At 34.7% G+C, this 72,089-nt stretch overlaps 2 protein-coding genes across 5 annotated transcripts; one reads left to right on the top strand and one right to left on the bottom strand.

Annotated features, from left to right (window-relative positions):
* The first annotated feature begins 26,326 nt into the window (after positions 1-26,326).
* On the top strand, positions 26,327-47,064 carry Cyp18a1 (Cytochrome P450 18a1). The gene is made up of 5 exons (XM_067783976.1): positions 26,327-27,212; positions 31,818-31,939; positions 32,793-33,222; positions 33,965-34,229; positions 43,482-47,064. Exons 1-5 carry the CDS (start codon positions 26,831-26,833, stop codon positions 43,894-43,896), a joined length of 1,614 nt encoding a protein of 537 aa, XP_067640077.1. The 5' UTR covers positions 26,327-26,830; the 3' UTR covers positions 43,897-47,064.
* Positions 46,877-58,600, bottom strand: phtm (phantom). Of its 4 annotated transcripts, none has more exons than XM_067783972.1 (8): positions 58,488-58,600; positions 58,134-58,327; positions 54,701-55,016; positions 54,323-54,471; positions 53,886-54,091; positions 51,854-52,205; positions 51,483-51,792; positions 46,877-47,341 (listed from the first exon to the last, which is right to left on the bottom strand). In XM_067783972.1, the coding sequence occupies exons 2-8, from the start codon at positions 58,194-58,196 to the stop codon at positions 47,070-47,072; spliced, it is 1,668 nt and encodes a 555-aa protein (XP_067640073.1). In that variant the 5' UTR covers positions 58,197-58,327; positions 58,488-58,600; the 3' UTR covers positions 46,877-47,069. The 4 variants fall into 4 exon arrangements, with proteins under 4 accessions (XP_067640073.1, XP_067640075.1, XP_067640074.1 ...); XM_067783974.1 differs by having other exon boundaries at positions 58,507-58,524; XM_067783973.1 differs by having other exon boundaries at positions 58,134-58,255; positions 58,310-58,492.
* Between the last annotated feature and the right edge of the window lie 13,489 nt (positions 58,601-72,089).

Raw genomic sequence — 72,089 nt, 5'->3', positions numbered from 1 at the left:
GGACCAGGGGTGTCTCTAGAATGTGTTTGTACGATATGGGAATCAAATGAAAGGTGTTACTGAGCATTTTAAGAGGGAGTGGGCATTAGGTCTATAGGTGGACGCCTTTTCGAGATATCGCCATTAGGGTGGGCCAGGGGTGACTCTAGAATGTTTGTACGGTATGCGTATCAAACGAGAGGTGTTACTGAGCATTTTAAGAGGGAGTGGGCATGAGGTCTATAGGTGGACGCCTTTTCGATATATCGTCTTTAGGATGGGCCAGGGGTGACTCTAGAATGTGTTTGTACGATATGTGCATCAAACGAAAGGTGTTACTGAGCATTTTAAGAGGGAGTGGGCATTAGGTCTATAGGTGGACGCCCTTTCGAGATATCGCCATTAGGGTGGGCCAGGGGTGACTCTAGAATGTTTGTACGATATGGGTATCAAACGAAAGGTGTTACTGAGCATCTTAAGAGGGAGTGCTCATTAGGTCTATAGGTGGACGCCTTTTCGAGATATCGCCATTAGGGTGGGTCAGGGGTGACTCTAGAATGTGTTTGTACGATATGGGTATCAAATGAAAGGTGGTAAGGAGTATTTTAAAAGCGAGTAATCCTTAGTTCTATAGGTGGACGCCTTTTCGAGATATCGCCATAAAGGTGGACCAAGGGTGACTCTAGAATGTTTGTACGATATGGGTATCAAACGAAAGGTGTTACTGAGCATTTTAAGAGGAAGGGGGCATTAGGTCTATAGGTGGACGCCTTTTCGAGATATCGCCATTAGGGTGGGCCAGGGTGACTCTAGAATGTGTTTGTACGATATGGGTATCAAATGAAAGGTGGTAATGAGTATTTTAAAAGGGAGTAATCATTAGTTCTATCGGTGGACGCCTTTTCGAGATATCGCCATAAAGGTGGACCAAGGGTGACTCTAGAATGTTTGTACGGTATGGGTATCAAACGAAAGGTGTTACTGAGCATTTTAAGAGGGAGTGGGCATTAGGTCTATAGGTGTACGCCTTTTCGAGATATCGCCATTAGGGTGGGCCAGGTGTGACTCTAGAATGTTTGTACGATATGGGTATCAAACGAAAGGTGTTACTGAGCATTTTAAGAGGGAGTGGGCATTAGGTCTATAGGTGGACGCCTTTTCGAGATATCGTCATTAGGGTGGGCCAGGGGTGACTCTAGAATGTTTGTACGATATGGGTATCAAACGAAAGGTGTTACTGAGCATTTTAAGAGGGAGTGGACATTAAGTCTATAGGTGGACGCCTTTTCGAGATATCGTCTTAAGGGTGGGCCAGGGGTGACTCTAGAATGTTTGTACGATATGGGTATCAAACGAAAGTTGTTACTGAGCATTTTAAGAGGGAGCGGACACTAGGTCTATAGGTGGACGCCTTTTCGAGATATCGCCATTAGGGTGGGCCAGGGTTGACTCTAGAATGTTTGTACGATATGGGTATCAAACGAAAGGTGTTACTGAGCATTTTAAGAGGGAGTGGGCATTAGGTCTATAGGTGGACGCCTTTTTTTTTAGATATCGCCATTAGGGTGGGACAGGGGTGACTCTGGTATGTTTTTGTACGATATGGATATCAAATTAAAGGTATTAATCAGGGTTTTAAAAGCGAGTGGCCCTTAGATGTATATGTGAAGGCGTTCTCGCGATATCGACCAAAATGTGGACCAGGTGATCCAGAAAATCATCTGTCGGGTACTGCTAATTTATTTATATATTCAATAACACTAACAGTATTCCTGCCAAGATTCCAAGGGCTGTTGATTTCGCCTTGTAGAACTTTTTCATTTTCTTCTACTTAATATGGTAGGTGTCACACCCATTTTACAAAGTTTTTTCCAAAGTTATATTTTGCGTCAATAAACCAATCCAGTTACCATGTTTCATCCCTTTTTTCGTATTTGGTATAGAATTATGGCATTTTTTTCATTTTTCGTAATTTTCGATATCGATAAAGTGGGCGTGGTTATGGTCAGATTTCGCCCATTTTTTATACCAAGAAAAAGTGAGTTCAGGTAAGTACGTGGGCTAAGTTTAGTAAAGATATATCGGATTTTGCTCAAGTTATTGTGTTAACGGCCGAGCGGAAGGACAGACGGTGGACTGTGTATAAAAACTGGGCGTGGCTTCCACCGATTTCGCCCATTTTCACAGAGAACAGTTACCGTCATAGAATCTATGCTCCTACCAAATTTGAGAAGGATTGGTAAATTTTTGTTCGACTTATGGCAATAAAAGTATTCTAGAAAAACTAAATGAAAATGGGCGGAGCCACGCCCATTTTGAAATTTTCTTTTATTTTTGTCTTTTGTTGCATCATATTATTACTGGAGTTGAATTTTGACTTAATTTACTTATATACAGTAAAGATATTAAATTTTTTGTTAAAATTTGAATTAAAAAAAATTTTTTTTTAAAAAGTGGTTGTGTTCTTCATCCAATTTTGCTAATTTTTATTTAGCACATATAGAGTAATAGTAGTAACGTTCCTGCCAAACTTCATCATGATATCTTCAACGACTGCCAAATTACAGCTTGCAAAACTTTTAAATTACCTTCTTGTAAAAGTGGGCGGTGCCACGCCCATTGTCCAAAATCTTACTAATTTTCTATTCTGCGTCATAACGTCAACCCATCTACCAAGTTTCGTTGCTTTATCTGTCTTTTGTAATGAATTATCGCACTTTTTCGGTTTTTCGAAATTTTCGATATCGAAAAAGTGGGCGTGGTTATAGTCCGATATCGTTCATTTTAAATAGCGATCTGAGATGAGTGCTCAGGAACCTACATACCAAATTTCATCAAGATACCTCAAAATTTACTCAAGTTATCGTGTTAACGGACGGACGGACGGACGGACGGACGGACGGACATGGCTCAATCAAATTTTTTTTCGATCCTGATTATTTTGATATATGGAAGTCTATATCTATCTCGATTCCTTTATATATGTACAACCAACCGTTATCCAATCAAACTTAATATACTCTGTGAGCTCTGCTCAACTGAGTATAAAAATAAGTAGGTACTTTTTGTGAGGATGCAAAGTTTTACGTTTTTTGTTCAGAAATTGCGAAAAGTTTCTCATATGAACAGTCGATTGTATGAGATATATATATTATATACCATCGATCTATACAATTTTTTCAGACAACAATGACTGCCCTATACGTGAGCATTCGGTGAAATTTGAAGGTTCTAGCTGTTAAAATGGGGCAGTAATTACGAAAAGCTTCTTATTTAAACAATCGGTAGTGGGTGATATATGCTATATATACGACCGATCTCATTCATTTTTACAGACAATAATATGTACAATATACAAAACCATATTTGAGGCTTCAATCTGATAAATTGAGGAAGATGTGACAAAAATCCTCTTTTTTGAAAAATCGGTTGTAAGGGGGATATATGCTATAGTCCGGCTGGTTCCGACAAATGTCTAATCGGACACCTAAATACACCAGCTCATCAAGTTTTATCAAGATATCTCCAAAACTGAAGGACTAGTTTGCATACAAAAAAAAGAAAAAAAAAAAAAAGACAGACATGGCTAAATCAACTCAGCTCTTCATCCTGATCATTTCGGTATACTTTTTGGTGGGTCTATATCTTTTCCTTTAAGGACTTACAATTTTTGAGATACGTGACAAAATTAATATACCATTTCATTTTCATGAAAGGTATAAAAATAAATACTTTGCGCGATTTGTCTCTGGTCCAAAAAATTAACTTTTTCTATAATTGGCGGGACTGGACCTACATATTTTTTGACTACTCCGAACGGCATCTGCAAGGCAAATGAATTTTCACTGAGAAGCTTTTCATGGCAGAAATCACTCGGAGTGTTTGTCAAATTTTTTTCTAATTGAAACAACTTTTTCCAAATTTTCGATATTGCTTGATTGATGGTAGACCACACCACGGCTGCCACATAAATGTGCTTTAATTTGCATACCAGTAAATATAATGATGACTAAGTCGGCGCCAATGAATTTGTTATCGATACATTCTAACATATTTAATTCGATTGTAATTTTTGTCTTTCCTTTATTTCAATTGCGAAATTTTTCCACGTATCGCTTTGCATCATACATGAGGTTTACGTTTTTGGTGTTGTTAATTTGAATTTAATTTAATTTGCTTAAGTACATACATATGTGCATGCTTTTCGACCTTGAGACAAATCAGAAAGCATTTCAAATATTCACTTATCAAAATTAGCATTCTTGTAGGAATTCTACTTAATAATGTTCTGATGCCATACACGAGTTGTTCAATATGTAGTACTCTATTTTTATTGCATTGTTTTTGGCAAATACTCGTATAAGCGGATCGTAATAAATAAAAAAAAAAAACATTAGTATTATTACGAAAATATGCAAATGGTCAAATTCACAAAAATATACTGGTATCATGAATATGCATGTATAATTTTTATTTATTTTTTTTTTTTTGTGAATTGCATTTGTAGAATCCAGATTAAAAAGCCACTTAACAGGCTCTCTCTTTGCTTGGCAATAATTCAGATCTCATAATTTTGTGCAAGAAATAAATAATAGTTTAAAAAAACTAAAAAAACATGCTTTTATAGCAAACCGAACTAAAAAATAGAAAATAATTTTCAATTAAAAAGAGTTTATATACAATAGTAGTAGAAGGTCAAACAATCGTTTATAGTTAATCACCTCAAAATAAAATTATAATAAAATTTAAGTTATTAACAGAATAATTTAATTCAGAGTAGAAAGCGTGGGGTGCATTTGACTACATTTCATATCTTTCCTCTCAGATAGTTGCGAATAGAATGATTGTAACATTAAATATCAAGCACCCCACGCTTTTTACTGTGAATTAAATTATTCTGTTAATAACTTAAATTTTATTATAATTTTATTTTGAGTTGATTAACTATAAACGATTGTTTGACCTTCTACTACTGTTATATAAACTATTTTTAATTGAAAATTATTTTCTATTTTTTAGTTCGGTTTGCTATAAAAGCGTGTTTTTTTTTAGTTTTTTTAAACTATTATTTATTTTTAATTTTTTAGTTCAAGTAATTTTAAAAGTTTTAGTCGAGAGTGATGAAACGTCGAAACGCCAGCGGTCCATGGATGAATCCAACCCCACGGCACAGAAAAGGGCCAAGACGCAGGGAGGCTGGACGGGGTCTTTCGCCGAAATTGGCAAGGGTCGGCAGATCAGCAGCGAAGATGGCAGGATCCCGAAACAACAGTGGAACTGGATCGAGGCCGCGCTCGCTACGGTGCATTCAAAGTGGTAATAAGGCCAACTGACCTTATGGCCGTTGACCTTATGTCACCACACCATCACATTAATGCATTGTCATCGAGCCTTGATACGTGTGCAAAGTTTCAATCAAACTTATGGCCATTCAAAGTGGTAATAAGGCCAATTGACCTTATGGCCGTTGACCTTATGTCACCACACCATCACATTAATGTATTGTCATCGGTCCTTGATACGTATGCAAAGTTTCAAATTAATCAGACTTCTATAAACCGGTGAAAATTAAGCTCAAAGATTCCGTTACATAGATACAGGCCAAGCTAATAAAAGCGTGTTAAAAAAGGGGTCCAGTATGCTCTTTCGTAGATGTGCCATGCATCCACTTCTATCATTAATAAAGGTATTCGTTTTAGCATTATGTGCAAGGTTTCAAATCTATGGCCATTTGGAGTGGTCATAAGTTCAATTGACCTCATGTCCGTTAACCTTATGTCACCCCACCATCACATTATTGCATTGTTATCGAGCCTTGATACGTTTGCAAAGTTTCAATCAAACTTATGGCCATTCAAAGTGATAATAAGGCCAATTGACCTTATGGCCTTTGACCTTATGTCACCACATTATCACATTAATGCATTGTCATCGAGCCTTGATACGTGTGCAAAGTTTCAATCAAACTCATGGCCATTCATAGTGGTAATAAGGCCAATTGACCTTATGGCCGTCGACCTTATGTCACCACACCATCACATTAATGCATTGTCATCGGTTCTTGATACGTATGCAAAGTTTCAAATCAATCAGGCTTCTAGAAACCGGTGAAAATTAAGCTCAAAGATTCCGTTACATACAGGCCAAGCTAATAAAAGCGTGTTAAAAAGAATTACAAAAGGCAAAACAGAAAAAAACATGGGCATAAACACACAAGTTGGCTTAAGTGTGCTCCTGCAATGTATGCTAGGGTGGTTCAAAATTAAGTGAAACATTAGATTACCCGAAAGGCACCTTAGAGCTTATATAAATAAAGTGTATCGCACTTTATTTTCATTGGTTGGTGCATCTATACAATTATTGTTCCTTTTAAAAAGTTATGTTCTATTAATATCTCGCCTAGTATATATTAGCACTGTTTCTTTTAGATGTCATAACGTTTAGGAGAACCATCTAGCGGCAATTATTGAAGACTCGCGGCAGTGGCAAATAACTCGCTGAACTAATCCCGAAGTCGTACCTACATCTTCGACACCATCTAAGATCCCATTTGGGGACTTTTCGGAGATATTAAGGATTTGATGTCAAAAAGTTTTCGGCCTATTATCGATTTGTTGTCGAATTTTCAGTTACAACAGTAGTCGACGAGTTAAAGGTTTGTTATCGAAGGGCTACGAGCGTTTTATCGTTGTGTTACTTACTTACTTATTACTGAGCATAATATCTACGAGTTATCGGTTTGTTATCGGTTTTAACGAAATTTTATCGGTTTGATAACGGCGTGTTGCCGTTTACCTATAAACGATTTATCGGTTTGTTAGCGATAACAACCATTATGCGCAAGTTATCGATTTTATATTGACTAGTTATCGGATTGCTATCGCTTTGTTATCGGCGTGATACCGGTGTGTTACTGAATTGTTGTGGAAGGGCTATCGATAATAACGGGTAACGACTAGTCAAAAGCAAGTCGATTACAAATCTATAACTACTTGATAGGAAATCGATAACACCCCGATTACAAATCAAATCAAAAACCTCATAACGCGTCGATAAAAAACCGATGACAATAAAGTCACAAACTTTTAAGTACATCGATAAATGCATTAAAATTAAACGTCGATCCTTCTTACGTTTCCGGTTCTTTGATTCGATACTATGCATCCACATGATAGCCGTTGTCGTCAACGTAAATTCAAATTAAATTGATTCAACAAATATTGTGTTTTGTGTACATAAACTGTACCTTAAATTAATTATTGTGGTTGGTTAGAAGTTCTTATCCGTCATCGTTCTCCGTCAATCTGGTCCTAGTCATCGTCATCGTCCAACTGGTGGTAAATTGTGCATCGTTATCCGTCAATTTGGCCACAGTCAATGTCATAGTTCACTTGGTGGAATTTTTCAAATACCAGTAATCCTAGCCTAATACAAATTTTTGGGATAACCTTAATATGCATTTTAATGCTTATTAATTATATCAACTGAGATCGTACCGATATCGATGTTGGTGTTAATATTTGTGATTCTATTATTTATTTCTCCATTAATACATACGTATCTATGTATGTACTGATGTATGTAGGTACCAGGTATTCTAGTTAATTTTATTTCTAGTTTGCATTTTGTCTTTTCGTAATTTGAAATTCTGGACACGTGTAGCCTTGAACTCATACATATTTCTTATTTTCTTCGAAAATGTACAGGGCCCCCGCACATTTAGATAATGACGTGCATGATCTTCGGTTCATTGAAAGTTACAGTTGAATTGACAGATTAGTGATCATGCAATTCGATAAAAATCTCAAAATTTTGGGATAAAGTGCCAGTGAAATTAATTTCAAATTTCTCAAACGTAAAAGTGGTCTGACATTTTTTTATAAGATTCGCTTTATTATTATACGTTCATAACTTTTCGAGCGATATTTTAACAGTTAAAATTTTTTATATCTGAGACAGGAATAGGGAAGAGATAAAGAAGGGTCTTAGTTTAAAAAGTTTGAAGTTCTGGCAAATAAAAATAATAATAACAAGTAATGACGGGACTTTGAAGCTTCTAGCTGTTAAAATGGGGCAGGAATTACGAACAGTTTCTTATCTGAACAATTGGTTGTATGAGATATATACCATATATACCATCGATCTATATAATTTTCTAATACAACTATGAATGGTCTATACGTAAGCATTCGGTGAAATTTTAAGCTTCAATCTGATAAACTGAGGAAGATATGACAAAAACCCTCTTTTTCTGAAAAATCGGTAGTATGAGGGATATATTCTATAGCGGTCCGATCCGGCCGGTTCCGACAAATGTCTAATCGGACACCTAAGTATACCCTCTCACCAAATTTTGTCAAGATATCTCAAAAATTGAGGGACTAGTTTGCGTACAAACAGACAGACGGACGAACGGACAGACGGACATGGCTAAATCAACTCAGCTCTTCATCCTGATCATTTCGGTATACTTATTGGTGGATCTATCTATTTTCCTTTAAGGACTTACAATTTTGAGATTCGTGACGAAGTTAATATACCATTTCATTTTCATGAAAGTTATAAAAAGTGACCACCTGGTAACCGACTTACAAAGCATACTTTAGAATTTAAAGATTAGATAAGAAAAGATAACAAGGTCGCATTTGCCTCATACGTAATTGCCATTAGCTACCACTAAGAAGATATGACTTTCTTCTCTACGACTAATATTATCTAGGTATTCATAACTTTATGAGTAAAGAATTTTCAGTTTCCTCCACTGAGATCTATGCCGCATATCAGACAAAAAATTAAATACTTTCACGAAAAATTCATTCACGAATGTGCAGTCGTAAATATTTCCCGCCAAAATCAAGTAAGTATATAAATACTCTATCAGCCACCAACTAATTCAAACCCGCACTCATTTATGTAGGTGCACAATGAAAAAATCGAAGATCAGGACAAAAGACCGATCATATGCTTGGCACGATTGCTTGTCCAGTTCAATGAACTTGCGATGTTAGTACAGTGATACCGGTAAATGACTATAAATAGGAGCGTGTTTACTCATGATCTTATTAATATGTATGCATACTCAGAAACTCCTGACGATTTAGAAATCTGTCGGAATCTAGAAATTTCATAAGCCGACAACAAAATGTGTGCGCGTGTAAAAGAGGTCAGTGAACAAAGCTGGCTGCAAAGACACACTTGAGAATGTTTAGACGTCTAAGTGTTTAAAGGCACGCAAATAACTAAAAGGCAAAGGACCTGCCTTTAAATGAAGCGTAAAATATCGTCGCATCGCAGCCACTAATGATGTTGTCGCACAGTGGGTGTGAAATTCAATACTTGTTTGAAAAAGTCGTTCAAATTACTTCATTATGCGAATAATATCAAATAGCATGATACCTCAATGCTTTACTATCAGAACTAAATGCTACAGATGTAAGCTCTTCTTAAATAAGCCTTAATGCGTACTCTCAAATGACAGTGCCCTGGAGGCCTAAGAAGCCTTGTTTCTTAAAAGCAAGACCTTATTTTTTACTAGCTCATCCTTTTTGTTTACCCCTGAAGGCGTTCAGACCAATCCATTAAGTGAGGCTGTCCATTTTGGCATTAGTCAACACGTGAACAATAAAAATATGCTATGGGCAAAGGCAAGGATATGTGATAATTAAGCCACACACACACAAGTAGTTTTGCAGATACAGGGTCGGATTTGTGGTGCTAAAGGAATTTTGTAAAGGGGCGCATTCTGTTAGCACCCAAAATGAACAAGTGCTTGTTGACAAGACTCTTGCTTTACGGGAGCTCGCATATCATGGTGGTCAAGAGTACAAAGAAGAATACAAAGGGAACTTTTCTGACAGTACCTGTGTATGGAATATGACCGCATCCGACAGTGCCCGTGGGCGTACAAGCAGAAAGAACTACCCATATTTTTACTCGGAGACATTTGTGTCCATTTCGATATGTCTCAATGAGTTCCAGTGGGCGACAAATTCGTCCAACCAGATTACTTCCTTTTAGTCCTGAACGAAGCACTTGCTTTCTCTGATGAACTTAAGTAGGAGCAAAAGAGCTACCTCTGACATCCATGGCGGACGTTGGGACAGTTATGATCCCGTTTATTCGTTCCCTTGCCATGTCATTTAATAGCGTTGGGTGCCCGTATTCAGTTGATTTCCACATGTTGGATTCTCCTAGTCGTAGAGCCCCATTCGTGGCCAAACACTCCTCAAGTACTTGTAGAGTGAACCATTTCATTTAACCTTCCTGTGGTGCGCGGCTCACTACGCGTCTCAGTCATGCCAGCCTTTGCACGTTTCCAACCTATAAATTACCCTCTTTTTCTTGGGCCTTCTACCAAAAAAAAGTTGCATCTTTATGTATATTTGTTTAATGGTGTGTTCAGTTTATACTTATATTTAAGAATTCATGAGCTTAACACCGGCTTATAATAATTGAAAAAAAAAAGTTCCATCCGTTGGTATCGATGGTATGGCAGTATTGTTCATACCATGGATGATATGCGGTGAAACCCTCCAGTTCTTTCCAAAAGCCCGTTTGCTTGTGTAGTCAGACCTTTCTCTGATGTCACCACAATATTCTTTTTTCAGTTTCATTTGGAGTCGATAATCACGTCAAAATGTTTATGTCCAAGAGACAGTTTTATTTATGTGCTTAGCCTTGGTAAGCTTAAGAATGGTTTTTTGGTTTTTAAGTGAAGAGAGCAAGATCCGTTTCTGTTGGAATTACCCTCAGCGCATTTTGCCCTGCCCATCGCAATATTCCGAAAAGTGCTGTTATCAAGAGCTCGCTAAACGTTGGTAGGAATTTACCTGTGATCAGAACCACTGAGTTGGCGGCCTATGCGACTACCCTCGTTCCTCCTGTGCTGAAGATTTCCAGAAATTCATCAACTGCAAAAGGCGACAGAACTCCTGCCTGAGGAGTACCGGTGGTAGCCATTTTACATAATAAGGCAGTTCCAAAGTTGCGTTAACGACCCCACTTCTGAACACCTATAGAGCCTTGTTGTCCATGACGTATAAGTGCAATTCATATGGCCTCCGTTTGAGAGTTGTTGAAGGTGGGTGTTTCCTTTTTTTCTGTACCTTCAGTTCAGTAATTTATTGATGGCGCAAGCCTCATGAATGGTACTTTCAACCGCGCTTTTCTGGTATGCGCGTTGAGCTACGTTCATCCTGCGCAAGTAAGCGTTGTCTCCTATGTGCGGGTAAATTAGTATATGCAATGTTTTGTGATAAAGGAGGAGAGGCTTATTGGCCTGTAATCTTTGGCCTTGGAGTTTTTTTAGTTTCTTACTTAGGAATGGACACCATATGTACACTTCTCCAGGCTTCGGGAACATAACAAGCGTGTTCCCGTTTCGGAATTTATATCTCAAATCCCAACGCAGTCACTATTTGCTCAAGTTGTTATGAGTACGGAAGGTATTGTCGACTCCTTTTCGATCACCGGTATTAAGATATACATGTATCCCGCCCCATTTAAGTGATAGCATTCTACCGTCAAGCGAATGTACTGGGTATGTTGGCAAAGTGAGTATAAAAACTTGTTTCATTCCCCTTAATATAACTCCTGTTTGATTGTTTAAAAGGCAGCATCATTTTCTCTTTCGGAATGAAATCCTTCTTTCTTTGGGAAATATTGCTCTTTTTTCCCACTGTGCAACAAATTGGCATCAACAGTTGTGTGACCATGAGCTGTTGCATTGATCTTTGGCTAAACAAACTTGCAACAAAAATGATGAAGAAATTTTTCTTAGTAAAAATACAAATAAGTAGTAAACAGGAAATGTGCTGACGACCTTTTCACAAATACTTTTTTTTATTGTATATTGCGGTAAGCGTCTTTATAAAAGGTGCCATTGGTGCGCGTCGGGTATCCTTGAACTCTCTGTCGGTCAATGACCTTAAACAAGGAAAAAAGGACACATTGCTGAAATTTGTTTGTGCGGCGCTGGTGTGGGCGATGAAAGTGCTTCCAGGAATTGTTTGAAACAATTAACCGTTTACATATTAAGAAAGAAAAGTTTTTTTTTTTTTGTAAGAAAGAGAGCAAATGATTAGTTTGCCTTATTGTGAAGCTAATGACATCTTTCGATTGCCCGCCGACAAATCTAAATCATTTACTCTTCTCATTTGCTTGTTTTCATGTTATTTGTTACCCGATTTTTTGGTGTAAATTTTATAGTTTTTCAAAGTGAAATTTTATTCAGCGGCAGCTGTTGATTTTCTTTGTTATTGATGCAGTTTGGAGAAAGCAACACGGTGGTCTTCTGCAAGTACAGTACTGACATTAGAACGCGTTAATTGAGTTCAATAGCGGAATTTTCCATGCCGTTCATGGCACTGGCGATGTGTGCCACATATGCTGCACTTGCCACACTAACACCAGCACGGTATGAAGATTCTTATCTACCGAATACCTGACTTTAGTTTATGTTATACATGAATTCGCTAAAATAACCAACGATCACTCGACCACTGCCACATGATTTAATCATCCTTCCCTTCCTTTTATTTGTTGTTTGACGTTCAGCGTTCAGTTAACTTTTGCTTTTATAGAAGTTACTTATGAGTCATTCAAAATTCGTGCAATTTCGCAATATTCCAGTTTGTTCTATTTCCTTAGTGAGTCACACACACACACACGTGCACAGGCATGAGTATTTGTTGAGGTGATTTGCAATACAGTACATAAATACACTGCAGGCATGAACCACGTGCATGGCCTTGACCATGAAATATATGATCTTTGGACTCCCCTGCAAGAAATTGCGCAATCAGTCTCTAAAGAGAGTGGGCTGGTATTAGGCCATACCATTTAATACTATTGATCCCCTTATGGGGTTAAAATTGGGATTACTCAATCTTAAATTAATGTAACCGATTCCAAGGAATAATAAAACAAAACTCAAAAACTGGGTTGAATAAAGGAAATGCAGTAAGATAGAATTGGAAAACATAAATAACAACAAAAATATATATGAGGTGTTCCAATCCAAGAGACCAAACCTTTTTTTCTGAACTCTTATACATTACCAAAATGTGATTAAAAAGCAGAATCAGGTACTGTCGGAGGCTTAAAATAACGACCTGTCCGACAATACCCATACGTGTACAAAGAGGAGCAGAAAGAGAAACTGACCGACAGTGCATGTAGGGTTACAAATAGAACCTGCTCGACAAAACCACTTCAGACATAAACAGCTACAATCATTATCTTCATAGGGCTATGGTCGCATGCGCCTTTTCTGTTCATCCCGGATTCATCCTAGACTAATCGAATTTTTGGTGGTGCAGTTTCGTGTGTTTATGAGCCGCGGATGCTGTTATTGTAACAGTCCTTCGTACTGCATACTCAGAACGTCCGAGATGTACCAAAAGTCAGGTTGTTCTTGAACATGTTGGTGAATTTCGCTTTTTGTAAGGAGCAACGTGATCTGTAAGGAACAATATGATCTAAATTGCAGTTCAGAATCAATCATACCGGTATTCGCAATCACAGACCCAATAACTGACTTTTACAAAATGAATCAATGAATCCGCGCATTGTGCTGCTATGCACTGGTAGATATCTTAGTAAATTGCTACGTAGACGGCCACGAAGACGTCCTCGATCGCAACCTAATAGATAAACTGGAGGACATTTACATACCCGCTCATAAAGCTTTGAACTGTGCCACCTACTACTACTTGGTCGTAGCACAAATCACAGGCTCGTTGGTTCATGTTATTACACATGAGTGAACCTGTTATCTGGACTATGATTAGTAAGCACGGTTGTAAATTGCGATTACGGGCATATTACTCTTCTATCATTGTTTAGTCAAAGTGAGGACAGTTGTGATTGGCAAGTATGCCTGTCATAAGAGGCAACTATAATACCCCAATGATTCAAAGGGTTGTGTAGCGCAACCTTCAAGTGGTTACCAGTGCAATTTATAGCTTCTTCCGCGGCCAGTCCTCTTTCTTTAGCATCCTCTTGGAACTAGCGGGTTGGAGGCATTATGGCCTAGAGGTTTCAATGTCGTCATATTAAATCGGTCCCTAAATGGTATCAAGTGTATTGTGCGAAAGATTGAAGCCCACCGTGAACCGGCTGATTGGACTTTATCAGTGCGGCTTCAGACCTGGTAAATCTACCATCGACCAGATTTTCACAATGCGCCAAATCTTGGAAAAAACCCGTGAAAAGAGAATCGACACACATCACCTCTTCGTCGACTTTAAAGCCGCCTTCGACAGCGCGAAAAGGAGCTGCCTATATGCCGCTATGTCTGATTTTGGTTCCCCCGCAAAACTTATACGGCTGTGCAAACTGACGTTGAGCAACACCATCAGCTCAGTCAGAATTGGGAAGGACCTCTCCGAGCCGTTCGAAACTAAACGAGGTTTCAGACAGGGTGACCCCCTATCGTGCGATTTCTTTAATTTGATGCTGGAGAAAATTATACTAGCTGCAGAACTTAACCGCACTGGAACAATATACTATAAAGCGTGCGAAGTACCTGCTGTCATCGAGCAAAGAGTCAGCGCATATGCGCCTTGGCAACCACGCTACTGTTGGCAGCCATAATATCGAAATAGTAAAAGACTTCGAACCAGCATCAACACTAGCAACAACATCAGCACTGAAATCCAGCGAAGAATCACTCTTGCCAATAAATGCTACTTTGGACTAGGTAGGCAATTGAAAAGTAAAGTCCTCTCTCGGCGAACGAAAATCATACTCTACAAGTCACTTATCGTACCCGTCCTGCTATATGGGGCAGAAGCATGGACCATGACAACAGCAGATGAAGCGGCTTTGGGAGTGTTCGAGAGAAAAGTTCTTCGAAAGATTTATGGACCTCTACGCGTTGGCGATGGCGAGTACCGAAGAAGATTTAATGATGAGCTGTACGAGCTATACGCACACATCAACATAGTCCAGCGAATTAAAACGCAGCGGCTGCGCTGGCTAGGCCATGTTATGCGAATGAAAGATGATGATCCGGCCAAGAAAGTGTTTCTATCGGAACACGCCTATGGAAGCAGAGGTAGAGGGCGGCCCCCACTCCGTTGGAAGGACCAGGTGGAAAACGATTTAAACTCCCTTGGTGTGACCAATTGGCGCCGGTTGGCGGAGCGAAGGAGCGACTGGCGCGCCTTGTTCGACGGCCATAACCGTTTAGACGGTTAAGCGCCAATTAAGTAAGTAAGTAAGTAAATGGTATCTTAATGGTGCATGTTACCGGAACGTACAGGATCTATATCCGGAAAAAGACCGTCAACATCGATTATACTCCGCAAAACCTTCGGAGAGTGTCTTTATCGCTACAACAACAACTCATAGATTGACGGAAAAGTGTTCAAATAGAAATACGGTCTATCTCTTCACTGTCTTTCTTCGTTCTCCTCGACCTGACAGTTTACTTACAAAGCCCAATGCTCTGTGATGACGTTCTAATTCTCACCACCACCCTATCTCACTAGGGCCACAAGGAATTCTGGAGCTCTTCGTTAATTTGGTTAGCCCCTAGCAAGTTCGTAGCCCTAAAAGTTTATTTTTCGATTTGATTTGATGCGATCGCTTAAAAGTTTTCTTTCAGTGTTGTTCGCATCATTTATATCCGTTTCGGAGCCTGATCGTCTTATCTGCAATTTCATTATCTTCGATATTCCGAAGACGTTAAATCTTATTCAAATTCGATTCTTGTGCTTAGGCAGCCAAAATTCCTTAAGTTTTTTTTTCGCAAGGTAATTTAAGAGATGAGAACAATATGAAAAGCATTCACAGAAACGAGTTTCTTATGCGTAGTCGAACTTTGTATGTACCGACCACGTTGTACAGTGGAAAAGCAACAAATTTTATATAAACTTTACACAAATCAATCCTTAATAAAGGAGCTTTTTTAAATTACTTAATACATGTTGTATATGCATAAGGGTGGGTAAAAAAAGTTTTGTTTTCCCCTTTTGGTATAGTAAAACTATTGTTCAGGACATTTAAAAATGTAGCTTAAAAAAACTAAACTTTCTATTTTTATGTTTAGAGCAGACCTGTTAAATAATGATTACTAATGGTAATGATTAGCCGTTCCATTGATTATTTTCTTTACAGGCCATTTAATGATTTAATGATTACTTGCCATTCTTTTCTATTTTTAATGATTACTTTTCAATTGATTAAGAAAATAATCAAAAAAAAAATCATGATTTTTCCGATTATTGAAAAAAATCAGAAATAATCAAATAAAATCAAAAAAAAAAAATCAAAAATAATCAAAAGTAATGATTATTTTTGATTTTTTTTTGATTTTTTTTTTTATTTTTTTTTGATTTTTTTTTTTTTTGATTTTTTTTTTTTTATTTGATTTTAGGATGCAATAGTAAATCGTAAGCGCTTATCGAGGCGAATATATACATGCAACATATAGGGCGAATCGTATATGAGCGTTGATTCAAACATATTCTCAGGTAAGTATATACACATGCGCATTATTACATTCATTATATAAAATAATAATGGTTTCATCCTTAAGTGAAGCTAATTTTGTTTTGTATGTAAAATCAGTTTATCCGCTATTTTGGATTAAGTTATGGCTATGCACTGATTGTTTTGTAATCAAAATTTATCATATTGTTCGCTTTATTTTAGTAATATTGGTTTCCCATCATCGCCACTGTGTTAATGTTCTTCGTCCCATTTAATTTAGAGAGCTTTAACATAAATAAGCATTTTTCTTCGTCAATATATTTTGAACGACTCAAATTTTTTGTTGTCCGCCTTCTGATTATTAATACTGAGGTCCAGCTAAGTCTTTTAGGACACGTATTAGCAGCCGACCGCTGTTATAGGCTTTTAAAATGTATATATATATATATATATATCCAACCATGTCGAAAAAAATAATGTATGATAGGCAAACAAATGTGTTTGGAATTTCCATTGTTAGTACTAAAAAAAATATGGCTCACTTTACAAACCATAAAATTTTATAGATTCTAGACGTAATCATAAGAAATTAAAAAACAAGTTTCAACCAAATGTACATGGACATATGTTAATAAGTTTATCTGGGATATAACAACTTTTGGGTAGACAACTGATCATGATGATGAATGACAACTTAGAAAATCGCTTCAGTTTGAAGTGAAGCTCTCAACCTAAGTAGTATTACGCATACATATTGTTTGAGCATATTGTTTTGTCGTAAATCAATATGCGGTTACATCTAAAAACACGATAATTTGTAGGTGGGTATGTATGTACCCATATGCCTAGATAAGCGCTGACGATATACCGTTACACCCTGCAAAAATCGTTGGACCATGTGGTCCACTGGAGTACTTACCATTCTACTCCACTGTAATGCAGCGATGGACCAACTCATGTTACTACACGACCATGTTGTAAGCCGATCATTGCTCGTTTTTAATGATTGTAATCACTACACGATGTTTATTGGACTGTGGGTACTCCATAGATTACTCTGATATAATGCGGAGCTGGAGTATATGGTCCGGTCCTAGGACATCGCATCGCATACATGCATGCATGGAGTACTCGCTATTTTTGCAGGGCATCCACCGATGTACTTGTATGTACAAAATAAACAGTGCATAGCCATAACGTAATCCAAAATAGTGGATATATATATATTTTGGATATACAAAATTGGCTAGACTTAAGGATGAAACCATAAAGGATAGTTGCTAAATGAAAGCTTTTGGACGCCAACCTATGGGTCCAACATTTTTTTACATATTGTCTGGGTAATTAGAAAAACCGCCGTTTTCGATCGCACATTATTTTATAAAATGACTGTAGTAAAATATGCAAATGTGTGTATTCTTACCGGAGAATATGCTTGAATCAACGCTCATATACTATTCGCCCTATATGTTGCATGTATATATTCGCCTCGATAAGCGCTTACGATTTATGCGGCAGTTACCCACGAACGTACGTAGAAAAAACGTGTCAGCTGACACGACCTATCTTATGAGTGTGCAATGTAAACGAAAACTCACCGACGTGCAACGCCCGTACGTACGTAGCCCGGAACGTAGAAATCAAAACAATTTTGATTTTTTCCGTAAGAACGTGTCAGCTGATCGCTCTCTCACTAGACAGAGTTGCCCAGTAAACTTTTGTGCTCTAATTTTTGACCGTTTGCAGTCTTATACAAAAACCCCTAATTAAAGTTTGAAAAATTGTGAAAATAATTCGAAATAATTATGTAAAAGTGCAGATTAGAAATATTTAATCTATTTATATATAATTAATATTAATTCCAGCCTTTTACAACATCAAAAATTAAATTGGAAAAAGTTGATGTTTCCATAAACATGCATGCAAAATGGTCAATGGCAATAGTGCTTATCTGTAAACAATGCTTACACAAATATGTTATGCACATGTACACAGACGCACACAATGATTCCTACGGGCTTGAGAGTTAGGTCAAACGTGCTTCGTACGACAAACGGCCGTACGTACGGCACACGTCGGTGCAGGCATGCTTAACCAACGAAACGATATCATTTCGTTACGATAATCAACGTTAATAAACGAAACGAAGTCATTTCGTTTCGTTTATTAACGTTAAGATCGTCAAATTAACGAAATGATTTCGTTTCGTTTTCTGCCATATCAAAACGAAATCAAATCGTTTATGTTGATTATTAATTTCAAACTATGCTGGCAAAGCTGATTGATGGCGGAGTCATTAAAGGTGAAAGCATTATCCAAGCTGATTGCAACTTTTCTCATGAATTTTGACAGTACGAACATTTCTCAGAGTATTTTTGACATTACCACCAACGAATTACACAAACAAATTACATAGAGTTTGTGTGTGTATGTGCGCTCGTTGTTGCCACCTTACGGCTTCACCATGGCTATAGCATTGCCAGCACAATTCAAACATAAAGTATCACGTTTTCGTTAACGTTTTTAACGTTAACGAAAGCTTTTCGTTTCGGTTAAAAACGAGATACAATTTATCTTGATAATTTCTTTATCGATAATATTTCGAAGTGTTTCAACGGAAACGGTGGAAATTTTTTGATAAACGATTAGCTTAACGTTAAGGTGCATCCCTGCGTCGGTGGGTAATTGCCGCATTATGCGGCAGTTACTCACGAACGTACGTGCCAAAAACGTGTCAGCTGACACGACCTATCTTATGAATGTGCAATGTAAACGAAAACTCACCGACGTGCAATGCCCGTACGTACGTAGCCCGGAACGTACAAATCAAAACAATTTTGATTTTTTCCGTTAAAAACGTGTCAGCTGATCGCTCTCTCACTAGACAGAGCTGCCTAGTAAAATTTTGTGCGAGTATTTTTGACCATTTGCAGTTATTATACAAAAAGGCCTAAAGACAGTTTAAAATTTTGTTGAAATATCCTAAAATTATTATATAAAATTGGAGGTTACAAATAAATGAACTAGAAATTCTTATTCAGTATTTGTTTCTGCCATTTGCACCATGAAAAATTGTAATTCCAAAAGTTGATGTTTGAATAAGCATGCAGGCAAACTGGTCAATGGCAACAGTGCTTTGCTGTAAACAATACACACACAAATATGTTATGTACATGTACACAGACGCACACATTGATTCCTGCGGGCTTGAGGGTTTGGTCAAACGTGTTTCGTACGACAAACGTCCGTTCGTGCGGCATACGTCGGTGGGTAATTGCCGCTTTTCTATTGCATCCTAAAATGTACTTGTATGTAGAAGTTATCCCGTGCATGCAACAAACGAAAATTTTTCTTTCAACAAAGAGAAAAAATAATCAAAAAGAATAAAAAAAAATCAAAAAAAAATCAAAAATAATCAGAAGTAATCATTTTAATTTTTTTTTTTTTTTCAATAATCGGAAAAAATTATGATTTTTTTTTTTTATTTTATTCTGATATTAATCAATTAGTAATTGCGTTTTTCGGAAAGCAATTGAAATAGTCATTGGCTATTAAAATAGGTTATTAAAATAGGCATTTAATCAATTGGTTACTAATGCTAATTCAAATTTAACAGGTCTGGTTTAGAGGTGCCTCGTCGCGACTTTAGTTTTTCCATACAAATCTTATGGGGAATTTTGAAGTTTTTATAAAACGGTCAACAGAGCTCCAACCCTGTATCGAAATCACTGGCTATACATATGATTATAGGAAATTTAACGGTCTACAAAAAATTTTCAAAAATGTTTTTTGCTAAGCTGACTCGTTTAGTAGTTGTTAGAGGTTAAAGACCAACCTGAGATTCCCCATACGGTTTGTGTGAAAATTAAAGTCGCTATTAGGCACCGCTAAATATTAAAATAAAAAGCTAAAATTTTGACAGATAATCTTTTTTCATGTTCTGAACAATATTATTTATGTTTTTTTTCACCCTAATGTGTTTACAAATTTCAGGACGCGAAATTTAACATATTTTATTCTAAACATGATCATCGATAATTGCAGGTACGTATTAGAGAACTATGGTTTACCATTAGCAAGCTTATGAAATCTTAAAAATTTATAAAATTTTAAGTCATTTAATTAACTGCAAGCAAATTTGCTTTGTTCACTTGAGGTTAACAAACTGATTAGAATTTTTAATTATAATTTTATTCCTATGCACATACGTTAATCACTTGTTGTGCAATGGTAAGCATTTTGATTTAAAATAAATAATCATACCATCCGAAATATAGGAACAAATAAAATTTTATATAAATACATACATATGTACACCGCAGTGAAACCAATTGTTGTTGATTTGTATATGATTGTCTCGAATTGAAATTATACCAAATTATTTTCGATAATTGAAGAAAAAAATGTTATAAATTTTGACACTTGAACCATACAAACCAATCTCAAACACGTTTTTGAAAAAAATCGAAAGCCAGAGAAATTTCATGAACATTTCTAGTTTTTATACAAATTTTCTGAATTCCTTTGAGCATGTACAAGTTATAGGTTTCTCAAAGTTCGTATTGATTTTTATAAGTTTTTTTCCGAAGAGTGTTTCAGTTTTTCTTCTAAATCAAGAATAAAGTTATGCACCTTTGGTTTGGGAGCAAATAATAAAAACCCTCGGAAAAAAATTATAAAAATTAATAAACATTTTGAGAGGGCCATTAGCTTCGCTCTGTTAGACTAAAATTTGTTGCACTACAAAACTACGCACTCAAAAAATTATCAAAACTCTAAATGAATAATTCGAAAATTTCATGCAAGTGATTTTGAGACTGGTTTGCATAGTTTGAGTTACAAAACTCATTGAATTTTTATTTTTTAATTATAGAAAATATAAATAAAACAGCGTAATACCGTTTTCACACAAAAACTTAATCTAATCACAATTCTATTTAATGAAATAATTAAGTTTCTCTTTTCAGACAGGGCCTTTTTGCTTCATTTAGTGAACATCTGTAGCAGACCCAAAAAAGAATTTCGTTTTTACAAAAGATAGTTAAAATGGAAAACAGCTATTTCCTTAACTATAAGTACAATCAAAATAAAATAAATGCGCAACTACGCATAGATGTTTCACCTAACCAAATATGTACCTATTTTCGAAAAAGCCATATAAAATCAGCAAATGCAGCGAAAATTAAATTTTGAATTTTTTCGTGTTTTTCTATTTTTCGTAAATTATTGAATATAATTTATTTTTGATTGGCATTTGTTACATTTACAATAAAATTCGAGGCACCACGCAAACCCGACTGGATTTTTCACTCGATTAGGCATTCAATAAAGCAATAATGAGATAATTAAGAATTTGTATTTTGTATGGAAGATTGAGTTCAATTAAGATTTTAATTTAGAAAACTTGACTAATTATTTCATTAAACCTCTGTGTGAAATTGGCATAAGGTACGAAATTTTCTAAAAGTTTCCTTTCGCCAAAAGATACCTTGTAGCCGACTTTTATTGATGAGTTTTCAAAAAAAAATATATTTCCAATAAAAAATTATCGATGAAAAACTTTTTTTATCGTTAACAAATCGACCACTTTTCGACAGCAAATCGAGATATTTATTCGATAACAAATCTATACTTTTCGATAACAAAATGATATATTTTCGACAGCGAAACAAGTTTTTTGATAACAAATCGATTTTTTTTGATAAAAAATCGATAAATTTTCAATAACAAAGCGATTTTTTTCGTGAAAAATTTATATTTTTCGATAACAAACCAATACTAATATCGATATCTTTTCGATAACAAGTAAACGATAACACATCGATCGATAGTACATTAATAATATACTGACAGTTCTTCATGAATAGTTGTTATTGATAACAAACCATTAACACGCCGATAAGAATCCGATAATAATCCGACAACTTTTCGTATTCATGAATGAGTTTTTCAGAACCTGCCAAATGATCCTAAAATATTACTAAAACAATCGCAAATAGGTTAGGTGAGGTTGAACTGCACGGTCAATGACGACCTCAAATATACTGAATGAGACCGTGGTGTTACCAGAAGTTTATTTAACGACCAAATCGAAAAACAAATTATGCACCAGGACTTGTGTTCACGAATAACTCCGTTCTCTTATCAAATACTAGAAGCTTTCTAGGACCTATGCCTGTTGCTGCTTCTAGATCTGATTATTGTATCACTCTTAATAGCTGGAGTCCAAGCGTAATTTAAAAGCATGCCACAGCAGAAGGCAGTGTTCAGTCAGAATATCCGTCATGAGTCTACAGTCCTCTCTTTTTAATGATAACATAATATTTGTTTTTTCAAAATGGCTCGAAAATAATTATATGATCCCAAGATAATTTCATAACGATCCAAAAATAGTCACGAGATAGTCCCAAATGATCCCGAAATATATTTTGACATTATCCCAAAATTTTCCCCGAACAGTCCAGAAATCATCTAGAGTTAATAGAAATAGTTCCATCATGATCCCAAAAACCTAAGTTCGGGACATAGTATTGTTTTTCTGGTTTACATTTTGAGTAACTTCCAATAACCTAGTGTTCAATTTACATTATGTTAATTGTAACATTTACCATTCCCGAAATCTATTTCGGTCACAAATAACAGTTTTAAAAGATTCAGGCAATATATCGTACTAAACAATCTCAGTGATAGGAGAAAACATTTGAAAATGAAAACTAATCACTGAGAGAGACCGAAAGAAAAGGGATTCAAATGGTTGATAAGCGCAATTCATAGCTTTCGCAGCCCAATTGTCAATATCACCTACGTGAGACGATTCCTGCTAAAAATATGCATGTACCATACAACACGTACACAGCTGACTCGCGGCGCATCGTATATAGGCCCTATAAGTAATAAACCACAACAATTTCTGTAGTAAACAAAAACCAGAAATTGTTTGAAAAATAATACTTTGTCTGAGTCATTTTTTAAGGTCAATGATTTGTTGTAAACAAATTTTAACTAAGAAAATTATTTTTTTCTTCTGTTTTGGCCAAAAGTAAATATAATTTTTACGATCGTCTTTGTTTGTTATTAATGGAGGCTATGCCATTGACCTAGAATGCAAGTTTTTTTGGTAAAACCATTTCTATTTTTTGTTGATTGTTGGACGTTTTTTCTGCAGCGATTGCATTTGCTTAAAATCAATGACAAATAATCGTACTATAAACATTTCAAATGGTTTGGCTTGTATGTTGAGCTTATCCGCATGGCCCATATTAGGGTATTAGCGTGTTTATATAGAGTGGCGATCATGGCCAGGAACCGAAACTGTTATTCCTTTTATAATAAAAGTCCTTCACAAAAAATTATTTAAGGACTTTAAATTTTTAAGGACAGAAGTCCAGCTATATTACTATGGAACAGCTCATCCAAATAAGACAATTTTTTTTTATATTGAATGCTTCTTGTTTCATCAGAAAGCCGCGTATCAAATTTCAAGACAATATCTAAATTGGATCAAACCTTATGGCGAAAAAACAGGTGCAAGTTTACTAGTACTATGAGAGTTGGTTTCAGTAGAAGTAGTAACAAAATCTTTCCAATGACCATAAAGGTTTCAAACTAAGAAATTTAGAAGAGTGTTGGTAAAAAACTCGTCTCATTTTGATTAGCCGTTCCATAGTTCTAAGGCCGGACTTTTCATTGTCCTTAAAAAATAAAAGTCCGGAAGTAACTTTTATTTTTGGACTTATAAAATATAATATACTCAGTACCAGGTGTTATTATCCCATCATCAAAATGGATTGAACTCGCTTTGCCATCACCTTGCATGGATTCGCCTTGCTTTCCCCTAGACCAATTTGTCAACCCGGACTTTTTCGATAAATACAGCAGCGAATACGAAAATAGCAGTAGTAATTTGCGTCCACTAAATTTTTACCAAGATTTTTTTGAATTTTTTTGAGTATGCAGTTTTGGAGCCCAATTAATTTCAGTCTCACAAAGTACAAGTCATAGGTCTCTTTAAATTCGAATTTATTTTCCAGTATTGTTTATCCGAACGATGTTTCCAAAATTGTCAAAAGTCAATACGAGTTTTGAGAGACCTATAACTTGAACGTCGTTAGACTAAAATTTATTGAGTTGAAAACTACATACTCAAAAAAAGTTAAAAAAAAAAACATCTAATTAAAAAATTCGCAAATAATAAAAATGCAAATTTTATTTACGAAATTTGATACAAGTTTGCACTGCTATTTTCGTATTCATATAGGATTATTTTAAGTTAAAAAGTACTTGTCGCGATTTACCTCCGCAGAGATTCAGGCCGAGCTACTCTTCCAATATGCATCGTGCTCCTTTTAATTTTCCCTAAAAAGTGTCAAGACAGGATTTCATTGAGGAGTTTATCATGGCAGAAATACACTCGCTGAGGGCTAGAAAAGCTTCTTTTAATACAAAAAACTGTTTTCCAAATTTTTGATATCGCTTGACCGGAACTTGAACCCAGGAGGTTCACACCACGGCGGCCGTCGCAAGAAAGTATGACAAAAATTAACACAAATATTTTTGGATATTGGCATTAGGGTAGATATGTACACATATATTGGCATGTCCGAAATTCATCGATCGGTTTACTTGACATGGAAAATCCCTTAGGCTTATATGTATATTTTGAACAACGTTGTACCGATGTACGATCCATTTTCTAATTGAAGAAGAACTTCTGTTACTGTAGCGCAATTTATTAATGAAGGGTTAACTAGTGTCATTTTGCATCAATACGAGAGCTGCATATAAAACAAAAAATAAAAACTGTGCAGCTTCCGCATAAATCACAAGAAAAAAACTTGACCTCTTTTTAGACAGCATTGCAAGAAATGCAGAATAAATTTACGATCGGCAAAAGGTCACACAAATTTTTGATTTCCTTCACTATTGACGCGCATACACACACGCGCCATAAAAATCAAGTTCATAATGATCTTGTCAACAAACAACAAGCTGCGAAATTTGTTGCAATACACTAGTTGGCAGCTGACACAAACACAAACATATCCACATAACGACGCGCACATGAGTAGCATTTGATAACAAAGACACGAGATCGAACATCGAACTAATTGATAAGCAAGATAAGAAAAGAGTAGGAGCGTACGCTGTTTCCAAAATATAAACAGAGAGGCGATAAATAAGTGGCTGTAAATAGTTTGCGCTCTTATCATGTTTTTGGAGACGCAAAACTTCAGTAAAAACAGCTCAAACATGCTGCGCCTATTTGTTTAAATCGAACACACTCAATTTATTTCTTCGAATCATACAAAAAGCATTATAAGTTAAACAAAAGCCGGCTACGCTCCTTCTTCTTATCAATCAAATGTTTACCAACACACGATCAGAGCTTTTGTTACCTGGCGCGCTCATGTCAACAAAACTTCGTAACGCTGTTTTGTATTGTTGAGTAATCGAACAGATGCTGAGGGTCGCATGAACGCGCAAAAAACACAACGCCGCGCTCAGAGTAACTCAAAACCGCGGTAGCACTTGCACGATCAGCGCGCGCTCAACGGGAGGTTTGTGAGCAGCAGCAACAGCAATGACGCCGCGCTCGATTAATATTATTTACAAACTATGTTGGCGCGCGTAAGGCGGTTTACATTTTTTTCTCGTCTCAGCTTGTAAGACGACGCGGCGCGCGTAGCTGCACTGCAATGCGCTTCACATACTTCGTTTCATATACGGCTTTTTTGCTTTAGTTTTGTTAGCACTTCGGCAAAAATTTATTTTTGACTGGCTCAAACAAATATTTAACATGATTGTAGAGCGTTAAAAGTTGAGTCGTTGATCGCTCAACGCTCGCAGCTCGCACAGATCGCACATATGTACGTTGCGCGTTGAGGTATCGACTGTGAGCTCTGGCGGTTATAAAAGTAGCAAGGACATACGAGTGAGCCATTAGTCGAAATCTATTAACGCACAACGCGAAGTCGTCTCAGCTTAACGTTAGTCGAGAGTTATAAGAAAAAATTGTTTAATAAAAAATTTATTAAATTTGAAAAATATTATTTTAATGCGTTTTACTATTAATAGTAATGGAAAAAGATATACTGATACAAAAATTAATTTATTTAAAGGCAAAAAAATTATAAGCGGTGAATTTTAAGAAAATATGAAAATATTTTAAATTAAATGGACATATAGTAAATATAATTTGAAAAAATAAAGTATATAAATTAATTGTGAAAAATTGTGTGTGCAGCAAAAAATTACAAAAAAGAATTAATTTTACTTAAAAAAAAAAAAGAAAACAATAAAAAATACAAAAGAAAAAAGACTAGACTGCAACTATTTTTTATCGCAGTAAGAACTAGAAAAAACAAAGTTTTAAAAAAAAAATTATTTACGTAAAAATTTTTATAAATTAACCAAAATGATTGCAGACTCATATTTTATTAAATTGTTAACGCGTCAGTGTACAACAAATGATTTACAGCACTTGTTGCTCGTGTTTTTTACGGTATTAACCATAATTTGCTTCCTGCAATGGCTATTGAAGAGCTATCGTGAACTACGCCAGTTACCACCAGGTCCATGGGGTTTACCAATTATTGGTTATCTTTTCTTTATGGGCCACGAGAAGCACACACAATTCATGGAGATGGCTAAGCAATATGGTTCACTCTTCTCAACGCGTCTGGGCAATCAATTAACAGTTGTGATGAGTGATTATAAAATGATACGTGAATGTTTTAGGCGTGAGGAATTCTCCGGCAGGCCGGATACGCCCTTCATGCAAACGCTGAATGGATTTGGTGAGTAAAACCAAAAATATGAAAATGCAGTGTTTAAATGGGGTTGAGCAAATGACGTGGTTGTTAGTCCGGAAAAAAATTTTTCCCTCGAAATTCAGCAAAAAAAGATGTAAAAAAGTTGAAACTTCAGCACCAAAGTTTCCCAATGAATAGCTAAAAGAGAATCCGAATAAATATTCGAGTAAAATAATAATTGCAGGCAGATTAGAGGTAGATTTGCATCAAAATTTCAACAAAAAATTTTCTGTTAAAATTTTTTTGTTTGTTTTCTGTTAACAGAAATTTTTTTAAAAAAGGCAAACGAACTATTTGAGTGATACTTTTTTAAATTTATTTATTAATTTTTATATTTTGAAAACTCTATTTTATTTCCCGTTTTTTTTTTTATTATAATTAATATTTGCTGTCCTTAAAATTGAGATAAAAAAATGCTGGATGTTTTTCTATTATTGGTGTTATTCTTTTTTATTATAGTTTTTTTTTTCATATCAAAACGAATTTTTCATTTTCCAAATTCTTAGTTTTTTTTTTTTTTTGAATTTAAGGAAGTGTTTAATTTAAATTTTTATTTGAAGGTGTAAGCTACTGAAAAAAAAATATTGCACAAAAAATTTTGGAATTTTTTTTCTGTTTTTGCCCCTAATTTTTTTAAAAGAAAAAAAGATTTTCTGAAATTGTTTTTTTTCGAACTTCCAAATTTTAGGGTTTTTATTGAAAGTGAAAAGTTTTTAAAAAATAATAAATTGGCATTTTACGGAAAATATTTGTATTCATCCGGAATGAAAATAAAGCAAAACTGAAATTTAATAAAAAAAAACAAATTTCAATGCAAAAATCTATTGACAGAGATAACCAGACAATAAATAAAAACAAACCATCATAAAATGATTTAGCTTTTTTTAGCTGCCAAACTTTGTATTATTTATTATTTTTATTTCGATTTTCTGGTATATTTATTAAAGATATAATTTAATATGTGCGAAAATTTCTAATATATCTATTATTTCGTTAGTAAATATATGTTTTTATGTTATTGTTGTGTTTTATATCGCAAACGAAAACCAAATATCTACTTTCCAATTAAATCCTTTGTTCGTTTTTTTTCAACTGGTTTCTGAATCGAATTTAGAAAACAACAACATAACAATTCTAAAAATATTGATACATAAATTTTAACATTTTTAAAATTTGTTATATTTTCGGAATCTCAAAATAAAATGTTTTCCAACAATTTATTAACTTTCTGTACAACTGCTAATAAAAACTCACAACTTTTCTAAATGTTCCACACATATTTCTAAATTGCTAAAAAAACTTGATCTTAAAAGTTTCCTCCTTCAATGTGCATCATTTGCCTTCAAGTGGTTTTTGAATGCACTCAAATAAAACAAATATGACCTTAAAAATAATTTGATGCAAAAATTTTATTTTATTTTAATTTTCAAAACTTTAAATATGCTTTGAAAAAGAAAAAAAAGTTTTACAAGAAAAAGTAATTGAAACAACTTTTTAGTAATTAATAAAATTCTTAAAGTTTTCAAATAATTTGATTTATTTATTTATTTTGTAATTTTATTTCTTTTTATTTAGGAACAAGTGTATTAAAACTCAAAAATTCTTTACAATTAGTACTTTTATTTCAATAAATCCTCCAAAAAATCACACAAAATTAAAAAAAAAAATCGACCACGCATTATTGATATTCGATTAATCGATTTAAAGTAAGTTTATAATAAGCGATTGCAATCGATTGTAACCTAAATTATAACCAAGCACTTTTGTTTTTAGTCAGATGGGTTTAAATCGAATTAAAGCAACGATTAAAAGTTATTATTGCAATCAGAAGAAAAACAAAATCATTTGTTTTGGCAGAATTTTCAACAGGCTAAGAAAACAGGTGTGAATTAATTTGTAATTTGATTCTTATTTTACTGATTTCAACAAATTTAGAATAATTAACAACATCAATATAGCCGAAACGTGATTGCAATCATAATTGCTTACTATTTAGTTTTAACTTTCATTTTGACTTTATATAAATTCTTGCACCACACTACAGTGTTTTTTTTACTAATTTCAATAAATTTTGAATAATAAAAATATGATTGTAACTGAAATGAGATTGCAAACATAATTGCTAACTATTTAAAATTGACTTTTATGGCATCAATAGTTTCTTATAAATATTGCAATTAATTACTAAAAAATTTATTTTCACTTCGATGGTAATACTTACAAACTTTTCTAGTGATTGCAATCAGTTTGTGTACGTTGATGTTGTAATTGGAAAACAAATTTTATTTCAATTTTGCGCAGCTCAAATTTTCCCAAATACAGAAATAAATACATAGATCACTGATTTTATGAATCAGACGTACATGGTAGTCGGTAATATAAAAAAAAAAACTTTTTATCAGGAATACTACATTAAGTAAACAACGACGACAAATTTGCAAAAAAAAAGTTCAACACTATAAAAAAATTTAATCAATGCATAAAAATAAAATGAATTATAAAATTTCAAAAAATCCCAAATGAAAGTAAAAAAAAAAATGCAATACAAAATGTTAAATAGAGGAAAACAAAATCGAAAAAAGGAGTGCAATTTTTTTCCAAAATCGAAAGCGCATACAGCTGATAAGCAACACGTTTTATTCTTGCTGGTTTTTGTGCAATAAATTGCTGCTTTAAATCGTTTTTTTTTTTTTTTTTGTTCATTACATCTTTTTGACGCAAACATTTTTTACTTTACCTTTTAGGGTGATCACGTTTTCTGAAGTCGGCAATTTATGTGCACATTGTTTACATTCTTTGTTTTTTGCTCTTTTAAGCTTGTTAAATTAATTTTACTTTTATATAGCAGTTTTTCTTCCGTCTTCTTTATTATTGTTGTACATTTTGTTGCCGTGAGTGGGTGCTTTTATTTTTTTTTTTTATAAAATTTTTATTTTTTTTTTGGAAACAATTTGAAACAGGTGTATTGATTCCTTGCAAGCGCTTACACTATTTTATAGACGTACTTAAGCAAGATTGGCAAATTTTTATTGTTATAAAGATTACATTATTTATAAGAAAAAAAATGCCTCTTTTTTATAAGATTCACAATTTTTTATCGCGCACACACGCCAACTACGTAAATTTTTTCTCCTCTCTTTATTGTTATTTATTTTCAACTCTTCTGCAATATGAAGTAGGACAATGCTCAAGCTTTGCAAATGTTAATATCCCGTTTTCGCTTGATTATACTGTTTGTTTTTTCTGTTTTTTTTTTACACTTGGTCTTGATTCCATATTTTATTTACTTTTCATTTGTTGTAGTTTTTTACCTTGCTGACATTTCATTACATCTTTCTTTGTCGCCTTAAGACTACCTCAATTACTGTTGCAGAGAAGCTTAAAAAAGTTTTAGTAAATAAAAAATTTACTGTTTTTTTTCTTTTAAAGCAATTTGTATAAGTTTCCAAAATTAAATTTTGTCCATCATTTGTTTTGCAATGGTCGTGGAAAAAATATTTTGTAGCTACACTTTTGGAATTCAATTTTTGTAAGCTTTCCGCTCCTTTAAAGTCATATTTAGGCATATTTTATAAGGCTGTGTAACACTGCGCAGTGTGGAGTGTGTGGAGTTATTGTTATTGTTATTGCTTTACGGCTCTAGTGGCACTGATACAATATGAAATACCGTTAAGCAATGCTTATACCAAATTTCTTATTGGTAATCATCAATAGAGAAAATTTCAAACCCTTGCTGCATAAATGTCATTTACGACTCCTTAGGACATTTTTAAAGGAGCGTTAGGGATATAAATTCATTGGATTCAAAACTGAATTACTAATGATGTGGCTTTCAATTGAGAAACACTTCAACTCAATGGCACCAATAGCGCCAAATAGCACTAATACTACTTAACCCAAGTCTGACACCAAAATTTTGTTTCGTTTTATGCTTCTGAAAAGCCGCGCCAAAGATTCTCCTGACGCAATTCAAAAACACTTCAACTCAATGGTGCCATTAGCGTCAACAGCATTAATGCTACCAAAAGCTTAGTCTGACACTCAAATTTTGTTTGCGTCTAATTAACTGCGCCAAAAATTTTTTCTAGCGCGATTGCGCTAACACATTGCGTTCATACTAGCCATGGCACCAGCTTTTTGGAATCAGTGCCAATGAGCAGCTTTAAGAACCAATTTGCGATATTATTAATGAGGCTGAGCATATGCCAAATAACAATGAAATTTTTTCGTAGATAATTTTTTTATTACAGTAATCAAAACAGAACTTTTTTACTACTCACGATTGTTCCCGATAAGTCGAAAAATGGTTATAAGTGCACCGAATGAAATTAGGAATTTGTTGTGGATCTAGAAGTTGAGAAAGAAAAAAACCAGGATAAAAATTGTATCATAATAAAAGTATAACAAATAAAATTTTCTCGAGGTTTGATTCAAGCAATTTTAGAAAATTTATACAGCTCAAGTTTATTAGACTGATTTTGAGAAATAAATTTTATTTTATCTCACTAATCCGCTAAAACACCAACTTTTAACTCAAAAATATTATTCTTACTAATTTAGTGTTACGCTTCTCTTTGTTTTGCAATTCAGGTATTATAAATAGCACTGGCAAACTGTGGAAGGATCAGCGACGTTTTTTGCATGAAAAACTACGTCAGTTTGGTATGACTTATATGGGAAATGGCAAGCATGTTATGGAGAAGCGTATTATGGTGAGTGTTATATAATTTTATATAATTTAATATACTTTAATATAATTTTATATAATTTTTTTTTAATTTAATTTTACCTACAAAAACACGCCTCATCAAGAAATAGTTAAAAAAAAAAGTATTGAACGCATTCCACATCATTTTGCAACTTATGTAATTTGAATATTAAACAAAATTCTTAGATGAATTCAGTTTAAATGTATATGTTCCACATACATTTTCAAAGTATTTTCTTATATAAACTATCTGGGTAACTCTAAAGCTTAACTAATCAGTTTTAGTTCTACAACAACAATTTTGAATAGGTTCCACATATGTTCTGCAGAAATTTCGAAGATTATATCATTTAAATCAGTATTAGATATAATTTAAAAGGAAATGCAGCTAAAAGCTTATGCTTCAGATATTCGTCTATGAAATTTTATTCATAAATTATTTACGCAACTTAGAGTCACAGTCAATGAATAAGAAACTCAGTTTAAAATTTTGAACGCACTCCAAATATATTACAAAAGTAATTTTCTAGCTTGTGTGTTTTAAACGGTGTTCAAATAGACGTTTTCAGTTTACAATCACATTTTCAAAATTATGCTCCACACAAGTTCCACTTTTATTTTCCTTAACCACTACTTAACTGCAGGGCTAGCGAAAAAATTCGCAACTACATTCCATCAAACGTTAGCAAGTGATATCTACATAAAAACCAGGATTTTTAGTTTTGAAACCGATATTTAAAAAAACAAATTTAGCGTACTAAAAATAACATTCACTTACATTTTCCACACTTTTATGCCATATTTCAAACTATGCTTCCTGAAACACCTCTAATTTCAACATTAACTTTCGCCAACAGGTCGAAGTATACGAATACATACACAATTTACGCGTCTCTGACGGTCAACCTATGGATATGGCACCCGCTATTAGCGTAGCCGTTAGCAATGTCATATGTAATATTATGATGTCTGTACGTTTCTCCATTGAAGATCCCAAATTTCGTCGTTTCAATTTTCTCATCGAAGAGGGTATGCGTTTATTTGGTGAAATTCATACAGTTGATTATATACCAACAGTACAATATTTTCCCTCGATTTTAACGGCTAAAACAAAAATTGCCAAAAATCGTGAGGAGATGCAAAAATTCTATCTTGATGTAATCGATGATCATAAGAAAACGTTCGATCCTTCAAATATACGTGATTTAGTGGACTTTTATTTGGCTGAAATTGAGAAGGCAAAATTGGAGGGACGTGATGAAGAATTATTTGATGGCAAAAATCATGGTGAGTGAAATAGATAAAAAAAAGTTTACAATTTAAAACGAAATTAAAAAAAAAATTATAAATTAAACAAAATATGTAAACAGCCTATTTTAAATCTGAACTAATGGTTGAAAATTAAAAAAAAAATTTAATAAATTTTAAATAGAAATTTTTGATCCTAGTTCCGGAAAATTTTCTAGTGCTTGAAAACTTTTATTTTTTAAATATTAAATAATAAAAAAATACTAATAATAAAAAATTTAGTCTATTTGTATGATTTAAATGGGGACTGCCCTTATTGATTTTAAATGTATGAAAACATTTATTTGAAACAATTTTTAATAATTGAAGCAATAATTAATAAAAAATAATTTGAGGAAAATTTAAACAACGTGAAATCAGGACGGATACGGCAACAGCTGTTTCGATTATACTTTGTAAATCTCCTCAAAACCTTTTCCCCCGGGATTGGAAATCGACCCAGCACTCCTACGATGGTTGAAGTGTTATAAACGCATTCAGCCGCGTCGTGCCTTAGTTGTTTTAGATTAGATTGAAGAGATTTACAAGGTATAATCGAAACAGCTGTCGCCTTATCCGTCCTGATGTCACGTTGTTTAAATTTTTCCCAAATTATTAAATAAAAAATAAAAAATTTAATTTGAATTTTTTTGTGAAAAATATATTCTTTTAACGTAAAGTTATTTGATTTCCTATCTAAATAACCTTTCCTTCCTTCTTCTCTTCATTCTCCTTGCCGCAGATGAACAAATTGTGCAAGTCATAATCGATCTCTTCTCCGCTGGCATGGAAACAATCAAAACGACTTTACTCTGGATAAATGTATTTATGCTGCGCAATCCCGAACAAATGAAACGCGTACAAGAGGAACTCGATCAGGTTGTTGGCCGTCATCGTTTGCCATCAATTGAAGATTTACAATTTCTACCAGTGACCGAATCGACAATTTTGGAATCGATGCGCCGTTCATCGATTGTGCCGCTAGCAACAACCCATTCACCAACAAGGTAAGGTTCCACTCCGCTTATGTAGTGGGACAAGTTGCTAAATGAGTAACAACAATAAATTCACAACAAACATGCTAACATTTACACACATACCTAACAAAAATGGTGTGAGCGATGATGAATATGAGGAGCAGCGGTGCTTTTTCGATGATCGATAAAGCCTTACCGATGAGCCTTATTTCCCAAGGCAGTCTTATACGCTGCCTCAACGGTCATGAATAAAACAAATTTAAATTATCTTTATTCTAAGTGATAAGGGTATTTTGTCGACCAGTAACCAACTGTTAGGTTGCCTGAATATTCATGTTAGGTTTCCAACAACTTTGTCTGTTAAGCCAATTCCAAATTTTATTTATTAATTTTCATTCTTTTTTTTACAAAATTAATCACGAAAGTGAATACCTTACTTAGATTTTAGTATTTTAATAGGGACGAAAAAAATAGTAAATTAGAATAGTCCAACTACTAGCTAAGCATTATAATGCATTGCCGAAATGATATGCTTGTACATGAGTTAACCGTATATTCGCTATGCAAGTCTATGTCATACTGCTACACATCTGGGCTCCTACATTTCGAATACACTGCGTCTGTGAGGTCGCTACAATACGAAGTTTTTTTTGCTTACAGCTCAACTGCTTTCGAATTGCCACTCTCATATCGAAAGCTTTTTTATGCAATAAAATAAGCCTTATATAAGTTGTACATTTTCTTTTTTTCGGGAAATGGAGTGATAAATGTTGGTTAGTTGGTTAACAATTACTTTGGTGTTGTTGTTATTTGACATTGCTACCGAAATGAGCGTATAGATATCTATAAGCACCTGTACGTGTCAATATATAGATTTATCTTCTAGGCAAGCACTTTATACTAACGTATGTACGCACATACAAAGGTACCCAGCAAGAAAAATTCAGAGCATTTGAAATACCTACAAATTCTACAAAAATCACTTTAGCAAGCAAGCAACTCACGAAACGTGAGTGACAATAAAATGTGCGAGTAGTCGCACCACATTTCTAGAATATTAATAATGCTCCACGTTTTCTAAACATTAGTTTCCTAGCTCTGATTGAAACTCCGCTGCTTGAAATATGGTGTTTCATACAAAACTACTAACTTTTTAATAGCCACTATTTTCCAATTTTAATAAATTTAAGACCAAGTTCTCATCCAACTACTTATCCTAGTGTTGCACGCTTTGATTACTAGTCATCATCGATATCCCTACGGGGTCATACAACCACCTTATGTGTGTCTGCATGTACTTCCAATTGAAAAGCTGCGTGTAAAATTTGTAATTGTTAAGTGTTTGAGATACTATTAAAGTGTTGTTATTGTTGTTAAATTTTTTTTACTTACGGTAATGGCCGGTTGTGCATCTAACCACTTATAAGTTGGTGCTGTTGACTTTTGTTACTGTTATTACTATTTTATGCAAGTGGAAAATTGCATGATTTGTAGCGTCCAATTTTCATTCATTCAAATGTATTCATTCATGAAAGTGTTACAAAAAATTCAAAGCGTGTAGTTGTGTATGTGAGTACATATGTATATGTGTACATGCATACACTGATACATATTGATGTATATTTTTAATTGCATTCATGAGATTTTCCTAGGAAAAGGAAGTCAACATGTTGTTTTTTTTTCTTTTCAAGGTTGTTTAACACGAGGATGCTGATTTCTCAAAATTGCAATATTTTGTTTTATTGCTTTTATAAATACCCTGTAATTCGCCAGGTCTGCCCTTAGGCATGATAATACTCATACCCGTTTTACCAGGGACAGCTTCTGTCTATACATATTATAGGCCCTTTTAAAATTGGCATGTCATTGGAGGTGGCGTCCTACCACCCGTAACAGACCAAAGGCCTTGAGAAACATAACACCCTTGCCCCCACAGCAACAGCGTCCTGCCACACACTGTAGACTTTAGGGTATACTTTTTCTCAACATTCCCCACATTTCTAGCTAAATGCCTTTAGAAAAAATCCAACGAAGAGACTTAATAATGGGCATAGTAATAAGGCCATGATAAAGTGCTTATCGAATTGGGTATCTTGCATTGCTTGAGGGTATACATTCATCGAAATTTCAGTATATTCATTTGAGTTTATTTAAAAAAACAATAATAATTATATTTTTTTGATTCTGAGATTTTTTCGTTAGTCATATAATAAATTTTATTCAGGTGGCATAAAGTTGCGGATTTTTTCATAAATTAAAATTTTTATATATTTAATTAGCGAGCTTTGCTCATATTGCTTTATACAATGGTTTTTGTAATTGATATTAGAGAAAAATTGTAAGTTTACAAACGGCGATGGTTACTAGGACATGTTTCTGAATTTCACTTCTTCAGCTAGCTTTTCGGGAGCTGAGCGTTGAACTCGAATCTCCAACATTCATATCAGTGCAAAGGCAGATGCCTTAGAGACCAATTGTACAGCGAACAACGGAACATTCATATGGCTCAGCAGCTAAAGGCATCTGCCTTTGCACTGATATGAATGTTGGAGATTCGAGTTCAACGCTCAGCTCCCGAAAAGCTAGCTGATGAAGAAGTGAAATTCAGAAACATGTCCTAGTAACCATCGCCGTTTGTAAACTTACAATTTTTCTCTAATATCAATTACAAAAATTTTTATATTTTTATTTAATTAAAAAAAAACTGTTTTATTGAAAAAAAATTTTTTTTTTAATTATTAAACTCCATGAAGTTTTTTGTACTTGCATATATCCCAGATATTAAAAAGATAGTTGTTTTGTATTCCGTTCTCATGGATTTGTTTTTTTTTTTTAAGAACACATTTTTTAAGGAAAAATTGTTTGTTAAAAAAGTTTTGCTTATTAAAAATTGTTTTTTTTTTAATTTTTGTTTAATTAAATACACTTTTGATTTACAGGGGAACAACATCTCAGATAAGATAGATAATTCTTTTATATGCTGTTATCGAGATTTTGAAATTTTTTCTAAACAAAAAAGGTTTTATTTGGTATTTCATTAAAAAAAAAATTGTTTATTTAAAAATGTTTTGATTTACGGTGAGCTATTGTCTCAGATATTGTATATCTGCTTTTTAAGCTGTTTCCAAGAATTTGTAATGTATTTATTTTAGAAAAAAAAAATTTTTTTTATTGATTTTTTTTAAGAAAATTTTTTATTTAAAGTTTTCATTTATTGCGCTTTAATATCTTAAAAACCGAATTATTATTTTGTTTGCTGTTTAAACGAGTTTGTATTTTTTTTAAAAGGAACATTTTTTCTTTCTTCATTTCTTTTATTTTCAAGAAAACAATTTTTTATCAAAAAATGTTTTGATTTATTTGGCACTAATACGTCAGTTACCGAATACATGGTTTCTAATGCTGTTCCCAAGAATTTGTAGCTTTGTTTTTAGTACAAAAAATTTATCTTCCTTAATTATTTTCTATTCTGCTCGCAAAAATTTAAAATTTTTTTATAAAAAACATTTTTTCAATTTCTTTGTATAGAACAGAACAAAATTTTATTTTATTAAATTTTTAAGAAAAAATTTTGTTTTAAAGTTTTTATTTACAGGGCAGTTACATTTGCGATGCTGAATATGTAATTGTTTTTTATTCTACTTGTAAGAACTTGCATTTTTGTTACAAGAATAAAGCTGCATATATATATATGTATATATATATTGTTTGTTAAAAAAACTTTAAATTTTTGAGACACCAATATCTCCTTCGCACGAATTTCAATTTTTTTTTTGTAATAGGACCAACAAGTTTTTTTATTCCATATTTTAAGAAAAAAAATTTTTTTTTTTATTCTAACTGATCAAACAAAAAATTTCAGAAACCGAAAACAAAAGTAATTATTTTTTTATTCTTTTCGCATCAATATATTTACAAAACACTTCTGTTTCTAGTTCAATTTTTATAAAAAATTATTTATTGCAACAAAGACCGATTTATCTGACAGTAATATCTCAGATAAAAAATAATTATTTTTAAATGTGTCACAAGAATTATTGTATTTTTTTAAGGAAAAGCTCCGCACTCCCATAAAAAACAAAGCACGCATTTTTTTTAATTTTTAATAATACTTTATTAAAAAGAGGTAAGAATAAAGGTACAAATATAGAAACAATGCCTTATTGAATTTTATTAGATGAATAGATTTTTTTTTATAAACCCTCAAAAAAGTGTTATTTAAAAGCTTTTCTCGAACAATTTTAATATTTTATATAAAAACTAGAAGACCCGGCAGACGTTGTTCTGCCCTAAATTTGGGATATCTGCATACATTTTAATGAGCTTTTTCCGTCTTACTGTGCCCTCTCGCCCTCTTCACTTTTTCCTAGTCCTTTTATTCACTCCCCCTCCGTCTTTTTCGCTTCATCTATCTCCATCTTCGTCTCATTCTGTCTCTTTCTCAGTCTCCTTCTCCTTCTCTCTTTTGTCTTCTCTCAAGTTCTTCTCATTCTTCTTCATCCCTTATTGCCTGTCCCAGAGGGTGGTATGTATTTTGTTCCAGTCCCAGTCCCACTCCGAGTCTTAGCCCCAGTCCGTCTCTGGTCTACTTCCCGGAAAAAAGGATCGTAAATACTAATATTACTAATATAGGCAAATTTATATACCAAATTTCAGGCAAATCGAATAGGAAGTATGTAAATAGGTATGTTTGAATAAAATCGACCGACGCATCTCTTCAAATACCGGCGACTAACTAACACACATTTTAGCCTTTCTTTTAATATATATAGATTTTTATTTTTCACACTTCACTATAATATTAAAACGAAATGCAGATATTCGTTGCTTTTGAAATTCGGCTTAAAAATTGCACATGGAACAACTAAAGACCCTCCTGAATTAGAAAAAATGTCTTAGTACCTCAAATCGCAGGCCCCCTCAGAAACCTCGGGCCCCCTCTCGACGGCCCTGGTGATATATATATATATATATATATATATATATATATATATATATATGTATGTAAAGTTAAACAAGCACCCGCACAAACATATCCATACCAACTGAAAAGAGGTTTACCACTGCGTATACTTAACATTTTATTATTACGTATAAACAAATCAAAAAATGCAATAAAATAGTATTGCGACTATAATCTAAGATATAGCCTATCCTATCTCTCAAGATAGATCAAACTACACACGGGGTGCAAAACAAATTCAAAATCGGTTCAGTAGTTTAGGAGTCCATCGCGGCCAAAAATTTTGTGACACGTGTTTTTTATATATTAAGATTGAGGCAGGAAATTGTTAATTTAAATTCTTTATTTTAAATGTTTTGTTTGTTATTTTTTCTTTATTAATTATAATTTTGACTCAAGAATATGCGCATATATTAAATATTGAACAATATCTTAAAAAAATAAAATTCTAATACTTCAGCATATTAATATTAGAGTTCAATGCCCCGCTACCTATCTACGCATATTTTCATAGTTACAAATACGGCAATCAACCGTCAAATTGATACGTTGACGTGCGCATCAAAGCGTTTTGCGAAGAACATATGTATCAAACACACAAAACATGTACTTACACATACACAAACACAAACCTCCCTGCAAAAAATGCGATTAGTCTAGGATGAGTCCGGGATGAGTCGCAAAGGAGTATACGACTAATGCCAGTTTTGATCTCTTTGTATACGTTGAACTGTTCCCTTTTGTTTGAACATGTCCAATGAAGAGACTAATTGTACCCATTTATACTCGAACGGGAATGATAGGACCAATCCCCTTTGTACCCATATGGGAACGAATGAATACTAGTTTCTTTTCTCACCAAAAAGTGTTAGTTTTTATATGGTACGAGCTATATATAGATTTTAAACGCAATTTTAGAAATTGCAAAAAATTGTTAGATACATCTATGTAAAAAAATTATTATTAAGTTGCCAACTCATTCCAAGTGATATGCGTCGACGATAATGGAACATAATATTGAAGTCTTTTACGTTCGGTAAAGGGCTCAGAATTTTTCTTAAATAATTCGAATCAATCACATATAATCTTTTTTATTTAACTCACTTCGTTGCCGCTTTTTTATGTTTCTCAAAATGGGCTACATAGATTTCAACCTGACTAACCCCAACTGTACCGAAAAGGGACTAGATGGGATCAATTATGCCCCAATATAGACAAAGGAGCTCAATCGGAGACCGCTCTCTTTAGGGACTAGTCGCACTTTTTGTTGCAGGGCTTTAAATATAGCTGATTACAAGTGCATCCTTTTATGTGAAAGAGCTGACAATTGCATGCGTTAATATATAATCTACGCCATAATCTTTACGCCAGATAGAATGCAATCAACCACATGTGTGTATATGTATATGTATATGTATGTAGGTGTATATCACACACCCAACGACCTATACACTTTGATAAGCGCGCGCCATTCACTACTACAGAAAGATATGCACATATTGCTCGTGTGAGGTTTGGCCCAGTTTCGCACGGCGCATTGCTGATTAAAGAAAAACGCACTTGGAACGTGCTACGTCGCAGCAAATTACAACCGCAACAGCATGAATATAACGTCCTACATACATACATAAGTATGTACATTAACCTGGGTCGATTTGTATGGACGAAAGTTAACCGATATCGCAACATCGGGTTTTCTATAGGATTTGGGCTCGCGCCTGCGAAATTTCATTTTTTTGACTTTTAAGTTTTTTTTCATGACCTACTAAAAAAATTATCATATGTACACCCTGCCCGACCCAAACATTTCCGCTAAAAACGTTGGCGATAACTGTTATTAACTGTTTGTTTTTAGCGGACATTTTTAGGTCGGACAGGTCGGGTATACATGAAAATTTTTCAATCAAATGAAAATTTTTTTAGTAGGTCATGAAAAAAACCTTAAATATCGAAAAAAAGTCAAAAAAATTAAATTTCGCCATCTCGAAAATTATTTTTTTGGGCATGCGTAGTGGAACTTTTTTTTTCCTGAGCCCAAATCCTATCGAAAAATCGATGGCGCGATATCGGTTAATAAATCGACCCAGTCTAATGTACATGTATAGGTACGTAGTGAACGATAGTCAACTCAAACTGCAGCTGCTGGCATCCGACACTCGACTGTCATTTGATTGTTGTTATATTTGTACTTGCCCGCGTTCACGGCTGAAAGCGGAGTTTTAGACGACAAAGCTAGTTGTTAGTAACATGCCAGTTATGTAAATACTATTTTTATTACATATTTAAATTTATTGAAAAAGAGAGAAAAACGGGGGTACGTATGTGCGCATTAAAATGCATTAGCATGACATTACAAGAAGATATAGGTTTTTATCGACATACTAAAAACTAGTACGCATCCCAGTATTAAGGAGCGGGAGCTGGAAGTTGCTTTCTTTCCGATCATTTTTGGAGCTCATTTTTCTATAATCTCTAGTCTATTTTCGTACAAAATCTTAAAATTTTAAAATATAGATACAACTTTATGCGGGAGAATACATAACCTTTTTGGTACCATTCATCCTGTTTTGATCCTGAAATAGTCTCCAAAAAATATTGAAATGGTATCTATCGAGTGTATCCTGAAATATTCCCGAAAGTTTTCTGCACTGATTGGCGAAAAAGCCGCAAAATGATTCCGAAAAGAACTACTGATCCTGAATTAGTCACGAGTTACTCTCCAAATCGCAATGTGATGATTTGAAATATTTCTCAATAATATTCACGAAATTAACCCAAAATTATCCTCTAACGATGCTGAGTTAGTACTGAAATTTACTCGAAAACAATAGTAAAACGATCCAGCAATAATCTCGAAATATGTAGATCCTGTTTAACCAGTTTTGACTATTTTTTTTAACTTTTATATTATATCTATTATTTTCGAATTTTATAATTAAAAACATAATTTTAATAGTTGTTTTTAGAATTTTTTTTTCAAAAAAGTGTTATTTCGGAATAATTTATATGTACCTAACATAACACCGCATGAAAAATGGAGCACTCTAATGTAAATATATATAGCTTTAGAGGCATAACTAGCACCTGATAAGCATTAACAAAAACTGCAGTAAATGTGTGTGATAGTCAAAAAAGTCGGCAATTGCGCAGCTTCAATGAATATACACACATACCCAGTAGGAAAAATTATATACTCTGGTACAAAATAAGAAGTAATGCCTTTCTCGCCGTAAGAGACAAAAGTAAATGTAAATGAAATATAAGCGAAAATTTCACTGCTTGCTTTACTGAATGTCCGTCCTTGCGCATACACGACATACGGCACATCACGACATGACTCCGAGTGATTTTGCGAGATCTAGGCAGCCTTCGACAGCTAAATCTCTGTCGTTGCGCACATAGGACACATCATGCCACGACGCTGAGAGATTTCGCGAAGATCTACGCAACTTTGAAAAGCACCTCTGCTCTGATGATACATCGTACAACTCACGCATTCACATTTTTCGCACTGGGTATGTTTTGCATGAGTGTGTGTTTGTGGCTGATTATCCGCCCGTTTTGCATGTGCTTTATGATCTTCATTTGCTGTCATGGACGGGCATTTGCTGCATTTTCAATTGAATTGCATCAACTCCAGTTCGCATGCAATAGATGGCATTATCGTTACTTTCGTTAGTTTTGCATTACCACGTCTATCGGAGATAGTGCACAAACCATCATTTGTTGTGACACTCCACATTTGTTTGCGAACTCTAGAATGGATAAAATATCGGAAGACCACCGATTTTATTGACAGCTTCAAGATAATAAGCGTAATCGATACTCTTACTTTATATCGATAATTTAAAATGAGTTATAAGTATGCATATTTTTCTTCCTTGTCAAGGCTATCGACAGCATCGATATTTTTTCTAAAAATCTCGTGGTATGAGTATGAAAATTTTTCCTCCTCTACAAGGCTATCGAAAGTATCGATATTTTTATCCAATAATAAAAAACTAACGATAGCACTAGTATCGATAGTTTCCGAGCTCTATTCTAGGGTTTAATTTAAGTGCTACAAAGGAAACGTAATTCAATCACAATTTATTTTGTCAAGCGGCAATATAAATAATATTAAAATGGCTTATGCTAATACAGCATATCCTGTAATTTTAAATTCAAAAATATCCCTAACACTTTATGACTTGGGCCAAATTTTTTCAAAAAAACCCGCACCTAACAATATCGTACACTCAGACATCCTCAAAAAAATATTTTGCAACGCAATTCGTAAACAATCTTACTAAATATAATCTCTCTTCTTTTCTTTGCAGGGATGTTGAAGTGAATGGCTACAAAATTCCAGCCGGCTCAGCTGTCATACCACTCATCAACAGCATACATATGGATCCCACACTCTGGGATAAACCAGAAGAATTCAATCCACGGCGTTTCCTAGATTCTGAGGGCAAAGTACGTAAACCTGAATATTTCATACCTTTCGGTGTGGGTCGTCGTATGTGCCTGGGTGATGTGCTGGCGCGCATGGAACTTTTCCTGTTCTTCTCATCATTTATGCACTGTTTCCATATAACTTTACCCGAAGGACAACCCATACCCAGTTTAAAAGGTAATGTTGGTGCCACAATTTCTCCAGAAGCATTCAAAGTATGTTTGACGCCACGACCCTTAATTCTTAATACGAACACTGTCGAGCCGCATCATATGCGTAACGTTGGCGCTAATTAAGTGGTGTATCTAAATAAGTGCCAAAATATGGTTATGGAGAACAAGTGAGCAAGAAAAGGCCAAGCCAAACAGAAAGAGCATTTACATTTATATGAGCGCAACAAGACGCAATATAGAAGTTAACCAGCGTATGCGCATTTTCAAAAAGCGCGCGCATAACAGTAATAGCGCGCAACGGTGAAGAAGCATTAAACATAAAGTGAGAGGTAGAGCGCGCACAAGATAGAGTAGATAGTGTAGCAATATTTGCTGCGTTATCTTTCATATGAAATGCGTGAGCGCATATGTTGCATTGCCAGAGCACGGTTTTGTTCCTAATTGACGCCAGTCAATACAATCACAAAACAAATTTTAACATTTCAATGGCAACCACAACAAAAATTTCACTAGAAAAAAGAAAGAGAGCAGACAAAATAGAATGAATAGATTAGATTAGACAATAGAGAATGAATAGATTCTTTACATAACAAGTTTGGATGAGAGCGATAAAGTAAAAATAGAACCAAATTCATAAAATATCAAAAAAATTTAGCTAATTTTTGCACAATGTAAAATCGAAAATAAATAAAAAAAATATTTATATTGACATCATATATTACTATCCATATAGAAAGAAGCGTGTTGCATATACATCTGGGAGCACAAAAATAGCAGTGTAATTTTTTTTAGCAAATTTCATCAATTATAAAAAAAATAAATGTAAGGCGCGATAATCTCCGAAGAGATCTAAGGCCGAGCTTCTCTTCCAATTTGCGTCGTGCTCCTCTTGATTTTCCCTACAAATTGGCCGGACGAGACCTACATGTTTTATGCCGACTCCGAACGGCATCTGCAAGGCAGATGAGTTTTCACTGAGAGCTTTTCATGGCAGAAATACACCCGGAGCGCTTGCCAAACACTGCCGAGGGGCGACCCCGCTTAAGAAAAATTTTCTTCTAATTGAAAAATCTTATTTATAAAATTTTGATGTTGCTTTGCCCGGGAGTTGAACCCAGGGCATACGGTGTGATAGGCGGAGCACGCTACCATCACACCACGGTGGCCGCCGTAATTACATTCTACTTTATTTACTATCGGTAGTTAAAAAAAATCGAAAGTTTGATAAGTCTGCATAAAAAATTGTTAATAGTTTTTAGAATTTTTCTAAGTGTGATGTTCTGTCGCCCCATTAATTTTATATTAGCAAAGTATGATAAGCTTATAAGTTGTACCTTCTTAGAAGAAAACTGAATAGTCCACAAAATTGCATCCTCAGAAAAATTTTAAAAATCTAAAAAAAAGTTTCATTTGCAAAATTCATAAAAGTTTTTTCTCAAATTATCGAAAATAAGAAAGAGGAATTTAATTCAATTAAAAATTTATACTGCTATTTTCGTGGTCGCAACTGTACATACATACATACATATATACATAAAGTTAGTTGATTTACCGTCTCGGGGTCACGGCGCTAATAAATTACCGTAATACGCCAATTACACGGCTCAAGTATCCTTGTGCCAATTACCAATTTGCACAAGGATTTGCCCGGTGTGTGCACTGGTTGCGCTATTTGCGCAGAGAACTGCGCTAAAATCAAAACGATTTTGATATTTACGCATGTATGCAAATATTGCACATGCTTTTTACTTCGTGTGTGGTGAATCTTACACAGTTTACCTGTGGTTCCTGATAATATAACATCAGAAATTATTGCTTAAAAATGTTAATATCGAAGGCGCAAGGACCATCTCTAACTTGTAACAGGAATTCACATAAATTCAATAATAAATAATAATTTTTTATACAATTAGAACACATGTTTCATTTGTTGCGCTAGTTTAAAAATGAATATTGCGCAGTGCTGCAATGAGTTGAGCTGGTCTTGCAACTAAAATATATATTTTATAAATACAATGCAAAATAAACGCTTCTGTGCGAGTTTTTCGACTTATACCGTGAATTACCAGCACTGTGGAAAATAGTGATTTTTATACAATTAGTTCCTTTTTTAAACAATTAAAATACATGTTTCATTTGTTGCGCTACCTTAAAAATGAATATTGCGCAGTGTTCTTGAGCCGTGTATGTCAAAATTTTCATTTGCACAAATTTCGTCGTTTTATATTTGCGCATGGTTTTTGTGTCATGTATGGGCCGTATAAACATTAGACTCTGTAGAGCGAAAGCTGCGACGCATCAGACTTGTAATGCAAGCTGCGAGTTAAGCGCAGAGTGATGTATGGCCTTCTATGCTCTCATTTCTCTAACATCTTTCGCAGCTAGTATCGTACCTTCTATATGTACGCACCCTAAGGCATACTTTCTAAAAAATAACCGAGACAAGAATCAACTGGCTAAGCAACAAAGCCTTCTCAACATATTCTATTCTAACGACCCCAAGAAGCTGTGTTCAGTAATTTTATGCATTTATATTTTGTGTAAATTATAACTAAAATATGTACAAGTCGTATAATAAAATAATTAATAATTTAAGCATTAAAATTAATTAAATAATAACTAACGACAACTGTGGTCTAGTTTTAAGCAATTTGTAATTTCATAAAATTTTTTGTATAAGGCAGTTAAGAAGTATGCATTAAGAAATGAAAATAACGAATGATGAAAAATGCATGGGTGAAAATAATTACATAAAAACTTAAGCAACAAAAAACCAATAGAAGCCCAAAATAGACACCAAAAATTATACAAACCCATACAAATATTAAAAAAAGCGGTAAAAGAAATATAATAGCACACAAACAAAAAAAAAAGTTTGAAAAATTTGCTTCATGTGTAAGTAATTGGTGTTTTTTCGCAGCTACTATGTGCCAATCATTCATAAGCAATAAAAAAAAATCTAGAAAAAAAAATTATAACTTGAAATACATAAATAGCTATATTTTTAATTAAAATTCATAACATAAATTTCAATTAAACAGCATATGTACAATCATTTTAATTACAATCATATAAACATATACAACTATATATATGTAGATACTAATATTTTTTTATGCTTTTTTTTATAATGTATTAATAATAAATTTAAGTTTTTCTATTTGAAAAAGAAAGTAATTGAAGTTTTATGTAAGTATATATGTATTTATAAAACTGTAAAACTCTCATACATAAACACTATTAAAAAAAAAAAGACAAATGACATACAAAATACATTGAAAAATCTTAAAATTACATTAAATTGTTTTTGCTTTTCTTAGCCTCTTAATTTCTAAATCTTTATATCTGGCCCACCTCTCAGCGTCGGGGTCTAATATATGATCGATATTCCTAACAGGTTTTGCCTTAATTTCATAGTATTTCGGCACTAATGTTATGCCGCTCTCACCACGTAAAGTCATACCTTCATACTCGAGTGACAATCGTATATCGAAGTTGCGTATGAGGTAACCAGCATACATGTAGAGTATCATACGTGCAAGATCTTCACCTGGACACATACGTTTACCTGAAAGAAAAGAAATAAGTAGTATGTGGAAACTTAAATTGTATTGAAGCCATCACACCAAACCGCTACTTTGTAGAACAATTTTTGGTAATACTAGAGTTCGCTCAGTGCCTTTGCTTTTTTTTCATTTCATTATCTTTCCTTGATTTTCCGTTTAGTTTCTTTAATTTCTTTACCTATTCGTTCATTTGCTTCTTATTTTATTTTACTAACTAACAAAGTAGTATTATACAAAATTGTTGCTACCAATAAAACGAATTAATATGATATTGTCTAGAATTATGTAAGCGATACTGAACAGCTATTCCAAAGTCCCTAAAAGATCTTGACTTAATTGTTTTAAGCGTTCTAGCAAACATCGGTGAATATCTTGTGGATAACCCAACTAAGCAAAAAGAGAGAACAAAAGTCTATAAGGAACTAGGTTAGGTTAGGGTGGCTGCGCGAGGGCACACTTAGGCCAGTAGTGTTAGGCCCGTTGTGATACTACGAAAGACACCATTACCTTTCCTCTTCGAACCATTTTGAGGACCTGATGAAAGCTACCAGGTCCTTGACATCATGCTCCACAACCTGGCTCAGATTATAAAGAAATGGAGCTCCCAGAAAGCGCTGCCGTGCTCCGCTTAGTGCTGGGCAGTTGCAAATGAGGTGAACCACTGTTTCCTCCTCCTCATCCTCTTTACAACTCCTACAACAGCGACGATAAGGCGCTCCTAACCTTCCTGCATGCCTACCTATGAGGCAATTGTATCCCTTCTTAGGTTGTATACGTGACGGGATCTTTAAGGATGCCACTTAGGCCAGGTTTCTTTCGATGTTCGACACCCCGTTGTTTGTAGCCATCGTTCGTCGGCTTGACGGTAGATGTGCTCCTTCAGCATTTGCTTTCATGTGGACAGGGGCATACCTAAGCGTTCTTGTCCAGGAAGAACCTGCCTGGTTGTACCCTGCCTAGCAAGTTCATCTGCAATGCAGTTTCCCTCGATATCCCTATATCCAGGGTATCATGTGAGGTGTACACGGTTCTGTTGAGCCATCTCTTGAAGAGATCGGCGACAGTTTAGTCCTAGTTCAGAATTGAACGAGTGGGAGCCAAGAGATTTTATGGCAGCTTGGCTGTCGTTGAAGATAAAAATTTCTTTGCCGACATTGTATGTCCCTATCATAGCTGCGGCTTCCATTATGGCTGCAACTTCTGCCTGGAATACACTGCAGTGGTCGGGTAGTCTGAATGAGAGCTGGAGGTCAAGTTCCCTTGAGTATACTCCACCTCCAACTCTACCGTTTAGCTTGGAACCGTCCGTGTATATGGAAATGCTGCTGCCCATAGCAAGGCACTTATCCGACTCCGTCCAGGTATCCCTGCTGGGGATGTTTATCTTAAAGTTGGTTTCCCAACAAGTTTAGGTTTGACGCCTTGCTCAAGGCTGGTCACCAAACGACTATCCCATCCAGCAGTACGGGTCGGATAATCTCGGTATAAATCCATCTGCATATGTTGGGGGTGAGTCCCCATTTTTTGCCAATGGCTCTTTTTACACGTATATAATGCAATGTACGCTTTCTTATGTCGGTGAGTAACGTCGTAAGGAACTAAAAGTCTTAATTTTTCGGAGATCTACCTCATAAATTATCTCTTTTTCGTCGTCTTAGTGAGCAAAAAAGTTTTTACGATAACGCCCTAAAGTAGTCACACAATAAATGCCCAAGACTCAGTATCTGATTAAAATTAATTTTAAAAAAGAGATTTTTGAACTAACATTGGATTTTTGAAACAACTGGGTGGTAGTATTTTGGTCGAAATCAAAGAAAAACCTTTTACGCTTTACTATAACCCCGTATTACAGACGTCGTAGGATGCCGTTCGGCAAGAAGCATCTAGGACCCGTACCGCCATTTTGTATGGAAAACTAATAAAATAATTTAAAAAAATGTTTAAGTTAAATGGTTTTATTGAAAACAATACTTACAAGAAGTAATAATAATATTAAAAGCTAGAAAATAATTAGGTATGTCCTAGCTACTAGTCATCGCACTGCCCATAAATTAAGGGCGTTGATCAGATAATTAAATAAAAGCGTTGGGCGCGAGAAATTTCTAAAAATGTGAGGCATAGCGTAACCTTATTAAGGTTCAGTTGGTCTTACTTATGACTATCAATAGAAATTTGACGCGTCCAACGCTTTTATTATTTATGTCATTCATTAAGTATTTATTTTCAATAACACCGTTTAACTTGAACATTTTTTTAAAATTATTTTATTTCCAAGTTTTTAGTCTTTATTTAATTGCCTATTATTTCTCATTCTATTTAATTCACTTAGAGACTTACTATTACAAGGACTCTTTCCTGACAATTTGTTGCAATCTAAGTCCAAATATTTTGTTGTTACTTCTACCGGACTGTATGCAATATTTGTTCCAAATATCGACCAAATCGGACCACAAATACGATTTTTTTAAATATTTCGATCCATGCGTCACCTATCGAGTTTTTTCTTATTATTGCTTTGTCATCGAGTTCTGAACTATATTCCAAGTTTGAAGCTTGTAGCTTATCGGGAAATTATTAATTTCAATTAAAATTCTGTTCGCCCGGCCGTTCAAGTCAAGCTAAATAAAACCGTTTAAAAAGAGGTACAAAGCATATTGAAAGAGAATCTCGGTTTAATTATCGTTGGAGGTATATAGCGCTTTGTATTTAGTTGTTTTATTGCTAAAATTTCTTAGAATAAGCGAAACAATGAATTACTTTCGAAACTTGCCAGTTTTGTGCACTTTGCGCTAAACAAAAATTTGCAAACAAACAAAAATAAAAAAATTTGTCTCAATTATCATTTCGTCCATAGAAAATCGGACTTCATGCCAAATACGCAATTCGAACTCCTGTTCAGAACAACTAAATACACTACAAATATCCTTAATTTATCTGGGACATTTTTAGTTTTATTTGCAATTTATGTAAATATTTATGATTTTTTTGCAATTATCTCGAGATTTTTAGGTGTATTGTATCAAGTTCAATAAATAGATCACATTTTGCATAACAAAGCTAACTAATGGTTCACTTTTTTATGGGGTTTCGAAAATGAATTCAGTTCTAGCTGACTACAAAAGCCCGTTGCGCTGGTAACCACTGTTACTGTGGGGATGAATGGAACCAAAGTGAATTAATTCTAAGTCAAAAACTAACCACGAAATGTGCCCAGTTTAGAATAAAAGAAGCCAGAACTAAAGCCATTTATGGTGGGCATTTATTTTAGATGATGCATGGCAGGTCGTGATTTTTATTGGAACAATAACAGTTTTGTGACTGAAATGTGTTGACTTTTTATTCGTTGACAAGAAATGCAGAAATATCCACCACTGCAGTGTTTTCGGCTTTTACCATAGCCTCTACATAGGTTATAGCTTCTGTTTCTTCTAGGAAGTTTCGGCATATTGGTATCGAAGTCAAAGTTCCATTCCTTCTTCTTTGTTACATGCCACATTGACACCGCATGCAGTATAAATGCAAGAATATTAGGAAAATAAAAATTAGAGGTAACTAGATGCTCGGATGCGAGAATGTGGTACACGAAATGTCCAGAAACTTGCAGAATTAGTCACTAGAGGGAACTCTCGTTCTTGCCACATATTATATCTTAAAGCAGAGAAAATAGTCAAGCTATTTTTATATACGAGTATGCGCTCCTGTCTATCAAATTCGAAGCCCTTGGTAAAGCTTTCTGTATAAATTCGGCCTTAATACTGAGACAGATCACCGTAGTTCAAAAGCTCTTCCGATCAGCGGTAACTGGTGCCAAGTTAAATTTTTAATCTTTTGATGAATATTTGAAAAACAAACTTAAAGTTAAATCTGGGTATGAATGTTTTAAGTCCAATTCTGTCCTGAAAAAATTTTGAAATCAACGAACGCTTTTGGTCTTAAAAACTAAGAGTCTAAAGATGCATTGCAATCAGAAAAAACTTTTTGAATAATTAGACGTTGTGGCAGCGCACTGCCCTCAAGTGGCCCAATGACACCAGGCTAACCCTGTTCATTATTATTTTTTTATTTATTAACTTTATTACATACTTATAAATTTTTGTTTTTTAATAGGGAAAATTATTATACCCTCCTTTCTAATTGACTTACCTGTCTGGAATGGAATGAAATCTGAAGGCGGCGTAAATTCATCATTGTCATTTAAAAATCGTCTAGGCCAGAAATATTCAGGTTCAATCCATTTAATTTTATTCGTATGTATGTACCATTGCAATGGAATAATCATACAATTTTTAGGTATTAAATAACCATCAATAGTGAAATCTTTCACAGCACCATGTGGTATACCCAAGGGTACAACCGAACGAATACGCTGAGCTTCGGCAATGCAGGCGCGTAATAAATGACATTGCTCTAAATGCTCTAAGTCAAAATCATTATCGGGTATTTTTTCCAGTTCCTATAATAAAAACTATAAACTACAATTTGTTCTTAAATTAATTATTAATCGAAATATCTACCGCTTTAAGTTCATCCTGCAACTCTTGATATTTGCACATATAAAGCAAGAACCAACGCATGGTCGCCAATGAAGTGTCCAGACCAGCACCAAACATATCTGCAAGCAAATGACGCAATTGATCATTTGTATAGTAAATGTCTGTAGATAAACGTTCCTGTGGATCATCGGATAATTCACGCCGCATACGCTCATCAATAAATAGATCCAAAATGTTAGTGCTCTCTTTCGAAACAGATTTTCGGCATTCCCAAAACTTATCTCGTTTCTCAATCAGCTCGGTATAAATAGCATGTGTGCGTGTCTTGCCTTGCAGTAGGAATCTTATGGAGAGATAGTTCCATGGAAGAAATCTGAATAATAAGGGAAGACATATTTATTTTTCATAATAACCATGATCTACAAATAGAGAAATTCAGAGAGTACTTTTGTCGCTTTAATAGAAATAAGAAAGTAACTCACAAAAGCTCGACGGTAACAGCAATTTTGTGAGTCGTTTTGCCGAAAACTACTACCCCAGTGGACTAAAGACATACAAGAAACCTTAAAGACGTTCGCCTCATGACTCAACTATCAAGAAACTATTAGAACCTTACCACGACTGTAGAGCCATTAAACAAAGAATAGCTCAACACCGACATTCGTAGCATGAACTCCAGTAAGGCCTCGGCTCCATACAGATCAACGACAGGAGGCCTAACATAAGGGCTTATAGCTTTCCTACAAATGTGCCAAAAATACCTCGAATTGCCCAGCTAACTCTCATTTTCCAGTGATGACTGTCTCATCGAAAATATGAATCCCGAAAAGCAGCGCACTCCACAATAAATACCAAATCAAAAGTGATGGACGTCGTTTAGAAATCTGACAAATCATAGTGACACCAAACTATACCGATAGTGATTATTCAAGGAAACGGAATATCTGCTGGGCATCTTGAGGGGTTACCTGAGAGACCAATATCGAATATGAGACAACTCACAGTCAAACGGAGACGAAGACCACAAAGAATTTCATTTGCCTGATTGTGAACCGAGAGTCTAAACATGCCGCTCTACCAAATATTTGTGGAAAAGACTGGATGGCATCCACCTCGAATTCTGAACATTTTTTAGCTGCATGAACCTGGGGGTATGTGCCTTCTACTGACAAAAGGATTTATGACCTCATCATTGCAGAATTAAGTGTAGATTTTGGCCATTCGGACTACAAAATTATCGAGGCGACTGTCAACCGCAATGGAAAAGAAGCATTGTATAAAGTGGAACGCGGTATTAGTTCCCTGGCTGGTTCACAGTTCAAACGATGAGGAAATTTGTGCACACCATTGGAGGCTGGGTTTGGGTGGGTAATCTTTTAAAAATAAAATGGGTGTCCTACGGAGTGCCTTTGTACTAAAGCATGAAGTTGCGTGGCTTAAGTTCCTGTTAGTCCACAGAATATCCCTTGCTTACACGAGACCAAAAAAAAAAAAACTTTCTATTTTGTTTAAGTAAAAATGTTATGAAATGTAATGATATATTATGTTGTGTTATGTTTTGCTATTTTCTAATTTTGTTAGGTCTTATATGCTATGTTGTGTTTTATAATAGTGAGTTACTTTTTACTACATTAGATTATGTTACATTAAGTCATGTAATGTTATGTTGTGTTTTTTGGTTAAAGGGTATGATAGGTTACGCTACATTTGTTATGTCCTTTTGCATTTTTTATATCAAGTCATATTGTGTCATATTGTATTATGTTATGGTATGTTGTGTTATATGTCAACTTATTTTAGGTTATGTTATGTTGTGTTATGTTGTTTTATATTGAATTATGTTTTGTTAAGTTATAGTATGATATGTTATATTACGTTATCTTACGGTGTGTTATTATATGTTATGTTATGTAAAATTATGTTATGTTATGTCATGTAATGTTATGTTTTGTTGCTTTAGCGTTTTATTATGCCAAGTAACATTACGTTATGTTGGTGCATTTTATATCGCTGTATTAGTATTTTTATAGTATTCAGAAATTTTTAACTCTACCTAAGCCAAGGCAGGAAATTCGTCGCTCCGGTTACACCAATCAATTTCAAACCCTTATCCTGCAACTTCGTTAAATATCTCCACCTTCCGTCTTCGATTTCGTATTGGACACCAAATACCAAATCATTGATAATGTTACCCAATGTATGTTGCAGAGCAAAGTGTGGATCACTACATGCATTCCGATCAGATGCATCTTTAAAGAACTGCGAAGAACAAAATTGATTTAAATAAAATCCGGAAAAAGATTCAACTATCTGCATTTTTGTGCTTTTTGCAAATTCCACCAATCTTTTGAATTAATAGCAAGTACTAAATAACCCAGCGTAGACATTGAACTTCTGAGTCATTCATTGAATATTGCTTTTTGTACGTCAAAAGCGGTTTCTTTATATTTATAAATATATCAATGTACATACGTATCCTATATGAGTTACCTGCATGCATTCTAAAACACCACTTTTTATTCTCTGTTCCAATGATTTACGTGCATCGCATTGTTTTTTTGTCATACCCAACTCTTTTAGCCATTCAATGATGTGTTTACGTTGATTGCGCCACAGTTCACCCTCAGAGCAAATCAGACCTAGCAGAGAACATCAAAATAAAATTCCACTAACACATCAACAACTAATTAGGGATATTTAATTGAAATTTAATGTTACCGCTACACAAAACACGTAAACAAAATTCGCTGTCTTTCGAAATATAGTAAAACAATTTCGCTTTTCTTACCGTCGCAAGTTCGTTTCTTAAGTCTTTTGTTTTAACAATTGCCGTTCACACTTTCATTCATATTATCATCACTCACTTACCGAAACCGCCCATTATGCCATGTGTAACATATAGTGGTGCGCGCGCAGTAAATTCTTCACATTTCAGATATTCACGCACTTTTCCTGCATCGGCCAACACAACAGCATTAACATTTCCTAGCCGCAGTGAATATACGGGACCGTATTTTTTTGCTAACTCCGCAAGAGTTATGTACGGCGCACGCCTATCAAGAAATGGCAAATATCCAAGTATTGGTAAGCCCCATGGTCCAGGCGGATATTTACGCGCACGCCAAGTGCGACGCACTTCACTAATGGTGATTAATATCAAGATGATGATAGCAAACATCGAATACTGCAAAGATGCAAATGGTATGAATTAGCAGCGATGATGAAATTAAATGGAATTTTGTAGAACAAACTTATTTTATGGATTTTTTGTAGTATTTCTGTGAAGGAAGTAGAATTCAAATGATATGGCATCAGTGTAAAGAAGCAAGTTTAAGCAAACTGTGGACATATCTATGTACATATATAAATATGTATGCGCAAAGTAAAAATGTCCGAAGCTATGACGCAACATCATGTTTGTCTAGAATACTATCTGGATCCAACATTTATAAATTCCGAAAATTTAAGCTTTGGCACACAGCGAAAACCTTTGAAAAATTAAATCTAAGGTTGAGGTTGGCCGCCGTGGTGTGATGGTAACGTGCTCCGCTTACCACACCGAAAGTCTTGGGTCGAACTCCCCAGCAAAGTTACATCAAAAATTACGTAGCACGTTTTTTAATTAGAAAAAAGTTATTATAAACGGAGTCGCCCCGCGTCAGTGATTTGGCTAATTTTTGGAATGTATTTCTGCCAAGAAAAGCTTCTAAGTAAAAATTCTTCTGTCTTGCAGATGCCGTTCGGGATCGGCATACAACATGGGACCAACAATTTGTAGAGAAAATTAAAATGAAACACAACGCAAATTTGAAAGAAAAGCTCGGACTAGATATCCTCAGAGCTAGATCCCGCCAAGTATTCATGTTTTTTTTTAAGGTTTGGGGAAGTTTGAATATAATAAAGGGTAAAGTGAAGTTGCTGTGACATTGGGCCACCATTGAATTTTCCCTTTTCGATGTCCATTCCAATAAGTTGAAAAATATATTACTTAGAAATAGTAAATTATACAGTTCCAGTTAGCTTAATGAAGTTGGATAGTTATGGCTAAGTTTCTGCTGAACATGTTTCTTGTGTTTCATTTTGTGGCACTGATATGTAAGAAATAAAAACTCCTTCCAAGCACTCCGAGTGTATTTCTGCCATCAAAAGCTCTCAGTGAAAACTCATCTGCCTTGCAGATACCGTTCGGAGTCGGCATAAAACAAGTAGGTCCCATCCCTCCAATTTGTAAGGAAAATTAAGGGGAGCACGACGCAAGTTGGAAGGGAAGCTCGGCCTCAAATATCTTCGGATGTTATCGCTCCTTACATTTAGTAGTTGGCCTCCTGTTTTTAGTCTCTAATGGTTTTGAATTATTTTTTGAAGTACAGGGAGGGTTCCAAAGGTGAGAAAATGTAATAAAAATATATTATCTAACTGATCCGGAAATCTTCGTACTGCGTTGTTTCGTTCGTTATGGTTCAAATATTATTTTGAAAAATACAATGAACTTCAACTTAGGCTTGGACTGGGAATGGAACTGGAACTAGGACTGGGGATAGAAAAGAATAAGAATAACTAGAGAGAACAAAAAAGAAGGAAGCAGAAAGAGATAGAGTTAGCCGAAGATAGAGATATATGGATAGATGGAGAAGTAGAGGGAGCACGAGAGAAAAGAAATGAGGGACAAGAAGGAGAGGGGAAAGAGACGCAGAGAAGGAGAAAGGCAGAGGGAGGAATGAATAAAAGGGTAAGGAAAAGGGGGAGAAAGAGCGAGGAAGAGTAAAAGCCAAAAACTTCTTAAAAGTTATGCAGCTAGACCAAGGTAAGGGAAGAACAACTTCTGCCAGATCTGCTAGTCGTATATATAAAAATGAGCCGAGATATGTTGGTATATTTTTAACTCAAGATAGAATGAACCGATTTAAAAAACAATAGCTACGTTAATTTCCTATATCGTGTGTGATCCTGTTTCCGAGGCAGAGAGAAAAATCGTGGGTGTTCTAGATTCGAGGAAGAAAAAGGGATTAAACCTGGAGTGGAGGGATTAGAGGCCGGAATATACAAACAATTTTTTTTTTTCAAAGCTATAATATGACAAATACTTATTTTTACTGGATGAGAAGATAAATTGTTGCCGCCGTAGTGTGGTGGTTGTGTGCTCCGCCTAACAAATTGAAAATCCTTGGTTCAAGTCCCGTGCAAGCAACATCAAAAATTTTTAAAACAAGTTTTTTTGTTAGTTAGAAGAAAACTTTTCCGAAGCGAGTTCACCCCTCGGTAGTGGTTCGGCAAACACTCCTAGTGTATTTCTGCCATGATAATCTGCTCCGTGAAAAGTTATATACCTTGCAGATGCCGTTCGGCGTCGACGTTATCAAATAGGTCCCGTCCCGCCAATTTGTAGGAAAAATTTAAAGGAGTACAATGCAAACTAGAAGAGAAGCTCGATCTTTTTAATTTATTATAGCGTGATATCCCTGTACTTTTTAAGGCGACAACCCTTAAATTTTGTATAGAATAGTCTCGTAAGTATGAGGTAGTATAGAAATTGACAAAAAGGTAAAGCCTACATTGGCAACTCCAACTTCTCAACTGAGCTTAGTGTAGAATACGGAAAGATATTACTGCTGAAAATAAAACCGGTTAGGAAGATAATGAGGAAAGGTCAAACCTAAAAACACATTACGAAGCCCAGCGAATCAGATTAAACTTATTTTTTTCTTGGAAAACTTAAGATATTTCAAATAAACAACAATAAAAAAATGTCTTTCAACGTGAACTTAAAATTAGCGCGTTCCCGAAATAGTTCGAAAAGGCATCACAAAATGACCCCAAAAAAATCTCGAAATAAACCCCAAAATCATCCCGAAATTACCGAAAAACGCTCCAAAGTGATCCCCAAATGACTCTAAAATGATTCCGAAATGCTCCCAGAAAGATTCTGAAATAGCCCCAAAAATCACCACCACATATGATTTCGAAGTTATCCAGAATGAACCTAAAAATAATCCCGAAACTACCATGGAATTACCTCGAATTAGTCTCCAAAATCATCCCGAAATTATAACCAAATAGTACCGACGGTTTTCTTTAAGTAACCCGAAAATTATTACGAAATGTCCCCGAAATAATCCCTAAAAATTTTCCGAAATAACTCTTAAAATCTCCCGAAATTACCAGGCAAGGCCCTTATAGCCATCCCGTAATAACAATGATATATAACTATTATGAAATCAAGCCTTAAAGGATGCCGAAATTAATACGAGTGTCGAAAGGCGCCACGGCTGTAGACATGTGAATTGAACTTCAATATACTTACATATGATATCATATATGCATTTACAAAGCCGCAATTCTCTTCGGTAGAATTTGTAGATGCCATAAGTTTCTAATGTTTGTATTACATTTATGTGCATGCAATTAGTTTTGTTTTTTATAAATCTAAATTAACATTATTATATAAGCTGATCATTTATTTACTTTTCCAATATGTACCAATTTCCAAACTGTAAACTAATTTGTAAAAAAGTAATCATTGAGAATCAAAACTAAATTGAACTCAAAAAAAATATATATATATACTATATTAATTATAACGACTAATAATAAATTCCAAGTAAAGAAAGTTGACAAAATTTTTGAGCTGCACTGATACTGAAGCACCTTTCCGTACTTTCAATTCTGTAGCTCACAATTAACTAAAGTTATATAGAATCTCTGTTGAATTTGAAGCCTACATCCGTAACAAAAACTTAAACTTCCATTTTCAAGCAAACTTAATGAAAAAAATTAAATATTTATGCATGAAGTAAAAGGAGCCCAAAAATACTTTTGAAAACATTACCAATTCAATTGACTTAATGTATTTTTAAGTGTGTACATACATATGTATGGGTTCGAGCAAAAATTCCCTGTAGGGAAAAACTTAAGTGCAAATCTGGCGCGCTTATAGCACCATCGAAACAACTACTATACCTTTTCCAGATATTTTCAGAAAAAATCAATGGTATTTCAGAAAAGCTCAAATGAATATCTGAAAAGTGTAAATATATTTCAGAAAAAGCAAACGGTTTTTCAGATTTGGCGAACGTATTCAGAAAACAACAATAATATTCAGAAAACCACAAAAGTATTTCAGAAAGAGTTCAATGTATTTCAGAAATGCTGAAATGCATTTCCAAAAATCTAAAATATTTTTCAGAAAACAAACAAGTATTTTAGGGAAGAACCATTCGCGTAGAAAACCCAAATTTTTGTAAATTAAAGTAATAATAAATTTTTGACTATGAGGCGTGCTGTGGAAATGTGAATAATTTTTATTAAAATGTAAAGGGATGCTAGCCGTCTGGAACTCTTGCCTCCATTAAGATAACGGTGATATAAGCACATCAGGTGGGATTTTAATGGAAATGCGTTGTGGCTCATTCAATCAAGATAAAGCTGCGGAAAGGGTTGAAGAACTATATATGAAGGGGACGATGTTAGTCAAAGTTTTGACAGATTTACTTTGCTTAGATTCTTCGGGATAACGTGACTTGTCAGTCGGAATGCAATAGCATTTTTTTAAATTTTATTGAATTCTCTGGTTTTGTCATCCCTTTAACTTGCTAAACTTTTTATTTAAATTTTTTATTCTGAAATACATTTGAGTTTTTCTAAAATACGTCTGAAAGAAATTTGAAGTTTTCTTAAATAAATTTTAGGTTTTCTGGAATAGATTTGAAAAATCTGAAAACAGCTGACTTTTTCCGAAATACATTTAAGCTTTTCTGACATGAAGTTGAAGTTTTCTGAAATACAATTTGTGTATCTGAAATACATTTACACTTTTGATATTCATTGGAATGTTTTCCGAAATCTAATTGATTTTTCTGAAATACATTTGAACATTTCTGACATGAAGTTGAAGTTTTCTGAAATACAATTGGTGTATCTGAAATACATTTACACTTTTTTGATATTCATTTGAATTTTTTCTGAAATCTAATTGATTTTTCTGAAATACATTTGTTCTTTCCCAAAATACAGTTGGAAAAGGTGTCGTTCCCTCTATTTTTTTTCATGCTTTCAACTGTGGAGTTCAACATGGCGATGTCCTAGGCGTTGGAAATTGTCCCCGCTGCATTATCTTTTTTGTAGTTCAGAACTAAACACAAATTAACACTTTAGAGCTTGTTGGTTTATTGGCACTTTTACGGTAGTTCCCAACTAGTTAGTATAGATCCTTTCAGTTAATACGTACTATTTCAATAGTTCCAAATTAGTGTAAAAATTAAAAGCTTTGATATTATTCTTTTGTTGGTATTATATCGTTGTTTCCGAGTCAACCAGACCGAATCTCAACATGTGACCTATACTCCGATTTTCTTCCGTTTTTCAATAGTTCCTTATCGGCACTGGAAATACCAGCTGCCATTCTAAAATAGTTCTTATCCAGACGAAAATTCCAAATATTTAAGCTGGTACCTTTTTCCACGTGATATATATTACAAAACCCATTTCGAGTTTCGATGTAATGTTTCGGATTTCCTAAAATTGACCTCTGAAATACTTAGGTATGTTATATATGACTTGACTCAAATATAAGCTGCATGTAATTTCTTAGTATATTACATTAAATCTATCATACATTTTCTTGCCAATTTGCTTACCTATGTGGTATAGCGTTTACGTAAGCTTTGGTCCACCGTAAAGTCTCTATCGAATCCGTCTAAGCACAATGACAAAATTTCCATCGCCTTTGGCGATAAAGTGCTGTCGGATGCAGACGGCATAACCATGCCGATGCTTAAAAGCCTAGGTTAAAAGGGTTTCAAATATTTAGCACATGTCTTCAACCTGTCCTTTCCACCTTTGGCATTCCTGAAAAATGGAAAATGGCCAGGGTGGTCTCGCTACTAAAGCCTGGGAAACTAGCTAACATAGGAGATTCATATCGCCCGATATCTCTCCCATCGCCAGTAGCCAAGACACTTGAAGCCATTTTGCCCCCCTATTTCAAAGCAAATCTGCAACTAGCCTGTCATCAGCATGGCTTTAGAAAACTTCACTGCGCTAAATGCCATTAGCACCCAGATAAATTGCGGTTTAAATCAAAACCCGCACTAAAGAACAGTACTCGTTGCGCTAGACCTATCAAAGGCTTTTGATACGGTCAACCATGGCACGTTACTGCAAGACTTGGAAGGGTCTACCCTTCCCCCAAGTCTTAAAAGGTGGACCGCAAATTATCTGGGTGGTCGGCAGGCATCGGTACAATTTAGAAACGAATCATCTAAACCAAGAAGATCGATGAGCTTTGCAACAAAATAAACGGCTACATCCCTGATCTCTCCAGTTTTTTCGCCGCGAAAAACCTGACATTATCACCAACTAAATCATCGGCCACCTCATTTGCAACATGGACGTCCCAAATTACGACCATTTTGAACATCCACATCAATGGTGCTACGCTACCGATTGTCTTACACCCAAAAATTTTGGGTGTGACGTTTGATCAGGATTACACTTTGGTGAGCATGTAGCCGCAATTGTACCGAAAATCCAGAGCCGCAGTTCTTGGGGTAAAGATAAAGAAACGCTCATTACCACGTACAAAGCAATTGACCAGCCGATTGCATGCTACGCGTCCCCTATATGTTCGCCAAGCCTAAAGACTACTCACTGGAAGAAGCTACAGGCCTGCCAAAATACTATAGAAAGCGATATATGAAAAAAATCGACGCTAGGTGGCGCACGGATCGAGATATTAAAAAAAATCGTATTTGTGGTTTGATTTGGCTCATATTTGGAACACACAATACATACAAGAATAGAAAGCGACCTATGAAAAAAATCGCCGCTAGGTGGCGCAAGGATCGAGATATTCACAAAAAACGTATTTGTGGCCGGATTTGGCTCTTATTTCGAACACATAATACATACAAGAATGAAAGCGACCTATGAAAAAAATCACCGCTAGGTGGCGCAAAGATCGAGATATTCAAAAAAATCTTATTTGTGGGCCGATTTGGTCCATATGTGGAACAAATATTACATGCAGGCCGGTAGAAGTGACGTCAAACTAATTTGGAGTTGGAGGAGGGACAAGCATACGTGGCGCAGAGTCGAGTACAGTCTTTGGAAATATTATGTATTGAGGACTTATATTGTAACAAATTGTGAGGAAAGAGTCCTTGTAATAATGAGTTACTAAATGAACTAAATAGAAGGAGAAATAATAGGCAATTAAATAAAGGCTAAAAACTTGAAAATAAAATAATTAAAAAAAAAATGTTTAAGTTAAACGGTTTTATTGAAAACAATACTTACATGAACTAATAATAATACTAGCAGCTAGAAATTAATTAGGTAGATCCTAGATACTAGTCATCGAACTGCTCATCAATATAGGGCGTTGATCAGACAATTAAATAAGAGCGTTGGACGCGTCAAATTTCTATTGATAGTCATATATAAGACCAACTGAACTCTAATCAGGTTATGCTACGCCTCACATTTTTAGAAATTTCACGCGCCCAACGCATTTCTTTAATTGTCTGGTCAACGCCCTAGATTGATGAGGAGTGTGATGACTAGTACCTAGGACCTACCTAATTATTTTCTAGCTTTAAGTATTATTATTACTTCGTGTAAGTATTGTTTTCAATAAAACCGTTTAACTTAAAACTTTTTTTTAATTATTTTATTTGTAGATAGCATATTTATCAAATATTTGTTGAATTTGGAATTCTAGTAGATTTTGGTACTAGAGAAAATCTAGTTAGGGTTTAGCTCTGAGCCAAATATTTGTCACTATTTACTGAATTTCCTACACGGTTATCACTTATTATGTAAATCGTTATTTGTATATCTTCGTATATGTGTGTCAGTAAATAACAAATTGTATGAGTTTAAAAAAGTAGCCGGCCTTTATGTAAATTTTGTGGAATAAGCATTTCATGACACAAGCACAGATCACTTTTCACTAAGCTTCACTTCATTAAAATATTCGCCCCCCTATATACAGTTTGTGAATATTTGAAAAACCACTCATGTTAAAATTGCTAAATTTGGAATTAAAATTAAAATTGTTTAGAATTTTATATACAAATTTTCATTTTCTCGTACAGGAATATCGAATACGATTCAAGTTCGGAATATTGATACAAATACAGGAATTTTAATACGAAATTAAACAAATAAAATTTATAACAAATTACTGAATTTTTTCTATACTAACACTACGAGAATTGCTTCATATAGATATTAAGGATACATTTCAAGAGAAATCTCACGAACATAAAATGATATCAAAGCTGAAATATATGTACACATGTACTTTTTATATAAATGCAAATTTTGTCTTTTGAATGAAGCTATAATTTTTTCCTTTTTTTACTGTTCTAAAAACTAAATTATTATCAAATTTCGGTACAATTTGTCGATTGAACGGCCCCACAGAAAAAAAGTGTGATGTGGAAGGGACTAGATATGTCAATTGTTATTTACTTGGGTCACTGAAGACGAATCCGTGGTCAGAATTCAAAAATTTGCTCCTGTTTTATTTCTAACCCAAAAAAACTCACAAGTTTTTTAGCAAATGCTCACGTTGTTTGAGGTTAGAAATGAAACAATGGCTAACTTTTGAATTCTCACCACCGATTCGTGTTCAGCGACCCAAAATCCATAAAAATTTACTTATTTAGTCCGTTGAATTCAAAAGTTAGCTCTTTTTCATATTAAACCTTTCATATCTAACCCGAAAAAATGTGATTTTTTTAAGTTGTAGCGTTTTCTTTTCTGGCCAAAGTGTTACGCCTTTTGTACGCCGCGCAAGGGTTGTTGTTCTATTCTAAAAAAAACAGGCAACGCCTTTACGGGGTATTTCGTTCTCTTGTGAAAATTGTTGCCTGCTCGCAACGCAAAAGCGTTACACTTTTACCCTGTATAAAATGGCGGTGTGGCAGTGCAACTCTAAATTCGCTCTTAAGTTCGACATATACTCTGTTAATGTGAGTGAATGTGGTGAGTTGAAATGTTCTTTGTATGCACTATAAATGTTGAACATTTTCTGGGGTAGAAGTAACTCTATTAAGGCTTTACCATTTACTTAGGCAACAATTTATTTCAAAAAAGAAAACGCTATTAGAAATAAAACAAGAGTTAACTTTTCATTCTGACCACGGATTTATGTTAAGCGATCCAAAATCCATGCTATCTAGTCCGTTGAATCCAAAAGTTAGCTCTTGTTTCATTTCTAACTTCAAAAAACGTGAGTTTTTGCTAGAAAACATGTTAGTTGTTTCAGGTTAGATATAAAAAAAGAGCTGACTATGAATGCTTACAACAGATTCGTGTTCGGCGATGCAAAGTCCATAAGAATTGAGCTGTCTAGTCCCCTAAACATTCCATTTTTTTTTTTTTGCCTGCCGATCTGTGTTATTTTTGACATAGAATTTTTAAATTATTTTTCTTTTCATACTTTGTCTTATATCGCAAATTTTGTAAGATGTATCCTTAAAATACTCCCTTTTTTTATGGATATAAATTCAAGAACCATATTTATGAGAAGTTGCAAAATCATGCCAACGGTTTCAAAACTTGTTAATGGTTTCCTACTAAATGTGGGCGGTTTCACCAGGAGGAGAGTAAAAGGTAAAAATTCTTAAAAGTTAGGGTCAAAGTTAGGTCAGAACAACGTCTGCCGGGTATGCTAGTAGTAAATATAATTAACTAAAAAAGAGGCGGAGCCAGGCCTCTCGTACTTTGCTCTGAGGTAAATTATCGGTGATGTGTATATGTAGTGTCAATGGAACCAAGGTCAGTTGATTTTAGTTTTCTTTTGAAGTAGATATTATGTCAATAAATTTAATTTCAAACCCAAAAAATAACTAATGCCAGAATCAACGTCATTGATATTAATTACCTTTTTAAAATTAATATCAAAACTTCTTATGGACAACAAGCCCAAACTTTGGAATGAAAAGTCACACAAACTTTAATTCCAAATATTACGATACAATTTAAAAAGTTTTAATAGAATGCATTATAAAAATTAAAAAAATGCCACTGGCGAAAATTTGGAATAAAAAACCGAGGAATTTATAATTCCAAATTTTCTGTTCATATTATGTTCGAGAGAAAAGTTCTTCGAAAGATTTATGGACCTCTACGCGTTGGCGACGGCCAGTACCAAAGAAGATTTAATGATGAGCTGTACGAACTTTACGCAGCCATCAACATAGTCCAGCAAATTTAAACACAGCGGTTACTCTGGCTAGGCCATCATATGCGATTGAAATATGACGCTCCGGCCAAGAAAGTTTTTTTTTTTTTTGATCGGAACTCGTCTATGGAGCAGAGGAAGAAGTTTGACCAATTGGCGCCAGTTAGCAGAGCGAAGAAGGGACTGGCTTGTCTTGGTGGATGGCCATAGCCGTTTAAACTGATAAGCGCCAATTAAAAAGGTAAGTCATGATACAATATTAATATATTTTATTCGCATTGATTTCCAAATTTTGAAATAAGTTTAAAATTTCAAGCATTTGGCTTTCCATGAAATTAGATGAAAATCAATCGAAATATTCCAAATCTCGTTAAACTTTGAGAAAGTAGCAAAATTATTTTCTCCTTTTGTTGCACTAGTGGCCGGCGTGCTGTGATGGCAGCGTGCTCCGCCTACCACACTGCAACATCAAACGTTTTTTTCAATTCGAAGAAAATTTTTCTAAGCGGGGTCGCCCCTCAGCAGTGTTTGGCAAGCACTTCGAGTGTATTTCTGCCATGAAAACTTCTCACTGAAAACTCATCTGCCTTGCAGATGCTTTTCGTAGTCGGCATAAAACAAGTAGGTCCCGTCCCGCCCATTTGTAGGAAGAACTAAAAGAATGCACGAAACTTGGAAGAGAAGCCTGCCCTAAAATCTCTTTGGAGGTTATCGCGACTTACATTTATTTTTTATTTATTTATTTGTTGCATTGTCTCGGGCTCTGAGCCATGTGTGAGGTTTAAGGTTTATGGTTCAATATAAAGATTCTTGGAACTAGACGCCACCATAGTCTGGTGTGAGTTTTTTAAATATCTCGCTATCTAGCGGTTCATTTTTTTCATTTAATTAAAACTTTTATCTAAAACTAAAAAGTAGCAAAATGTAAATTGTGGCATAAGCTTGCCTTGTTGCCTCAACATCGAGTTCTGAAGTCTAAGTTTTAAAACTCTAGCCGCATGGGTAGCTACTCAAAAAGCCATTGCAGGAATCCCCAATTTGGTAATGAATCTAGCCGAAAACATGATATGGAAGTAAAAAATATTTCCAAAAATATTTTACAGTCTTAAAACACCTTTCGTGTGCGGAAATTGCTTCAAAAATCAGTCACATCAGAGTTTATTCGATATCGTGACTTTTTTTGCACATTCCCCATACATGTTTCTCTCAAAAGCATTCTTCCCCTCAACACCATTTTTACAAAGTTGTACAATGAGCAGTTGACACCCTTTAATTACAGAAACAGATAGTTTTGTAAACAGGACCAGTTTAATAAATCGTTTTTGCGTTATTGTCAAGTTCAGGGCCAATAACACCAAAGCCTACATACAAATATATGTATAGATACAAGTCAGAGGATTGAGTCAGCATGTAACTATGTAGGTATCTAAAGCTCATATGTATATTTATAACTTGCGTGCTTACTTTACTTTTATACTCCTTCAACAACTCACGTGGCATGGTATATCCTCTAAATATCGCGCCTTCGAATATTGTAGATTTTTTCTAGAATTGACGAGAACTGAATTACTTTTGCAACAATGTAGTCGCATGTGTGGCAGTGTTGCCATGTCTTTTAGCGTAGAAGAAAGAAATCATTATTTTTAAAAGAATAATAGCTAACCATTCCTGTTTTTGATTGCTGCTAAGCTTTCCCTTATTGCTTAATGTATTTAAATAATTTGGGAAAAATTAAAAAAACGCGACATCAGGACAGACATGGCGACAGCTGTTTTGATTATGCCTTGAAAATCTCTTCAAAGCCTTTTCTCATGGGAGTGGGATTTGAATCCGCACTTCTCCCATGATCGATCTGCGGTCAACCAGACTCAACCAAACACGGAGTTCCTGAGCTATGTTTTAATTCGAAGTCAGGCCACCTCTGATTTTTTGCGGGCTCGTGTTTTGTGAGCTAAAATAGGCTGAACAATAAAATTTTACGAAAATCCTGCTATCATTTTTTGAGCAAATCGGATTTTAGTGCATCATCACGTAACATCAATCGCATTGTTTGACAGTGGAAGTATACTCTTGGCGAGATATACCGCAATTGTTAGGTCTAGTCGAGTAATCGACCAAATAAACAGCCAATCACACAAACAGCCCTGCATGTTTCTCTTTTTAATTTGTTTCACAAATTGGAAAAAATATTGCGTTGAAGAATTTTCAGTTATTTTATTCAGAAAAAGCACACAACTAACTAACTTCAAAATCAAAGTTGCTATCGATCATTCCTGTGCCGGATTTACATAAAACGCTTTGATATATGCTTCACTTTGAGGGATGGGTTTTAAAGTTTAGATTGCTACACAAAGTTTTTGGAAGATAAAACGAAGCGAAAAGTTGAGAGCTCTTAGCAGAGTATTCTTTCTAAATTCTGTCTTATTTTTTTACACAGTCAATGAGATACTGAAATATCATTTCAGGGTTTATTATTGATGCGCGCATTAGTCTTGTCAATTCAGTATCGATATTTTAGGTATCGATCTTCTTGATTCGAAAGTATCGGGTATGCGATACTTGATATGAGTACCGTATCGATACTTTTCATTCGATATCGTGACCCTATCCATTTATTTAAAACCCCACACATTTCGGGATATTTCCCTACATGTGGCATTACTGATGCCTAGCAGAGGCAAACTATTTATACCATTCCTTTTGTTATTTAATCGCATGCCATAAATAGGTTTCGCGTATGCCCAGAGCTACCGATCTCCTGTGCAAGTAAACTCAAAATCAATGACCCCAAGAATATAGATACAAATATACCTGTTTGTATAGTGGAACTTTTAGATTCGATAGCCAACTCCTCGTAAATTCCTTATGAACAGTGCAAATGAGTTCAGCTCCACATACATACGCATTGTTGATGTTAAAAGATCAGCCAACCTGGCTGCAATAACAGCAAATTTAGGACAGACAAATGGGTTTAACGATCGGTGGATAGAAGTGGAAGGTATTACCTCACTTCGGTCTTTATATACCCATCTGTACTAGTGCACTGAGTCGCATACCTTTGTTTACATTAGCTGGTTTTTTTTTTACATCTATAGACGTTTACGCTTAAACTTTCTAAACTTTATATGGATTAGATTGTATCAGAAGATAGCTGTAAAACAAAATAATACATATTTTCTTTTGATTTGATGGAGTATTACCTTGAATATAGCATTAATATAAGGGCTTTTTCCAAAACAGATTCTGAGGTATAGCGTTCTACATGCAAACTCCGCCGATGTTTTCTCATTCACAGCGTTTTCCAACTAAAACTTACACAACCACAAACACCATAACTTTACTTTTGAGATTCAAGGGGTTGTATAGCGCAACTTCTCAAGTTTATATAGCTTCTCTCACCAACCTGTCAACTTCACCTACCCGTTACGAATCTAGTTTATCTAGCAAACGAGGTTCTGACTACTCCAAGTTACACACGAAAGATGGGGGTTGGATGATCTAGAAGTTTCAACGTGGTCGAAATAAATCGTTCCCGAGTTGGTCAGGATAATGTCTTAAAGGTACTATTTTCTGGAGCGTATCGGATCAACATCTGGCAAGTGACCATAAACATCGCTTAAGCTTCCCAAAACTTTCAGAGAGTCCCATTATCGCTACAAAAAGAAGAATACTACTTTTCTTTTTAATGAAAAATTTGCACCTTAATTATTTTCTTGGAGTGAACTATTGTTATATAACTGGTTCACACCAACTATTTTTATATAAATGGTCCACTCGTCTTACTTATTAATAATAACAAAATTTCTCCACCCATAACAAAAGTTTCGAGAAACGTACATAGCAGTAGTTAATCGGAATAAATCGGAATATGTACGTATGTATGTTGGGGAAGCTCCACTTATATTTCGAAAGAATGTGTGGACGGGAAGTGCCACGAGTATCTCGGAAGTTTTAAAACATGCACACACATTTAACATAAAATAAGTAATGAAGGCTAAGTTCGGGTGTAACCGAACATTACATACTCAGCTGCCAAATTACAGCTTGCAAAACTCTTAAATTACCTTCTTTTAAAAGTGGGCGGTGCCACGCGCATTGTCCAAAATTTTATTAATTCTCTGTTGTGCGTCATAGGGTCAACCCACCTACCAAGTTTCATCGCTTTATCCGTCTTTGGTAATGACTTATCGAACTTTTTCGGTTTTTCGAAATTTTCGATATCGAATAAATGGGCGTGGTTATAGTCCGATTTCGTTTATTTTGAATAGCGATCTGAGATGAGTGCCCAGGAACTTACATACCAATTTACTCAAGTTATCGTGTTTACGGACAAACGGACGGACGGACGGACATGGCTAAATCAATTTCTTTTTTCGCCCACATCATTTTGATTTGTAGAAGTCCATATCTATCTCGATTAGTTTATGCCGTTACGGGGTACCGTTATGCGAACAAAATTAATATACTGTGTGAGTTCTGCTCAGCTGAGTATAATGAACAAAACATGTGGGATTCGCTCTGTTTTACAAGGTGCATAGATTGCACGGATTGTTTATATCCTACGGCAGGGCTATTCATTTCATAGCACAATTGCGCCCTCTCAATTCACACGCATATGATTCGTTCTTTCGTCGTTAATTGAGTTAGTCGTCGCTTGGCACTTGGCGTAGCAACATCGGGTATAAGTATCGGCTGATCGGTATCAAAATATGTATGAAAAATTATATATATCTTTGCTGTTAGCTCGTTGCTTGCTAGTAGGCGACTAAATAAAAAATCAATCACCCGCACGATCATTGCGATGATTGCGCTCTCACTAATACAGGTGCACTTTTAGTTTTGAATAGCCCTGTTCTACGACAAAGTTTGCAAAAGTACGAGAGCACCCATTGCTAAGTTAAAGCAAGCATCAGTTAAAAGCGCCAAAAAACTCGCTCATAAAATAACAAAATACGACGAGTTTGCTCAATCATTCTGTGAGCGGAATGAGAGGAATGCCTTAGAAGCAGGGTTGCTTTTTTTCCAACAATTCGTTGCACGAAAATATATGTACATAAGGGAGACTCGCTTCGTAGTGCAAATGGTTCAAGAATTGCACGGAATGCACGGAATGTAAAGTCACAACAACAAAATATACGCAAAAAATTATATACAATACGTGCAATTTATGGTATGCTCAAACCTATGTATGTATATTTTCGTACAACGAATTTGTAGAAATAGAAATCATCCCAGCTTTAACCGTATTCCTCTCAATTCTCTCATTTTGCTCTCGAAAAGATTGAGCAATTGTTTTTTTAATATTTTTTCGCCATATTTTGTTATTTTATATGCCAATTTTTTAACGCTTCTTACTGCTGGACGCTATAGCTTCGCAACGCGATGCTCTCGTAGTCTTGTGTATTTGATCCTAGGACCAATTCGTGCAGCTTGCAAGACAAAACGAGTATTCTATAAAATTTAGTTAATATAAGCTTAGCATTATCTTAGCTCAAAGTATACGCTACAAACAAAACTAAAATTAAACTAATACAACGTTACCATACCACTAACTTAAGATTAAACTAAACATTAACATAACATTAACGAAACGAAATACAACATAAGCCCAAAATAATTGATAATTTGGGCGACAACCACTTATGCGGTTTGGGCGATTTTAATCTTAGCAATATTAACCTGTATGGTGATTCTGCAAATTCAAGCCTTTTAGCTAACAATATAACTACTCACCACGAATCATATTTTATTGATAGTATTCAGAGTATAAATTTGAAGCAAATTAATGGAATTTTTAATCAACTTAATAAACTCTTAAATCTTATCTTTGTTTCCGAGAATGTTAATGCTGTCGTATCTAAGTGTGTGTCTCCTATATCGGATGAAAATATTCATCATGTCGCTTTTGAAATTAAGATACTTTTTTACGAATTTTTACAGTTATCTCATACTGATACAGTAGCTTTTAATTTCAACTCTTGTGATTATCTAAGTTTAAACAATTCTCTTCTAGAATTCGACTGGGCGGAGCTACTCTCTGGCCTTGACGTTAACAATTGTTTCTCTAAGTTCAAACTAATAATAAATGCATTTTGTCTCAATAATATATCTTTAAAGAGGAAGCGATATTACAAATCACCATGGGGTAACACGCGCCTGAAACGATTAAAAAATCTCAAAAACATGTTTCTTAAGAAATAAAAGGCATTAAGTCTAATCCCAAGAAATTTTGGAACTTCGTGAAATCCAAAAAGGCGGCCTCAAGCATTCGCATGTCGGTTGAGTACGATAATAACTTCGCTACTACCCCATATGAAGCAGCAAATCTGTTTGCTGACTTTTTTAAATCAAATTACGTGTCTGATGTTGGAGAGTGTCCTGATTTCTCTGGCGATATTCCGTCATTTCCTAATTTCGGTGCGCTTCAAATTACCGCTACCGATATTACGGAGGGTTTAGTTTGTCTCAAGTCTTCTTCTCAGATAGATTGTGATGGACTGTCAGCAATGTTCCTCAAAAACTGTCCAGCATTAGTTACTCTATTGGAGATTATATTTAATAAATTGCCTTCTTCAGGGACGTTTCTGAACTATTGGAAACTAGCTACAATCACACCTCTTTTCAAAAGTGAGAGAAAAAGCGTGGGCCAATATCCAAGCTCTCAAGCATCTCGAAGTTGCTTGAATGGATTGTTAAAGAAAAAATATATTTTACTGTCAAGGCTATGATAAAGCCCAATCAACATGGATTTGTGAAGGGTCGTTCAACGGCCTCTAATTTAGCGGTCTCTGCCGAATTCTGAATTTCTTCGTTTTCGTCAGGACTCCAGGTTTATTGCATTTACACGGATTTTTCAAATGCGTTTGATAAAGTCTCTCATACGATTCTATTACATAAATTGGTATGCCTTGGATTCCAGTCATCTTTTTTATTATGGCTCAAATCATACCTAACCGGTAGAATTTGCGTAGTTACCATTGATGGTGCACTCTCGAACCCTTTTGTTGCCACTTCAGGCCTTCCTCAAGGAAGCATTCTAGATCCGCTCCTTTTTATAATTTTTATTAA

This window comes from Eurosta solidaginis, chromosome 4 (genome assembly GCF_040869045.1).
Source record: "Eurosta solidaginis isolate ZX-2024a chromosome 4, ASM4086904v1, whole genome shotgun sequence".
Taxonomy (NCBI): Eukaryota; Metazoa; Arthropoda; class Insecta; order Diptera; family Tephritidae; genus Eurosta; species Eurosta solidaginis.
Note: the sequence above shows the minus strand (reverse complement) of the source record. Positions and strands in the feature narration are given on the sequence as shown.

Coding starts and splice junctions, on each gene's coding strand:
- phtm (XM_067783972.1), bottom strand. CDS start 58,196: ATGGCATCTACAAATTCTACCGAAGAGAATTGCGGCTTTGTAAATGCA. Junction 54,092..54,322: donor GTGTTTTAGAATGCATGCAG/GTAACTCATATA, acceptor TGTTCTTCGCAG/TTCTTTAAAGATGCATCTGA. Junction 51,793..51,853: donor TGCAGGATGAACTTAAAGCG/GTAGATATTTCG, acceptor TTTTTATTATAG/GAACTGGAAAAAATACCCGA.
- Cyp18a1 (XM_067783976.1), top strand. CDS start 26,831: ATGATTGCAGACTCATATTTTATTAAATTGTTAACGCGTCAGTGTACA. Junction 33,223..33,964: donor ATTTGATGGCAAAAATCATG/GTGAGTGAAATA, acceptor TCCTTGCCGCAG/ATGAACAAATTGTGCAAGTC. Junction 34,230..43,481: donor ACAACCCATTCACCAACAAG/GTAAGGTTCCAC, acceptor TTTTCTTTGCAG/GGATGTTGAAGTGAATGGCT.